Source organism: Lygodium microphyllum, chromosome 3, assembly GCF_053477565.2.
Source record: "Lygodium microphyllum isolate KBCC chromosome 3, Lygodium_microphyllum_v1.1.10, whole genome shotgun sequence".
In the NCBI taxonomy this organism is placed as follows: Eukaryota; Viridiplantae; Streptophyta; class Polypodiopsida; order Schizaeales; family Lygodiaceae; genus Lygodium; species Lygodium microphyllum.
Genome location: NC_141137.1, coordinates 106,968,741 through 107,040,829, shown reverse-complemented (window position 1 = coordinate 107,040,829; position 72,089 = coordinate 106,968,741). Strand labels below are relative to the sequence as shown.

The 72,089-nt window shown below is 38.4% G+C and overlaps 1 protein-coding gene and 1 pseudogene across 1 annotated transcript; both read left to right on the top strand.

Annotated features, from left to right (window-relative positions):
• The first annotated feature begins 17,085 nt into the window (after positions 1-17,085).
• On the top strand, positions 17,086-17,581 carry LOC148038721 (peptidyl-prolyl cis-trans isomerase-like; annotated as a pseudogene).
• Positions 17,582-38,455: 20,874 nt separating this feature from the next.
• On the top strand, positions 38,456-39,434 carry LOC148038720 (uncharacterized). The gene has a single exon (XM_087675462.1). The coding sequence runs from the start codon at positions 38,493-38,495 to the stop codon at positions 39,198-39,200; it is 708 nt and encodes a 235-aa protein (XP_087531588.1). The 5' UTR covers positions 38,456-38,492; the 3' UTR covers positions 39,201-39,434.
• Positions 39,435-72,089: the final 32,655 nt, after the last annotated feature.

Below are 72,089 nucleotides of genomic sequence, written 5' to 3'. Positions count from 1 at the left end.
AACCTGCAGGAATTTCCAGGAAAGGGGAAAGAGAAACCCCTCTTTTCAAAGTAACCACAGTTTGTTCTCAAACTAAGCCCGGTTAACCATTCTTTACCCTAGTTACCTCCATTTTTGCATAAAATTTGATGACGTCCAGCCATTTAAGCCTTTACCCGCCATATCTGACCTTGGATAACTCCAGATGTAGTCATTGCTAACTGTAGTTGTCCTGCAGCACTCCACTAGTCACTGTCTTGTACCATTTTTGTCTGAAATTGGTTTTGAAATAGGAAAATAGGAGTGAAAATGGAAGAAAATAATGGATCAAAGACTGAAGCTCTGATACCACTTGTCAGAGAGAGAACTAGGGAGAGAGAAAGAGGAGAGAGAAAGACTGCAGAGGAGAGAGAAAGACTGCAGGAAGAGAGAGAAATAGAGTGACGAGGAGAGAGAAAGACTAGAATTGGAGAGAGAAAGACAGGAAAGATGAAGAAGCCATGGAAGCTTGGAGCAAGAAGGGAGAGAAAGATTGTAATTGTATTGATATGTCAAAAAGATGTGAAAAATTACAACTTCTCTCCTTATATACCAGTGTCAGTGTGACATGGCATATTATTAACATTCTAAGTATTCCCAGCTTCTTACAGCACGTTGATTAGTAAATAAAATAAAATATAAAATACCCAAATCTTAAAATAACATGCATACATATACAAAAATATATTTCTATGTACTATAATATCTTTTGATAAACTATTAAGCAGCTTCTTAAAGTGTCTAATAAGACACATACACTCACAGACAACCATAACTATCTAAATGTAAATGTACTTAATTTGGACATTAAATGTAACAACACATTCATTAATTATCTCAAACTATTTATCTCCAAAATACATCACAATTAAAAAAATTATCTCAAAATAATATTTATCTCAAAGATCTATCAGGATCTTATTTATAATCACAACAAATATAATTTGAGATAAAAATATTTTAACATGTTATTTTAAGATGTAAATGTTTAATAACATTTTAACTACATAATCAATACACTAAAACAAAATACATCACAATTTGAGATAAATATAGTATAATTTGAGCTAAAATATTATCTAAATTTACATATTAAAAATAAATAAATCTTAAAATATAATTTCATATAAAGATATCCTAAATATGTTATTTACATATCCTAAAATATGAACACACACACACACACACACACACACACACACACACACACACACACACACACACACACACACACACACACACACACACACACACACACACACACACACACACACACACACACACACACACACACACACACACACACACACACACACACACACACACACACACACACACACACACACACACACACACACACACACACACACACGATTAAACTATTATAACATATTAGCATTTATATCTTAAAATACCATCATCACCATCAAGCCAAGATCTTATTTATATTTATACTTTTAATTTTATCTAAAATATAATTTACAACTATATCAAGATGCTATTTATATTAGCAACAAACATCATTTGAGAAAAAATATTTTAACATGTTAATTTAAGGTACAAATGTTTAAAAATATTTTAACTACAGATTCAATACACTAAAATAAAATACATCACAATTTAAAAAGTTATCTACAATTACTTATGTAAAATATAATGTTGATATCAAATGTGTAATCTCTTATACATGCATAATTATTGCATTAAAATATTATATTAAATATTTAAATTTTAAAATATAAAAAATTATGTCTCAAAATATCCAATATCTCAAAATAATATTAAAATCAAAAAAATAATTATATTAAAATATTTATATAGATAAACATTTGAATTGTTATAAACTATTAATATTTATATCTTAAATAACCATCACCAACATCATGTCAATGTATTATTTGTATTTACATTTTTAAATTGCATCAAGAATATAATTTGTAACTATATGTGTGTATATATAAATATATAGATATATATTCAATAATAGTGAATCACATGCATATATACATATTATTACACTATTATAAATATAAAATATTAATATTTACACTTTAAACTATATTTAAAATATAATTCCCAACGTTATCAAGATCTTAATTATATTTGCAACAAATATAATTTGAGATAAAAATCTCTTAACATGTTATTTTAAGATGTTAATGTTATTTTAACTACATTATCAATGCTAAATACTAAATCAAAATAGATCACAATTTAAAAATTATGTCAAATTATTTATCTAAAAAATAATGGTAAATTCAAAATTATGTTATGGGTGGGTCATGATGAGGATGACTAGTAATGACATGGCAATATTGGATCATTGTTGGTATGGATAGAATTGTCTCTCTTACTCTTGTTGTCCAAAGTTGGGTTGTTCAAAGTTGGTTTATAGTTGAGGAAAAGAAGGAAAGAAATAGTATAACAAGGGCCACAGATGTTGAGGAGTGGGTTAAATTGATCTTCAAGTTGTAATTTTGCAATAGAAAAGGATGTGCACTCCCTAAGGATATGTGCCTACCTTATTGTGCTAGGATTGTTTGTGCAAGTGAGAGTACTACTAGGAGATGGGTCAAATCCCAAGTGAGCTTGGAGTGTTGTCCCACACGTATAAGGACCTAATTGGTGCAAGGGGAGGTGTGGTGCAAAGCTAGGGATGATAGGTCTATTGATGGGCTCAGGACGTTTTGCCCTTGATATGCCTTGAGTTTGTAAAGTGGGTAAGGGCTAGGGGGTTGGGAACTTGTTGGGAATGGATGCCAATAGTTACCATGAGATGTGCCCAACTTGAGAGCCCTCAGATGATGTGATTGTGCATGTACCTAGTGGGGCTTTTGCTAGCTTTGATTTTGTTCATTATATTTCTTTTTTGTTTTCTCTTTAGGGGTGGCTAAAGCTAGTAAATGTGCTAGCATCTATACGCTCTAATAACTCACTCTAATAACTCTATGCAATAGTAGAGTGGCTCAAAGAAGTAGTCTCAACATGGCATATCTATCGATCCTTGCATTTATGCCAAAGAAAAGTGGATGCAAATCCTCTTTTTTTGTCACCTTCTTCTAATTAAGTAGCTAAAGAAGTAATAGGTAGTTGCATGTGGTAACGAAAGCAAGGTTAGAACAAGTTGAGAAGTCATCCACGAGCTATTTGAAGGAGGGAATCAAGTCCTTCTCATGAAACTTGAGGTTCTTTCCTAGATTATTAGCAATAACATTTAAGGTCAAAGGGAGATGATACCTACCATGCCTTTTGGATTCATAGTCAACCCCATACCTTTTGAGATAAGGCATGTAGTTGGGATCCCATTTTTCAAAGGATACTATACTACAAAATACTATCCATGTTTCCATCTTGTCATCCAATATAGTCCTCCTTCATCCTGGTTGGGAGTCATAGCCCCTCATAGTCCTTGGTACCTAGAACACTTTGATGTGCTAGTGGTCAATTGGTTCTCATTGCCACATTCTAGAGTTTTGAGTTTTTCACCTAAGCTATCTCTTCCCCAATCATGAGGATATTTGAATCATCTTTGGCATTATAGTGAGTGGTAGAACCTTGCTAAACCCACGTGGAAAATTGAAAGAGAAGTACATTAGGGTTTCTTTAGTCTCCCATTGCTTCCATGCATTGTTCTTCCTATCCAAACTAATTAGAATATACTCCTCCCTTTGTGGGAAGGGCATGCCTAGCACTGTCTAGGGGATGGTAGTGAGTTTTCTCATGTGTTTTTCCACCTTCTCCCTTCTTCTTTGTATCACCTCTATTATTCTTTCTAAAGAAGTTGGTTCCCCTTCATCCCTTACAATGGTTTCTAGCTCTTGTGATATAGCTCTTTGGGTTCCTCTGGCTCCTTGTCTATATCAAGTGCAGGAGGTAATGATCGAGGCTCTTTTGTGGGGTTGGAATGAATTCTTCACTAGTCATAACCCTAGTCAATCTTAGGTCTTTTGTTGAGAGTTGAGCCATTGCACTTGATCTTCCTTCATCATCCTCTATATTCAAGCTAGGATACTTCTATTTTCAAAGTATGGTTAAGTGATTTCTTGGTGAGTTGTAGCTTTCTTCTAAGGTTGTCAATAGTGTCCTCATCACATAACTTGACACTTCAAGCAATGTGTTGGTGAAGCTTTGATATTGTATATGCATCACTTCTTTTATTACATCAGCTCTTTCAATTAGTAAATTCTTCTTACAGTTGGCTTGAGCTAAGGCAAGTTGCCAAGTCATGTATGGCATTGATATTTCTTCCTCCCATTGACTTATCTTCTCCTTGCCTGCTTGAACCCCCATGTCTTGCCACTTTATATTTCTAGTGTGGTCTATTAGTCCCTCTAGGTTTGACTTATTGACCTCATTGATCTTGAAATAAAAAACTACTGCCTCTTGCTGGATTCTTCTTATGCTCTATACCTGTAGAATCTCTCCTCTAGCTTTTCTTCTATGCTGCTCTCCTTTTCATTCTTCACGAGCTTAAGCAAAATGGGGTGATTTGATACTTTTTGGGGTTGTTCCTCAAGATCTTCTACCATAGCATCATCGGTATTTTTTTGTGTGGAAATCTATTCTTCAGTGGGCCTTAGTGTGAAATCATCAAAGGGTGTAGATCATAAAGGTCTCTCAGTTTACTCTCACTCACTTGCTCTCAACTCACATATGTGTGTGTGCATGTGTGTGCCTACAAAAGCAAGAAGGTAAGAATCAAAAGTTGGCACACACAAGAATAGTCATTATCATTGTTTTTCAACCTTTTTATACATGACTTCTAAGGTTAGGGTTTCCCCTATGCCCTTGGGAATCTTGCCCCTCTTTCCAAAATGGCTAAGGTAACTTTTCTTTCTTCATCTACTTGATCTCTCTGATCTTCCAGCTCCTTCAAAAACTCTTCAAAACCTTATGCCAAGTTTATTGTGGCAAAAGACACGAAGGTTGATGATCCTTCAACCCTAGGTACTATTAGTGCCTTTTACCTAGATTCAACATCTGTAATGGCCAATCTCTTGGTATCTATGGTGGTTGTGGCCTCTTCACATCTTGCTTGAGAAAGTATAGCAAATTGTGTTACTAGTTCATAGACCTTGTTCTCCAACCTGCACCTTGTAATGTTTTTTATTGTATGCATTGAGATAGAAGGTATGCTTTCCATAATTGGTGGCAAAAGGGCTTCTCATGGTGCTTTTCCTTTGCTTGACATTGGTGGCCTTACTAAATATCCTATTGCACTAGTGCCTTCTTTCGATACACTTCTTAAGTTAAGGCCCATCAATGCCAATCCGTATGCCCTTAAGGGTTATTTGATTGATCATCTCATGGCTAGGGGTAAGTCCTCCTCTTCTTGCTTCTTGAGACACTCCTATATTCCTACTCCTTTTACCTCCATTCCTCTTCTTCCTTTCTCTATTTTTCCTTAATCTTTATAATTCCTTCTCCTCTTCAAATGCTATCTTTCCTTGTTTGGTGGGTATTTTAATGACAAGTTTTCCTCTTCCTTCCTTATCTAAGGTATCTAATTTTGGTAATTTTGATTGTGCTTCTTGTTGTCACCATTAGCTTTCCAAGCTTACCCATTGTGGGTCATGGAACCTTTTGCTTCTCAATATTAGTGGTTATCTAGTACATGAGATTGAGGAATTATTGTTGTGCACTCTCACTAAGTCACTTCCTCTTCCTTCGTTGGGATCTAACTTAATATATTTTTGCGAGGTCCTTGTCATGTTTTGAGCTTCTACTGCATTACTAAGAATCCTCTTGCACTTTTCTCTACTTCTAGTTGCAATCTCCTAACTTCCTCCTCTCCTAGGTCTTCTAAGGGGTCTAACTCTAATGACTTGTGTATGTGGAGGATACTTCTTGTATTGACACCCTTTGAGGTTTTTGGGAAACATGTTTCTCTCTTGTTTGTAGGTCCTCAATGGCTTCTTATATAATTATTGTTACTATATTATCAAATCCTATTGGTGTGGCCTTGGTTGCAGCTTTTTTCCTTTTTGCTTCTCTACTTGTTGATATGGGTCCAAATCTTTCTAAGTCTTGTGTACGACAACCAAGCATCTTAGCTACATCATCAATGACTTTTCTAACGTAACTATTGTAATTTTGATTATATCAATTTTCCCCACTACTACACTTTTTGGCATTGTCACTTGGATTCTACTCATGTTGGACTTGTAGTTGTGACCAAAAAAATAGCTTGCATATTAGTTTTTCTTGGATTCTCACCGCTGGATCTAGGATATCTAACAAAATCACACAGTCTTTGGTGAATATTTTTGCTTCTCCATGCCTAGCATTGTATAAAAATCCCTCTTTGATATCTTCTCCTTTTTGTCTAACATGCCTAAAGCTTTATGAACCACCTCTAGTATGAGCAAGATTTCCACCTTTCACTAGCCATTTTCATCATTTACTATGATTTCACCACTCTATCCATCAAGGTCATAGGTCATAGGTCATAGGTCATGAGAAACTTTGTACATTTCTCGAAATTGACCTCTCCTTCAGACTTTTCCATAAAGGTGCTTAATCCACATTGATCCACTAGTTATTTGGCCTTTAGATTCTTGGTTATCACTTCACGTGGATCTATCAGTAACATAGGTGGCAATATCCCTTGATATCCATTCTCAACTTTTAATTAATATGCTCCTCCTTTTTGTAAGTGTCATTACTGCCTTTCTTATCTTCTCTTGCGTGACTTTTTCTCCTTAGCTTGCCATGTCTAAAATTCTAACAACATAGTGTGATAAGGAGTTAGTAAAATACATTTATATATCATTATAATAACTTACCCAAAGTTTAAATTTTTTTCCATCAATCTCTATTGAATACTTTTTTTTTTGGTTTTTACAAATTGCTTGATATGGTTTTGTATTTATCTTCTAAATTTTGCCTCTTTTTTAAGTCATGAGAGTGAAAAAGTTTTGTCCCTTCCTAATTGATTGCAATACTTCCTAGGATTCCTCAGGAAGAGTTGTGGTCGAAAGTGGCATAGTGAATTTTTGGCTTTTGTTGTTGTGTTATTTGAGCACTTCTTTATATACATACTTATTATTTCAACAACCAGTCTAAAAGTGAGGGTTATATTCAAATGTAGCATAATGATCTGTATCATGTGGCCATATGTTGACACGGGTAATATAGATCAAGGTATCGATTAAGAGATCACCTAAACCTATTGTGCTAGCAATATGGAGCTCTCACCCACTAAGAATCTAGTCCATGTAGAGGTGTAGCATGATGCTATCTTCTAATGGTCTACTTTTATGGGTCAAGGTAAGGACCCAAAAAGAATTTGAGTGATATAAGTGGGAATATACTCAAGTTGCAACAATTTTCAACATTGATCATGATTTGAAAAACCTCATTCCCCCTATGCATGTAGGGTAGACGATCACTTTAAAAATAAGGACTCAGATTTTGCTAAATAGTTTAGATCGGCAAGATCCTCACGTATCTACATTTGAAGGAGGTAATCTAGCATCCTTTTGAGGCTCTCTCCTCATAATTAGTTTGTTAGTGATCAAGGACATCTTGATGAATATGAGTTTTAATTCCTCCCATGAGCAGGGTAGAGACTTCACACCCTCCATCGTGTTCTCACCCAAGAGGCCTAGGTTAAGTCATAAATGCCAACAAATAGAGTGAAGTTGTTATCCACCTACCAAATACATGTGACTATATTGTTATTGATATCAATGGCCATGCATATAGATAATCTAAGAGGGATTGTCTCTTATAGGAGAGGAGCATAGGTCTACAGGTGGATTTGGCTTTGTTGGGCTAGTTTGATTGATAGGGGTAGCTAGTTGGGTTTTGTTAATGGGTTGATTTGTTGTAAGGATGTCGTTAGAATCAGATGAGTTTTTTGTAACATCTTGTGGATTGGCTTGAGGACTTGTATGATGCACAACACTTGTAGTCATTGGCTTTACCTCATAATTAGTGATACATGGCATAATGATGAGGTAATTTGAATTCAATGGAAATGTGATCTCTGTCTCCTTGGAGTTCTCCTAATGGAGTTTAAAATGTGGGTTCTTGTGAAGTCATTTGACAAGTATACTTCCTACCTTATATAGACTCATTGAGAGGTCACACCTTGCATTAGGCATCATGGGGCTTGTCTTTGTGGCTATTGGGATGGAGTTATTCTAAGGTTAGGTAGTTGGGATTTTGTCGTTATGGTGCATGATAGCTTTGGCAGCCATATCGACGTATTGTTGGCATAGTAGCCTCGTGCCTTTAGTAGGACTTTAGGAACCCATCTAGCTTGGTTGTGGCTATAATGTTGGCTTTGCCTTCTTGATTAGTAGAGAGCAATGTTTTGTGAGTAGTTAGCACAGGATTGGACTTGTCTATTTTGGCATTGTTCCTTAGAAACCATTTTGTCCATGTTAGATTTAGTTTAGATGTCCAAGTCATTGGTATGCTTTGAGTTGCTTGTGCTTTGAGTAGCTCATTGAGTAGGATATCCATCCCCTCCTTAGGGACAGGTGTAGTAAATGAAGTTGAAGATGTCAATGGTGCTACTTTTGTTGAGAAAGCAAGTGCAACCTTGCTAAAAGTCATAATTATCATCACATTGGTAGCTCTAAGTGAATGCATTTTATTTCAAAATCGACTACACACTTGGTTTTTTTTAAAATGGCCAACAATACCTCATTTCCAAATTCTTGTGTGTTATAGAATACATAAAAGATGGTAGGTGGACTTTCAATCTCAATGATCAACATTACTTTGTACTTTACCAACGAGTGTAAGGAGTGCCTTCATGTGGATTCACATTTTGTAGTGGAGGTTACTCAACACTCATCTAATTGTTATACATCATAACATTTTAGTTAGAACCTTCATTAATCAATGCATTGATTGTATAAGATTTTGTTGCTTTTAGCTTGACCCTAAGATAAACAACAAGCATTGGTTCTTTGCCTTCGGGATCAAGCTTGGTGATTTTGATAGCAATATGGCAATTGATGGTAGTGCATGCAATTGGCTATGTTGGTGGGTAATATCTTTTGATTATGCTACCATTGAAAGAACCTATGCCTTCTTTGTCAAGTGTTTCAAGTTTTCACATTGTTGGTTTTGTTGATCAATCACACATGGAAAGGGGCTAGGCCCCAAAACTTAATTTTTTGTTTATGGACCTTAATAGAATAAAGCAGCACTAGGGTGGCTCTTTTTGAAAATAGATTTATTTAACATGCTTGTACTAGGTCTTTCATCAAGCTTTCTCAAAGATGAGAGCATGCATTGCCACTAATCTAGCCTTGAATAATCATTTTAGCTCCACCAAGTACTTGGTCCAAGCTGTTTGACATTTCCATATCTCATACAAAACCACTCTTAAGCTTGGGACAAATAGTTCAATTGATATAATGGCATCAATTTCATACATTGTTTTAAATCAAGTTTAGCCAATTGTAGTTTTGTAGGCTATATGATACGCCCACAAAACTACCATAGGTTTATTATCCCAATCACTCTTAGAAGCTCAGACTATCCTTTGCATAGCACACTGATCAAGATCTTGTTTATTACTGTGGTTTGGCTGTTTGCTTGTAGGAATATTTTTGATGGATAATCATAAAGTTAGACAATAGGTGCATGATTACCTCATTAATGAAGTGTGTACCTTGGTCACTCACAATATTGATTAGGTAACAAAACCGAGAGATTACCTGCTCCCATACGAATTTTGATGTTGTTTGCAAGTTGTTCTTTCACGTGGCTCTGGCCTCAGCCCAACAATTGGTTAGATAATCAATGGCAATAATGATATATTTAGAATGTTAATACTAAGCTCTAGGACTTATAGGCCCAACAAAGTCTACTTCCCACTTCTTAAAAGGCTATCATGCTATTACAAGCATAAATTTCATTTAGTCTTTCCTTAGTAGCACCTTCACGTGTTAGCATTCATCAAGTGTTTTACAAACTTAGTTGCATCAAGAAAGAGGGTGGCCCATCACAAGTAAGATTGCAAGATCTTCCAAGCAAGAGAGTATTTGTCAAAAATAATCTCCTATAACTCCCACATGCAATTCAACCAAAACTTCATGCATCTCATACTCACAGACACACAGTCTTAGCAAATAATCTTACCCTAACCAAAACAAGTGCTTAGTAATAAGGTGATAGGATTATACTTTGATTATGAGGTGATGAAGTCGAAGCTTTTTTATTGGGAAGTCTAGTATTCCTTTATCTAATACCTCAACAATATCATCAAACTAATATAGGGTAAGGTTTTTTTTAAAGAGATCCTTTTCTTTGAAAATTCTAAATAAATACACATATAAAAGTTTATTAGGGGGAGATTTGGACTCACTTTTGGTCCTTTTAAGCTCTTTGGGATTCTAGGGAATATTCCATAATGACAATTTAGGTGAGCCTACTACTACGTAACTTTTAATGTTTTTTTTTGGGTCCAAAGACCATAAGTTGAGCATATAGACTCCAAGTTTATTGAAGGTTAGGGTGTTATAATCCTCTCATCAAGAATTTTCCAATGATATGTTAATGATATAGTTTTGAGGTACAATGGATATAGTTATCCATGGGCTGGACCCTATTTTTAATAGAACGATGACATGGAAATTCTTACAAGGCTTAAAAGTGAGTCTAGAACTCCCCCAATGTGGCCATTCCCTATATAGGTTCTCCACAAGGTACGTGATTTGATAACTTGTGTTCAGTATCATAAACATAAAGTTATATAAATTTTGGCATCTATTGTTCATCCTCATTTGGAAGCAAAAAACTTATGCAATGATATACTGATCCATGAACTTGAACAATATAATGACTTCCATTTTTGAGGCAAAAGCTTATAACAATTTATACCCATTGAAATAAATTACAAAGTGCTATTATATGCATGTATGTTTTTTTAAAAGTTCTATACTTTGTGGATTTAAGCATCTAACAAACTACGTAGAGATTGGGGTGGTTGTTGTAATGGTGGTAGAAGTACTTTTCCACCTCTACATCAATGTTTTCCAGTCTCAAGATAGAATGTACATTTTTGTTCAAACTGCTACAACTTAGCTATGCAATATTCATAAACCTCACAAGGCATATCAATTGTATGCACATTCAGTTCTTGGAACAAAATAGTTAATGATGGATGAACTTCCAAACTAGATGGTATTTCATGGTGGAAAATTGAAAAAAATCCACCATTTTCTAGAAGAAACACGAGAGGGTTGTTTTCATAATGCTCACCTAGTATCCCAATACTTGTCTTATTTATACTCCCATTGCATTGTTGACCAATGGGAGGTGTAGTTCTAAGGCTACCAAATCACGAAGAGCAAGAAAAAATGGCATATTGCTTCTATATGTATCATCTTGTTGATAAATTTCAAGTTTTTTATAGGAGCTTACATGACACTATATCCATCTCTATCTCTTATAGGTTGTTATAAGTGTTGTAATTCTATTCTAGCTCTTATATTGTGCCTATGTTTATCTCTAGTAATATTAAGCGAGTATTAAGCATTTGTCTACATATACTTAATCCACCATTTGGATTATTTATATTTGCATTGCCTTTTTGACATGGCACACTTGGCATTTGAATACCTATATTACTTCTATCTATGCCATATTATTGGACATCAACTTCATTAGTTTTTAAATTGGAGATTGCATGGCATTCTATCCATATCTATCTCTATAAGGTGATGAAGCTATTGTAATTCTATTCTAACTCTTGAGATGTGCCTATATTTAGCTCTAGTAACATTGTGCATTTGCCTATACACACACCTTATATGGGATCTCTACTTATGGAATATACTGGGAGTAGAGTATACTAGATGCACCATTGTTGTGACAACCTAAGATAGAATAATATTAAAAAGAATATATTGATATCAAATTTTTAATAATCAATAGCCAAATATTATATTGATTCTTAACATAAATATTTTAACACATCCCAGTAAGAAATAATGCCAAATAAAAATCATATTCTAATAGAAAATAATATCAAATAATTTTCCATATAAATATTAAAATTCTCTTCTTATAAAACATAACAACAAATCATTTGAACTTTTTAAAAGCCAATAGAATGAAGTGTTTTAGAGGATATATAAAGCAAAGTATTGAAGAGATTACATATGTGAAGAAAGCTATGGATTAGAGGATAAACCTATGTGATGATTTATCTAGGTTGACATTAGGAAACCTAATCAAGACAAACATTTAAAGAGGTAGCTAGAGGAAAAAATCCTATTTAGATTTTGCAATTCCTCATTCTTATGAGGAAGCAATTCACTCATGCACTACAGTCTCTATATGGTTGCTACTCCCAGTAAGCTCTTGTAAATGATCATCCCTTTATATCTCTCTTCCAATATGTTTGTTGGAGGTAAAGGAGTATGTGCCTAGCCACCCACATTTACTTACTGTACATTGCATCTACACAAGCGAGTGCCTGTCATTGTCACTTTATTCTTTATTCTTTTAGTGACTATTGAATAAGGGAAGGCTAGTCACACATTGTAATTGTTGAAGTTCCCACACACACACACACACACACACACTCTCTCTCTCTCTCTCTTTGATTAAAAACAATGGACTTAACCACTGCCAATAAACTAGCTTGATCTGTAACAAATATGGCTATTATTTCTAAATGTTTCCTCTACCTATGCCAACTTACACAAATGCATAAGCGTGGTTACCTTAGGATCAACATTAATGCTATCTTCTTTGAGGTGTTAAGTATGACAAATGTGATTGAAGCACACTAGCATGTCAAGCTCCATGCTTGCAAGAATTAGGATTATTATATTGTGGGTTTTTAAATAAAAATCTCTAGTTTCCCTCTACAACCCTTTCATTCAAGTGCTTCCAGTGGCTTTTTTACTCATGTATTATTCTCAAGTTGTTTTAGAAAATGAGTGCTAGTTTGGGCACCCATGAAGAAAACAAAGGGCATATTCGCATGCAATGTCTATGGTGCTTGAGATAATGGGACTCTTCGTTCATGTATATGCTCTCTTGCGTGTTGTTGGATGTAATTACCTTCACTTGTGGGTTGATTTGATTTTGTATGCTTTGGACGCTAGCACTTGCCTATGTTGGCAATTTGTTAGTGATGTGTCATCCCAATCATCTTAATCTATGCCTTTGGGCTTGACACTCTTTGTTTTTAATTGCTTAATATGATGCTTCTACATGAATACTTGCCATATTTGCATTTTCCATAAGAAAAATTTGTGTTATCGATTTTATCAATATTGAAGGTAGCACTATCATCCAAAGAACTAGCAATAATGACACTATACCAATGCAAAATCCAAGAGAAAGTTAGTAGGGATATCAGTGGCATTGTGCCTAAGATCTGGAGTTGCAAGCATACCTCTTCTAGCCACTATGCCTAGGTTAGTAGAAGGTTTATGTACATCACTCTGCTTCATATCATTTGATGAAGATTCAATCATTGTAGTACTAGAAGTGGAGGTAACATTTGGTGTTGTGTCACTCAGCCTTGGAATAAACCATTCATAGAAATTAGGATTTTCCTTTAATGAAGTATGGTCATCAAGAAGTTGTGGGTCATGGTGGGTGAGACAAAAGATATATCTAATGACATCAATCATCATGTCTCATTGTCCTAATTGATTTGCAATGTGTAGCTCTTCCTCTGTTTGTTAGAGAAGGGATTAAGTTTAGCCAATTTACAAATGTTGACACCACAGACAAGTGCAAGCACTTAGAGAGATGTAGGAGCTACATATGTAGGATCATGCATTGAAGTCTAAAGTTCCTTTCTTTGCTTAGCAATAATCATTAGGTGGCTACCATGTCGTGCAGCTAACCCTTGACTAGAATACCATTTTTTTTCAAACTCACTTTGTCCTTTTGCTTTCTTGGCCAATGTTGCAACATCTTCCTATGTGCTTCCCACTATAGAACACATGAATCAAGTGATGCTTCTCCTACTCTACCTTGGTCATTTGCTTTATAACTTCTTTGACAGATGTTGGGTAAATCCAACAAATTTTTGGTTGCTCTGACCATGTCAATGGCTTTTCTAAGAGTTTCTGATGCTCAACAATCTAAATTCCAAGGTCACCATGAATATATGCACAAGCAAGTGAAGTCAAGAGTGTTTCATCTAGTTTATGAGAACTCGTAGCTTCTAATCGATCTTTGTGTTGTCCCCTTTTTTTTAATATCCCCATGAAATATTGTTTAGCTGGTATTAAGTATATTGGAGCTTTTGGTTGAGAAGAACATGACTTGTGAATCAATGGATTCCTTATGCTCTTTGCACTAGATTCTATATCCTTGTGTGAGACTGAAGTACAAGAGACTTGTTCTTCAGCTAAAGTGATAGTCTTGGTCATAGCCAAGGGCTATGATTGTATGGGTTCCATCTCAAAATTGGAAGTAGTAACTTCTAATTCAATAGAGTGGTTAATCATGATATTCAAAGATGATTGTGCACTTGGATCCTTAGAGTGGGTGGATGTATTCATGGTCTTGGTATTTCAAGATTTGTTTGTGACAACACTCATAGAGGGAGGTCATTGCTCTTTTGATGTTTTCATAGCTGTTCCTTGTGGATCCTTTTCCTTAGATTGAGTAGCTACACTAGGCTGCTGCTGCCAGATTTTTTATTTTGGTTTGGGTGACTAAGCTTCTTGGTTTCGAGGAGACTTTGGTTGTTTTGAAGAACCAACAACAACTTGGGGTTGTTGCTTATCAACACTTGAGGGCTTTATCTCATCTATCCTTGGACTTTCTGTTTCAACTTGAGCAACCTCACATGGAAGTGGCTGCTTTGGCTCTAGCTTTTCATCCTCGCTTGATGACTTTTTAGACACTACAAGTTCCTATTGTGGAGTAGTAGCAACTTCAAGTGGTTTCTCTTTTGGAATTGTGGGCTCAAGTGTCACAAGAACTAGCTTGTCAATCACTAACTAATCTAGTGTTGTCTCCTTAAGTATCTTGGTCCATGACCTAGATTTGTGTGTGGGTCTCTTTTGCTTTCTCTTGGATTTGGAGGGGACTTTGTTTATCGTCACTTTAGGTGGCTTTGTAGGTGGTTCTGGTAACCAAATCCAACAAACTCCCACATAAAACCCTTAAGCACAATGCAACACTTTGGGCACCCATTGCAGCCTTGTACTAACTCTCCACACCATTGATACTTTTGATTACTTGCCCTAGATCTCTTGCCCCTTCTAGATGCACTTCTATTTTAAATAGCTTGAGAAGCTTTGGTAGTGTTTCTAGTAAGTGTGATCTTTCTTTTAGTTCTAGGAGGGTTCCTAAACTGAGCGGTTCACTCTTGTTCTTATGTGCCTTGACTAGTTCATTAAGAGCTCTCTAGCTATCCTCTCTAGGCATTTGATCTGAATCTGAGACAAGCTTCTTGTCCTTCTCTAGAGAAGAGAAAATGTCCTCTTTGCTAAAATTAGTGACTATTTCCACATCTGGTAAGCTTAGGTGTATATGGTGTGCTTCATAGTCCATAATGCATGTGGTTACATGCTTGAAAGGTCTTCCAAGCAAGACTTCCTTTCCAATATCTTCTCAATTTGGAAGCACATGAAACACTGTGGGCATGCTTTCAGTCTCAACAATTCAGGGATTTTTGCATCATCCTATGAGGAAATAGGCTGATCCTCCATATGGCTTGATAGTTGCATTGGTCGGGATGAGTTTAGGTTGTTCGATCTTAGTCCATACCTCATAGGTTAAGATGTTGTAATTTGAAACTTTGCCTATGAGAGCATCAATGATGAGCTCTTGCTTGGCAATTAGTTTGACCCTAAGATATGTAGGAGGGAACAACTCTTCATCTCTTGGGTCAGTGTTTGTGGCTTGGAACTTTTAGATATTAGGCATGGTAGACCTAGTTAGGGTACTACATGAAACCTTGCATGTTGGATAGTATGATACATCTGAGTGATGCTACACTCAATGGATCTAAGGTAAGCCCTTGGAAATTTATCTATCACCATCCGGTCTGCTAGCTATGGCCTAGGGTCTTATGTTGCTAGCTCTGGCAATATATGAATGGATATATGGATGGGAATGTTCACTTGTTTGTATTGACTCATCAAGTTTTAGGACTTCGAGACCTAAGGTTGAATCTATTGAGAATAGTAAAAGATGCTTGATATATGTGCCCAAAAGAGGCTTGAAGATAGACATATGATGTATGGAAGAGATGAAAAAATCCCATAAGCACAATGAGAAGAGTGGAACAACCCAAAAGCTATAGAAGCATGTACTTGGCTCTTATTTCAATGAAATGGTACTATTAGTTTGAGTCATTCAAGATTGTCTTTATGAGTCCAAGCTAATCTATCTTGGAGACTAATTCACTTGAGTTACGATCCCTTGTTTTGATAATGTATTGTGTGTTTGACTTGCGTCCACCATAGCTAGCTAGCTCTAAATCTGTGTTTCTCAACATGGTATTAGAGCCATGGTTGAGCTAGATAGCTAGTGGGTATAGCTTCCTAACATTTCCTTCTTTCTTGCATATTCTAAATCAGCTCATTCTTCTCCTTATACAAGGCTACTTCCCATCTCAATATCTCAGGCTTCAAAAATTCTTAGAGGCCTTCCCTTCAACACTCTTCTTTGTCTCATTAGCATGCTCCCCCACCTCAAGAAGAAGATTGGAATCAACTGCTACTGTTCGAGGTGGTTTTTGGTTTGTTTTTCCAAAACGTTGACTCTGGTCTGAGGCCGAACTATAAGCCGTAATAGGAAGAGACAAAGAAGAAGTGATAGAGCTTGAAGCTCTAAAGCTTGGCAATGATTTCAAGCCTTGCTTCTCTGAAAGTAATTGAAGAAGCGCCTGAATGTGGTAGGAGGGAGATTGGTGAGGCAAGAGGATGAAGTGTGGCTGGATTAGTGGAAACACGTGAGCTTGTTGGGCAGAGGGGCGGCAGCCGCCAGGGGAGCTGCCGGGAGGACGCCTGCGAGCAGAGTGGGCAACTACTGTTGATGATGGTTTGAGATATCAGACGCTTTTGTTGCCTTCTGTGCCATCGTCTACATCCGCCCGCCCGCTGACCTGCGCCCAGGATGAGTAACCCAAAGGTTTTCTTTGACATCAACATTGGCAGGAAGCCTGAGGGCTTGGAGCTCTTTGCTGACACCACTCCCAAGACAACTGAGAATTTTTGTGCTCTCTTCACAAGAGAGAAGGGGGTGGGGAAGTTAGACAAGCTATTATATTTTAAGGGATCTAAGTTTCACAGGGTGATCCCCAACTTCATGTGCCAGGTTTCACCAGGAGTGATGGGACAGGTGGAGAGTCAATCTATGGGACCAAGTTTACCAATGAGAACTTCTCAAGAAAGCACACTGGGCTTGGAGTTCTGTCCATGGGGCCAATGTAGGCCCTAATACCAATGGGTCACAGTTCTTTCTGTGCATAGTGCCAACTCCATGACTTGATGGAAAGCATGTTGTCTTTGGCAAGGTGGTTCAAGGCATGGATGTTATGTAGAAGATTGAAGGTGTTGGGTTCCTGAATGGAAGGACTAGCAGGCCTGCGGTTGTTGAAGACTGTGGCTAGGTGTAACTTGTCTTTTATGTCCCTTGTTTAGCAATAAGGCCGGTGTTGGGTATTGCACTCTTCACAGAAACTTAATGATTTTTCTGCACAATGTGCAAATGTTCCATGCCCATAAAATCCTATGTATTCCAAGATCTATGTAATGGCAACCTATAGAAATATACTTATTTGTATCCATCTCAAACTCACTGAGAAAAAGAACCTCACAAAGAAGACTAGAACACAAGTCAAAGATGAAGAGCATGAAGAAAACAAGACCAAGAAGATTATGAAGAACAAGAAGATTGAAGACATCATCGAAGGGTGCCAAAAAAGCACAAAGAAGATACTTTCCACTGCTGACAACCAAAAAAAAAAGAAAAAACTCCTCTAGTGGATCTTTATTTCTCGTAGTGGATCTTGTTTCCCATAGTGGATGTAAAAACCCTTACCAAGATGTAAAGTTTCAAGCCTTAACTTGACTAGGTTGTCAAAGAGCTAGTCTCCTGGTCCATGTTCACCACATGTGGGGGGGGGGGGGGGAGGGGCAAAAGCCAACAAGGGTAGAGACTCATCATTTGAGGGGGGGTGTTGAGAATAGCAAATGATGCTTGATATATGTGCCCAAAAGAGGCTGGAAGATAGACATATGATGTACGCTCTAGGAAGAGATGACATATTATTTCAATGAAATGGTACTATTAGTTTGAGTCACTCAACACTCTTTATGAGTCCAAGCTAATCTATCTTAGAACCTAATTCACTTGAGTTACAATCCCTCATTTTGATAATGTATTGTGTGTTTGACTTGTGTCCACCATAGCTAGCTAGCTCTAGATCCGTGTTTCTCAACAAAATCCACTATGAGGAGCATCAACAAAGTGTAAGGCTCTTAATAGCCAGATGACAAAGTCTACAACTCTTCTCGCAATGGTATTGTGTGGTTCTCTTTTTCAACTCTCTAGGCTTATTAGTTCTTCTTAGATTTTGCAACTTTGTTTCTTGGAGTTCCTATCCTCCAAATTTGTCTCTTGTTGGCCAATTGGTCTTGTGATCTTGCACTAAGTGCAAGTGCTAAAATTATGGGCTCAGTGGTTGGCTTTTCCTCTCAATTTTTGCGGTCTTGGCACTTTCTTTGAATGGGGTTCAAAATTATTCAAAGGGGACTTAGAACTTGTGGCAACTTGGTTGACAATATTTTACTCATTGGGACCTTGTAATGATTGGAATGGAGCACATGACGATGGTAGCTTGGTTGGATGATTTCCCCCCTAATGACTTGTAGTGTTTCCTATATGTAGATGTGAAAGTTAGTGTTGTGGTTGTACATTATGATTGTAAATAACCTAAGGTAATGTCACAGCACGTGTTGTTGAGGTTGCCTAGGTGCTATGTGCAATGTGTACTAGGTCCTTGCAATATGACGAGGCGGTTACTTAGTTTAACAAGCTCGTTGAGTTCTTAATTCATTAATATATTTACTTCAAAGTCTTGACTTCAAAACCTACACATCAAGGCACTTTGCAACACTTTTATTCAAAAACTCACGAGTGAGGTGTGCAAAATTAGGCTTTCTTCCTTTCCAATGTAGTGTGCATGGGTGCAAGCAATTCATCAAAGTATCACAAGCATGTCATGCTAACAATATGGCAAGTAAGGATGACACTTTGATGCAAATATGTAAAGGAAGAGGTTCAAATTTAGAATGTGAGTAAGACAAGTATGAGTGAGCCTTGAGGCATAGTGTGTGTGCAAGTGGGAGTGTGAATGAGTGTGTGAGTGATTGGTTAGTGTGAATGGGTGAGTATGAGTGAGGGATAAGTAAGGTGTGAGTTTGAGTGAAGGATAAGTGAGATGTGAGTGTTATGGGTATGATTGAGTGTGGATATGAGCGAGTATAGGTATAAGTGTGAGTGAGTGAGTGTGAATGAGGATGAGTGAGTGGATATGAGTGAAGGTGGTGGTGGAATGCACGAGAATGACCTTATAGGAATGAGCCAACGAGAGTGAACTCCACAAGAGTGAACTCACAAGCGAGAATGAACTCCCAAGAGTGAACTCAATGTGTAAGAGGGAACTCATGAGAGTGAACTCCACAAGAGTGAACTTTGCGAGAGTGAACTCAACGAGAGAGAACTTGCACGAGAGTGAACTCCACTAGAGTGAACTCTATGAAAGTGAACTCACATCATGAGAGTGAACTCAATGAGAGCAAACTCGTAGGAGAGTGAACTCACCTCGTAAGAGTAAACTCAATGAGAGCAAACTCGCAGGAGAGTGAACTCTAGAGAGAATGAACTGTATTGCCTAGTGCAAGTGTATTGTAGTGCCACTAGTGCAATAGTGAATCCTAATGCCTAATGCAAGAGTGAACATCTACTTAACTTACTGCAATGCAATGTGTTAAGTGCCTACCTATAAGAATGTGTGTGAATGGTGTGAGTGCTAGAGTACAAAAAGTGTGTGCATGAGTGCTACCTAGGGAGTGTGTAAGGGTGAGTGAAGGGCCATGAGGGTAAGGTGCATGTGAGGGTATGAGGAGGGTATATTTTTAAACATGGACGTGCATGGGTAATAAGTGTGTAGGAGAAAGGGTATGGGAGTGCATGGCATATGGTGAGGTAAAATGGGTAAGTGTGTGTGGATGGGGGTGTGAAAATTAGGGTTTTATATGTGGGATGTGTATGGAAGATAGAGTTTTAGGGAGGGTTTGATGTGTGGGAGAGGTATAGTGTTAATGTGAATGTGTATGTGTGTGTATGGGAGATAGAGTTTTAGGGAGGGTTTGATGTGTGGGAGAGGTATAGTGTTAATCTGAATGTGTATGTGTGTATATGGGTGTGTTCATAGGTGAGGTGTACAATGAAGTGTGTGTAGAGGTTTCTATGTGTGTTGAATTGTATACGTATGCATGTTGTGTATGTGTTAATGTGGGGTAAAAATGTGCGAATGGGTGTAAGTGCAAAGTGTGTGCGTGCGGGCGGTGTGTATGTATGTGTATCATGTGTGAAAGTGATCTTATGTGTGTGTGAACAATGTGTTTTACTAAGTCTCTATTTATTCTTTAATAAATAGAGAGAGAGAAAACAAACATGCTGCCCTGCCTACGTCACGCCGCCGCCAGCCTGCTGTCGAACGCCACCACCAGACCTACTGTCCGCAACCACACTGGCCAAGTTCTCCACTTGTGTGCATCACGTTGCCACTAGCATGCCGTCATCACGCCACCATTAGCCTGTGCACCAACTTGCCATCATCACATCCCACTAGTCCTATCCGCCACAATGGCCACTAGTCTTGCCTGCTAGCCACTATGTCGTCAATCTGCTAGACAATTGCCACCAGCCTATGTCCAATGCAAAGAGAGAGAGAGAGAGAGAGAGAGCCAACACATAGAGAGAGAGAAAGAAAGATGTGTGTCTGTATGCGTGTGTGTAAAACTACTCTTCTTCTCCTCCTCTTCTTACTCCACTCCTTACCTTCACCTTCTACTTCTCTTCTCTCATCTTCCTTCTACCTCGTTGTCTTTCTCTTCTTCTCCTTTTTCTTCTTGTCCTCTTCTTACCCTTCTATCCTCTTCTTCTATCTTCTTCTTTGTACTACTCTTCTTGTTACTCTCTTCACCTACTCCCTCTATACCTTCTTCTACACTTCTTTCTCTACCTCAATAAGAAAAGAGCTTCATGAGACATGTGTGAGGGTAAGCAATAGATTTGATTTACATTTAATCATGAACATGTAATATGGAACCATCGATGAGGGCAAGCAATTGAGAAACCTTGCTACATAACATGCCCAATAATAAGAAGAGTACCTTGAGTTTGCATTTTGTGTTTGGTATTTGAGTTTTGAGTTTTTTGTATGTGTTTTAAAAAAAAAAAGTTTGTGTTTTCTATTTTTTCCTACCCTAACAATACCTATCTTCACAATCTCAATCCAACAAATCGGTTCATTCCAATTTCGCCTTTCTAACCTAGCTGCATGGGTTTTCGAATGCTAGCTACAAACACAGATGATCAGAAATCCATCGATCCCATCCATACCTATGCACAAGCCTCCTATTCCTCCACACGGTAGGAGTGTGAGAACCTTGGCGGTTGCACCATCCTAGGTCTTGGCAATGAAACCAAAATGTTGGGCCAAATGCACCAACAATTGGGACTTTGGATGGACTTCTATTGTTTCAAAAGTTGCAACTCACTTCAACGACAATCTCTCACCTTGTCTCTCAACACTCCAGTCTAACTAACCAAGCATTCTCCTCTCCAACCCAAGAAAACAAGAACACAAGAGTAGCTCGAGTTGTAGTGAACTCACCTAACTTATCTTCTTACATTTGATGACTCGAAGGCTCGAAGATGGTTCCACGATCACGATCAACACAATCCAATGCCATCACTCCTTTGCATACAACTGAGACATCCCACCCTTATATAGACCAAGAATTAGGGTTAGGGTTTGCATCCCTTTTGTGTTTAGGGTTTGCGTCCCTTTTGCGTTTTGTGTTTAGGGTTTGTGCCCCTTTTTGGGCATCCCACCCACTTTGTGGGCTCGAGAGGTCAATCAATAATCATTGTATGCTTCAACCTTAGCCTAATTAGACCAAGCCTAAGATATTCTAATCACAAATACTTGTGTGCAACCCATGTAACAGTTGTGAGTGTGGCAAATACAACTATGGGTGGTGAATACAATGTGCATGGGAGTGAGCCCGGTTCTCACAAAATAATACATCTATGATTATATGATGATGTCCATGAGTACAAAATCATACAAAAGTGCCCAAAATAATACACTAAAGCTCCACAAAATAATAATCCACCAAAAAATAGTGTTTGGCACTTGTGCTTTTGTTGCCATCTCAAAATATTGTTAACATTTGAGCATAAGATATTCTAATCACAAATACTTGTGTGCAACCCATGTAACAGTTGTGAGTGTGGCAAATACAACTATGGGTGGTGAATACAATGTGCATGGGAGTGAGCCCGGTTCTCACAAAATAATACATCTATGATTATATGATGATGTCCATGAGTACAAAATCATACAAAAGTGCCCAAAATAATACACTAAAGCTCCACAAAATAATAATCCACCAAAAAATAGTGTTTGGCACTTGTGCTTTTGTTGCCATCTCAAAATATTGTTAACATTTGAGCATAAGATATTCTAATCACAAATACTTGTGTGCAACCCATGTAACAGTTGTGAGTGTGGCAAATACAACTATGGGTGGTGAATACAATGTGCATGGGAGTGAGCCCGATTCTCACAAAACAATACATCTATGATAATATGATGATATCCATGAGTACAAAATCATACAAAAGTGCCCAAAATAATACACTAAAGCTCCGCAAAATAATAATCCACCAAAAAATAGTGTTTAGCACTTGTGCTTTTGTTGCCATCTCAAAATATTGTTAACATTTGAGCATAAGAAACTTGCCATGTAAGCATTAATAGAGCACTAACTAAGCAAATACTTGCTTTCCAAAAAATGAACAACATGTATGTCTTGAACACAATGAACAATAGGTGTGTCATGAATAGAGTGAATAATAGGTGTAGAGGGCATATATGTCAAATCATACATAGAAGTCTAGAGTGTCTTTCTTTGCTCAATAATAATCATTAGGTAATTGCCATATATTATATCTAGGTCCCAATTAGAATGCCATTTCCATTCAAATACACTTCATCCTTATGATTTTTGGGCCAATGTCACAACTTCCTCCTTGCTTGTCACACAATTACTAGTGTGGAACATGGGAATCAAGCAATGCTTCTCTTTCCTAGCCTTGCTCATTTGCTTCACAACTTCTCCCATGACTATTAGGTAACTCCAATATATTTGTGCTTGATGTACCCATGTAAAGAGCCTTTTTATGACCTTCTTAGACTCTTCTATCTGAATTCCAATGTCAACATGAGCATATGCATGAGTGACTGATAACATTGTGTCCTCCAATTCCTTCTAGCACTTAGCCTCCAATTGATATTCTTTCTATGTTGGCTTACCCACATTCTCCATGAGAGATCTCTTAGGCTTCAAATGTACTAGAGTATGAAACATTGGATTCATGATGCTCGTTATGCCAAAGCTTGTATATGGTTGTGATGCAAAGCACTGGAGGTTTGCTCCTCAACAAAAGTGATAGGATTGGTCCCAACCAAAGGTTGTGGCTACATGGTTCCACATTGAATTTAAAAGAAATAACTATGAATTCATTGATTTGGGTCAATCTAGTCAATGATATCATTCTAAACTTAAATCCTCAAATTGATTGGAAGTAGTCTCAATTTTCAAATTTCTAGTTCCGTTTTTAATAACACTCTCAGAGGGAGGTTATCAATCTTTTGTTTTTTTCTTGGCTGTCCCTTCTAGATCCTTTCTCTTGGATTGAGCACCTACACGAAAGTTTTGTTATAGGATTTTCTATTTGATCTTGGGTGAGAAAGGTTCTTCGACATGAGACTCTGCATGTTTGGAAGGATTAGCAGTATTGCATTGGGGTATTGCTTCTCAATACTTGAGAGATCTATTGTGTCTATCTCTATCAATTTTAGTAGCATCACAAGGATATGCCTACTTTGTTTCTTACTCTTGGGTTCTCAGACAATACATATTCCTCTTGTGGATTAGCAACTACCTCAAACTGTTGCACTTCTATGATTGTAGGCTTAAGTGGTTTTTCTTGATGATCAAGAATGGGTTTTTTTCAATATCAAGTAGAAGATTCTCAATTTATAATTGGTCTTGGTTTTTCTCATCATTGGACTTGCTCCTTAACCTAGATAGACATTTGCTCACTTTCTCTTGCTCTGATATTTTGATTGGACTTGGGCTATGGTCAATGGAGGTGGCTATGCAGTGGTTCTAGCAACAATATCCAATGAGCTCTCATGAAAAACCTTTGAGCATGCAACAATGCTTTGGGAATCCATTGTGGCTTTCTGCAAATTCTCTATTAATTCTTTTGATTGTATTCCCCAAGTCTTCTCTTCATTCTAAATGCAATTTTTTTTCCAATAGTTTTATAAGTAGTTGTTAACTTCTAACAACTTTGGTTTTCCCTTTGGTTCTATGAGGATCTCTACTATGTGATTTCTGAATCTCTACTTAGACATTAAGTAGTTCTTTTAGAACTCTCTCCTAGTCCTCACTAGGGTTCTTGATTGTCATTGAGGCAAGCAAGAGGCCCTTCCATAAAGAAGAGACAAGGTTGCCTTTACTAAAAATAGTGATTATCTCAACTTCTGGTAAGCTCAATTATATCTAATGTGCTACATAGTCCACTTTGCATTTGGTTGCATGCTTAAAAGGTCATCCAAATAGGATTTCCTTCCTCAAACCTTCTTGATTTAGAAGCAAATAGAACATTATGAGTATTCTTTCAATCTAGGAGAGAATAGGGTGATCCTCCATATGGTTTGATGGTTGCATTTTTCAAGATGAGTTCAAAGAGTCCATGCATCATAGATCAAGATATTGTATTCTAGAGCATTGTTTATGAGAGCATCAATGATTACTTGCTAGTTAGTTTGACCCTAAGACATACTGGAGGTATCAACTCTTCATCTTCTAGGTCAATGCTTGTGGATTTGACTCATGAATGTTAGGCTAGCTAGACTTAGTTAGGATACTACTAAATGGATTTCATTTAGAATACTCATGATACATGTGATTGATGCCACACTCAATGCATCTTAGGTTAGTCTTTGTAAACATGTTGGTATTTATCCAATCTGCCAGCCATAGCCTAGGCTTTTGTTTTGCTAGCTCTAAGTCATCTTTTCATGGATGGGGAACATTCTTTCGTAGTTGACTCATTAGGTTTTAGCTTATAGAATTCTCGGTCTAATGTGCTATTAAGCATGTTAATAGAGTGTCAAGCTCTCAATAGCCAAATGAGACTCCTCTTGACTCTTCTTGTGAGGTCAACTTCTCGTGTGTCCTTCTCTTGTGTATACTTCTCTTTCAAAACTCAAGGCTTGTCAATTCTTCCTTGGTCTCTCAATCTTGGTCTTTCAAGGCTTGTAAATTCTTCCTTGGTCCCTCAATCTTGTCTATTCAAGTTCTTGTAATTTAGCTTTGTCTCCTCAACTTCTTGATTTAGTGTCCTTTTCTTTACTCATGCACTAGGCGCAATTGTCCTTGGATTCCTTTTATATGCCATAAGATTGGCTTGGGATCTGATTTTTCTAGATTGAGTAAGTCAATCACTTGTCAATGAGAACCTTGAGTGGCATGGTCTCAAGGATTGATCTCACAACACTAGAGCAGACTTAGAGGGTCGATGTTGTAGTAATTGGTTTTTGGCTTGGGCTCTACTCCTTTGGTGGGATTGAGGATCATCTTGCCATTTTGCAAGCACATACAACAAGATCAACCCTAAGCTTCAACTTGGTCCTTGAAGATTTAGGATTTGTTTAGGGTTGAACTCTTTATTATGTGATGGAATGTTTTTAGGTCTCTTGATCTTGTTTTATGCAATCTCCTTATTGAGTTCTCAAGCACTTGGTTTTTTCAATCAATTTTGAATTCAAGTTAAGAAAGAGTGTGATGTGCAAAAGTAGGCTTTCTTCATTTCCTGTATGATGCAAGCAATTCACAAAGCACCATGGTCTCCAAGATCTCAAGTGTCAAGCCTCATCCAATGCAAGGACTAGACTCCTACATGTAATTATAATACAAATATGACGATTTCCTAGATGGGTTCTAAAGGACCAAATGGAAAATGCACAATGAGTACAAGATTCAAGAAAGCAATGGTGAATTCCTAACTATGTGCAAGGGAAACAAGGGTATAACCCATGTTTTGTGTGTCTATATGTGCAAAATGAGGACAATCCTTTTGAGCCTAGAACTATGTGTGTATTGGAAAAGGTTAATTATGTGTGGTAGTAGGGATGTATAGGACTAAGGGTGTGCAGGAGTAGAGGCATGTGAGAATAGCCTATATATGTGGAAGTAGAAGTAGGAGCATGTGGGAGTAGAGGTGTTTGAGGGAGTAGGGGGTGTGTGTGGAAGTAGCAACATGTGTGTGAGGAGGCTAAGTATGTGTAGGCATAGGAGCATGTGCAAGTGGTTGCATATGTGCAACTGTTTGTGTATGAAAATGGAGCACGTGCAAGTGGTTGCATGTGTGCAAGTGGATGCATGTGAAAATGAATGTGTGTAAATGGATATAAGTGTGAAAGTGGATGTGTTTACAAGCAATTGATGTGAAAGTGGTTGCATGTGTTTAAGTGGATGTGTGTAAATTGGTTGCATGTGTGCATGTGAAAATGAATGTGGTTGTGTGTGTGTAAGTATAGCACATGCAAGAGTGCAAAGACATGTGCAAGAGTAATACATGCAAGACTAGTATGTGCAAGAATGTTAAGGCATGTGCAAGAAGGCAATAAGAGGGGTGTCAATAGAGATCAAAGCAAATAATGAGGGCCAAATGCAATCAATCAACTCAACATAATGCAACAAGAAACAACCAATTGAATAGTGAAAACAATGGATGTGCATTTGATTCTTGTGTTTTGAGTTTAGCATTTTTAAAATTTTTGCACAATTTCCTTCATTCAATACTAACACAACCAAACAATTATGACAAGCATGATTGATGTATTTTCAATCCACAATAGTGTCACAAGAATTGTTAAAGTAGTAAGACAAGTTTGAGTTTCGAGTTTTGCATTTTTGCTTTTTTAGTTTTGTGTTTGTTGAGTTTTGCTCACTTTTGTTTCTTCAATGCACATACAAATACTCATCCATTACAAGCAAGGTGCATCTTCAATAGTCATATATAAATTGTTTGTTGAGTTTTGCTCACTTTTGTTTCTTCAATGCATATACAAATACTCATCCATTACAAGCAAGGTGCATCTTCAATAGTCATATATAAATTGTTCAATCAAGAATAGTTAAGTTTTGTGTTTCGTGTTTTAACCTTTTGAGTTTTGAGTTGTGCATTTTGTCTTTTTTTGCTTCAATTCACATACAATCAAACAAGCTTGACAAGCATGACTCATCTTTAATCCATAATAATGTCACATGCTTTGTTTAAGCATGAAGAGTTTGAGCTTTGAGCTTTACCTTTTTATGTTTTTCATTTTTACATTTTTGTGTTGTTTTTGGAGTTATATTGTATTTTTCAAGTCGAGTTTTGAGTTTTCCTCTTCCCCAATCTCTTCAATCTCAGTCCAATGAATTGGTTCCTCTCAATTCAACCTTCCTAAACTAGGGCATGGGTTTTGAGACATGCAAGTTGTGAGCACAGATGATCGATATCCCACCAATCCAATCCACACTCAAGTGGAGAAGACTCCTAATCTTCAACACAAAAAAATTGTGAGAACTTTGTGGTAGCTACATTGTCTTCGATCCTCGTAATAGAACCAAAATATTGAGCTAAATGTAAAACAATTAGGACATTGGATAAACTTTTATTCTTTCAAAAGATGCAACTTTCTTTGGTGACAATCTTCGACCTTGTCTTCTCGACATTCCACTCTAACTAACCATGCATCTTCCTCTCTGTCCCAAGAAAATAAGAATATAAGTCTAGCATCACGGTGTAGTGAACTTCGTCAACTTACCTTTCCATATTATAGTCCAAAATCTTGAATGCTCAAAAATGGTTCCACAACCCAAGCAACATAATGTGATATTATTACTCCTTTGCATCCATCGTCAAGTACACTAATGATAATAGAAGAAAAGGAGAGAAAGAAGATGGAGAAGCACATCTAACCAAGTCCCTCTCTCACAACCTCACACAAAACTCTAAGCTCAATCCTCTTACCATGAATGGAAAGAAAAGAAGAAAAGAAAGAAGAATATGCAGAGCTTCTCTATCTCAAGTTTCTCACTCCAAAAAACTCTCACTCATGTTGGGGGTAAAGGCGTGGTAAAGGCGCCTTTGCTAGCCGCCCATGTATTACTACACTGACAGTACCCACCATTGCACACTATAGGTGGCAAGCGCCCGTCACCATCACTTTATTCTTTATTATTTTAGTGACAGTTTGAATAAAGGAAGGCCCAGTCACACATTGTGACAGTTGGAGTTCCCATTTGTGTCGCTCTCTCTTCTTGCTCTTGCTCTCTGCCATAGCTCACTTCCAAGCAAGCTTCGATCCTTCTCACCTTTCAACTGGTATTAGAGCAAGGCTTCCCGACTTCCCAAGCTTGGTTCATGGCATTCTTAGCTTCCATTCAAACACCTACAACATTGGGTCTCCTTCCTGACAACCATAGTCGACCTTCGCGAGCTCCCGTCACTCCCTGGCTTCCTGAGCACCTTCCCAACCTATTGAGGCACCCTCAGGGCATTGCTACAGAGGTATTGAAGTGTTCTTTCCATGCTTTTATTTAGTTCTCATGTTACAGTCAATTAGGGCAGCCATAGCTCAACCTTTGGAGCTTGTATCTTGCTCCCTCTTGCATTTGGGCACTTGAGGTTTGTTGTGTGCCTCCCTGGGCACCCCCTGGAGCCGCTAACCATTATCATCGAGGCCGCGTGGATGCATAGTAGTAGAAGCATACATCAAAAATTTTGTGCCCCTCAAGCTCAAATCATGTCATAAACTCCAAGTAGCTGTTTGAAGTATATGAACTTTTCTTTACAAGAGACTTGGTAAATATATATGCTACCTGGTCTTCAGTCTTCACATGAATCAAGTCAATCTACCCTGTAAGAACCATTTCTCTAATGAAATGGTAGTGAAGCTCAATATGTTTGGACCTAGCATGGTAGAAAGCATTGCTAGCCAGCACAACATTGCTGAGGTTATCACAATGCAATCTCACTTTGCTTTCCAATTGTATTCCCAAGTCTTTCAGTAGTTTCATTAACCAAACTGCTTCACAAGCCGCTAAGGCAGCTTCTCTGTACTCAACTTTTTTACTACACAATGCAACAGTAGACTATTTCTTACTCTGCCAAAACTTTTGGATGATCTGCACAACATATCACAGTTGCACACCTACTCCTCAGTGATGGCTATGTCATGCTTCTTCGAGCTTGGCAATGAACTTGGCAATGGTCTCTAACATGTGTTGAAGCCTCCTTGATCATTGGCATCAAATTTGGGTCTGATCTGTACATTCCTAGGAATGTTTACAGCAGTCCCATAGTCATGTTATGTAGAAGTAACATCGTTATCTAATGCTATGCTTGTTTGGGCACTTCTACTTAATCGGTTTGGTACCTATCAATGCTCGATTGTTTGGGAGATGTAAGCCCCATGATATGCCATCATTTTGGGCTGATTTTCTTGCTGAAAATACTCATTTTGGAATAGTAAATCACTACTATACAACAGTGGGTTGAAGCCTATTACTTCATGTTTGGTTATGCCTATTGGTTTTGGGCTATGTCTTTGGGATATGCAATGAAGTATTGATCTTCAGGGTACGACATCGAGCTTATTTTTGGTTCTGGATCTTCATTTGAACTTGAGCTTGGCTTTGGAATGCATTTGATGCTCCGTCTTGGATGTACATGTGGCATGTATCTTACCTATGTCTGATCGGTCTTGACATCCTTGGCCTATGTCAGTACTACATGCTGGTTACATTGTTTGGAGCCAATTGCTACTAGTGGCTTGACTTGGCTTGCATATGGCTTCATGGAACTTACTTGGGATATTTCTTGGCTTCCCAGAGTTGTATTTGGCATGCAGTTGATGTCTATGGATGCTCTAATTGGAGGCTACAGAGCCTATATGCTCATGATGTCTTATTGATGTCTCGTCTTGGATCTTTCATCACCGGTGCTATCATATGCCTTTCTTGAGCTTCTTGGCTTGATCCATACTACTTTTGTACTACTGGGAGCATCGTTGGATGCTTGGCAAACATTGAGCAAGTGGTTTATGATATTGAGCTTTGAGTCTTCTGAGACTGGGATCTTCTTCACTTGGATGTTGCATGGTTGATATGTCGTGGTCCGCATACATGAACTTGGGATAATTTGGGATTTGCACTCCCTGAGCATACACCTCTTTGTGTCAAGTCTTGCCAGTGTTGTGTACACTTTGCCATGTTACATAGGGGGTGTGTTGGCTTACTGACAGATTTGTTTGACATGCTTGAGCGTTTGCTCGATGTCTATATGACTGTCATATGCTGATTTATGCCCGCTTGATGCTGGTTATGTTTTGACAGTCAGTGGTTGACTTGGTGCATTGATTTTGCCTACAGTTTGCTCTCATTGTACCTAGATGTAATTTATTACAACAAGGAGTTATGCATGGACTGATGTGGAATTTTCATGCTGAATCATCCTGATTATATGTATTTTTGATGGTACTTGGTGGGCAACATCATTAGCTATCAGCATGGTCATTTTGCCTTGGTTTTGGTGGTATTTTGGCTGTTTACAATAGAAAATAACAAACAGTTTTGAACTGTCTACACTGTTTTTGGACTGCATTATGGGTTCTTCTTCCACTGACAGTGCTATCTTCAACATCACTAAGCTTGATGGTATGAATTATGCCTATTGGAAGAGCCAAGTTTGGTAGGTATTGGTGCAGAAATCACAAATAAAGCCACTAAGGATGCATGGCAAGCAGCCTAAAACTATGACTGATGATGAATGGGATAAGCTTGATGAGTTATGCAAGTCCACCCTCATATTGTCTCTCACTAAACAGGTGCATTACGATGTGGTTGAGGAAGCACAGAGTGTTTGGCAGCTTTGGGATAAAATTAAGAACCTCTATGATACGAAAAGTCTAGCAAGTCAAATGTATTGACTGAAGCAGCTTATGGACATGTGCATGAAGGAGAATATGACAATGTCTGCTCATTTGAGCCAATTCCATGCTATTCTCAAGAACTTGACTTCGTAGGGTATTACCTTTAATGATGAGGTTACTCCATTTTTTTTGCTCGGGACTCTAAGTGAGTCATGGATGTATTCCACACTACCTTATGTGCTCATGCTACTATTTTGAACTTGCCTAATGTAGAGAGTGATCTTCTACAGGAATTGATCAACCGTAAGAACTTGGGGATGGCTCTCGTGTGTCGTATGCTTTGACTATTAGAGACAGAGATGGTAATGGCAAGAATGACCATGGGAATGGCCATGGTAGAGACTCGCAGAAGTCTAGGTCTAAGTTGCGTGGTAAGTCATGCAACAAGTCTCATGGGAGAAATGCTAATGTGACATGTCATCATTGTGGCAAGAAGGGTCATATATGCCCACAGTGTCATGATTTGCACAATGAGAAGCGCAAAGAGAAGGGGAAAGACAAAGTACAGGAACAGTCCTCTGATTGCAGCATTATGCCTGTGAAATCCAGTGTGAAAATTGAGGAGAGAAATGTTATGCAGAGTGATGGCTCCGATGGGGAGTACATACTTGCAGCTAGTTCTTGTGATACTATGTTGTTGACTGATGTTCACTCTATGTATGCGCAGTGCTGGCTTTTGGATTCTGGTGCTTCATTTCATGTTACACCATGCCGTGAGTAGTTCCACTCCTACCACACTGTCTCTGGTTCAATTCGCTTGGGTGATGACAGGTCACTTGCTATTGTTGGCATTGGGGATGTACACGGCTGCAGTTCTCTATTGGTAGTACTTTTCTGTTACAAGATGTACATCATGTACCTACGCTTACATGCAATCTTATGTCTGCATGGCAACTTGATGATGTTGGGTTTCATGTTTCATTTGGGGATTTTGCCTGGAAGATCACATGTGGCAAACTTGTGCTTGCTAGAGGTGCCAAAGCTGGCAGCCTCTATCCTCTTGTAGTTGATGGGTCCTCTGTTGACCATGTTTTGTCAATGGGTTCCATCCCACATGTATCTCTTTGTCATTCTCGTTTGGGCCATATGTCCTTGAAGGGAATGAAAATGCTTTCTAGTTTTTGCAGTTCTTACCACCCCTTGACTACGCATGTTTTGATTCATGTGAACATTGTCTTTATGGCAGACAGACTAGGAATACACATAAGAAGTTTGGTAGGACACACATGAGTGAGCCCTTGGCATTGATACATTCGGATGTCTATGGGTCCATGCCCTATCAGTCTATGGATGGTGCAAAGTATTTTGTGACATTCATTGACGATTTTTCGTGTAAAATCTGGGCTTACGCCATTAATCTTAAGTCAGATGTCTTGGCTATATTTCAGAGATTGCTTGCATTTGTTGAGAACTAGACTGGGCATAGAAGTTGAAATGCCTTAGGACTGACAATGGGGGAGAAAATGTTTCATGTGCTTTTGAGAAACTATATGACGAGAGGCGTATTAAGTGTCAGTTGACCGCCCCCCTATACCTCACCCTAGAATGGTTTGGCTGAGCAGATGAATACAATCATCTAGGAGCGTATACACAGTATGCTTAGCCATGCAGCTTATCACAAAGCTTTTGGGCTGAGGCGGTCAGTACAGCTGTGCATGTCATAAATAGATCACCTTCTAGTGGTTTGGATTTCCAAGTTGCAGAGGAGGTATGGACTTGGAAACCTCTGTCTTATGCGCATCTATGTGTCTTTGGATGTGAGGCATTCTACCATGTGTCCAAAGATAAGCGTACTAAGTTGGATCCTAAGAGTGTCAAATGCATTTTCCTTGGCTATGGGGATGCAGGAGAGATGGGTTACCGCCTTTGGGATCCGTAAGTGCAAAAAGTCATTCGCAGTCATGATGTAGTCTTCCATGAAGACAAGATGCATAGGCAACTTGAGAAGGGGGTAGAGATATGCAAGGTTATATTCCAGGAGGAGCCACATGCTCCTGCACAGCTAGTTGGATATCCTGCCTTAGTAGTTGGTACACATGTCCGGGGTGTTGGACCGGCTGCAGAGCCTGCTGTGAGACGGTCTACTAGAGATAGATGTCCACCTAATAGATTTGAGCCCTCGATGCATTATGTCTTGGTTACAGATGCAGGAGAGCCTCTCACCTATGATGAGGCTATGCGCAGGGGTGATAGTCACTCCTGGGAGAGGGCTATACAGTCTAAGATAGACTCCTTGCATAAGAATATGACTTGGGATTTGGTTGCATTGCCTTAGGGCAAGAAGCCTTTGCCATGCAAATGGGTGTACAAGCTGAAAAGTACCCCTGGAAACCCCAAGCCGGCTTATAAGGTAAGACTTGTCGCTAAGGGTTTTAAACAGGAGCATGGAGTTGACTTTGATGAAGCTTTTTCTTCTATGGTCAAGATGACCACCCTACGCTTGGTTTTGGTCTTAGTCGTGCAGCTTGACTTGGACATGTATCAAATGGATGTCAAGACTGCATTCTTGCATGGGGATTTGCATGATGAGATATACATGGAGCAGTCTAAGGGCTTTGCAGAACCTGGCAAGGAGCACCTAATGTGCAAATTGAAGAAAAGTATTTATGGCTTGAAGCAGGCACCTAGGGAGTGGTATCATAAGTTTGATGCCTTTATGCAAGTCACATGGCTACAGTAGGAGTGCTATGGATTTGTGTCTTTACACAAACAAAGCCCGTGATGGCTCCTTGCTTATTTTGGTACTTTATGTGGATGATATGCTAATAGCAGGGAAAGCGCATGATGAGCTAGATGCTCTTAAATCTCAACTGAAGAAGAGCTTTGAGATGAAGGATTTGGGACATGCCTCTCACATTCTTAGTATATGCATTAAGCGCGATAGGCATCAGGGACTACTCTACCTCTCCCAGAGGGAGTACATTCATAAAGTCCTTGAGCATTTCCACATGCAAGATGTAAAGTCTATTGGCTATCCATTACCTTCTTATGTGAAGGTTTCACATGCTGATTGTCTGCAAACGGATGAGCAGCGGGCCGAGATGGCCAAGATCCCTTATGCATTAGCCATGGGCAGTTTGATGTATGCCATGATAGCCACTTGTCTAGATATTGCCTTTCCAATTGGTGTTGTGGCATGCTATATGACTACACCTAGCAAGAAGCATTGGGATGCCGTGAAGGGTATCATGAGATACCTGAAGGGGACAACAAATATGTGTATGTGCTATGGCAGCCAAGATATAGGAGTTGTGGGCTATACAGACTCCGATTATGCAGGACATGCAGATAGTAGGAAGTCCACTTTTAGCTATGTCTTCACTTATGCTGGAGGTGCTATTTCCTGGATGTCCAAGGTTCAAAAGTGTACAGTTCTCTCTACCATTGAGGTCAAGTATGTTGCGGCCACTAAAGCTTGCAAGGAGGCCATATGGTTGGGCCGTTTGGTTCATGACCTTGGGATTGATGCTACACCTACACTGCATTCAGATTCTATGAGTGCTATTCAACTAGCCAAGAATCCGGTCTTCCATGCAAAGACAAAACACATTGAGGTGAGGTATCACTTCATACGTGGGGTCGTGGAGGACAAGTCAGTTGACCTTGTCAAGATCTCCATTGAAAATCCTGCAGATTTGCTCACAAAAAGCCTCACTACTGAGCGCTTTGCCTTCCTCAGGAGATTGATGGGCATTGGATGAGATGATGTTTTTCCTCATCCTGTTGTATATGTGTACATTGTACTGTCTTTTCTTTTTCTTTTGATCACTCCTCACTGGGGCAGATTCGCCTTTAAGTGGGAGGTTGTTGGGGGTAAAGGCGTAGTAAAGGTGCATCTGCCTAGCCATCTGTGTATTACTACACTGACCATACCCGCCACTACACACTACAGATGGCGGGCATCCATCACCATCACCTTATTATTTATTCTTTTAGTGACAATTTGAATAAAGGAAGGCCCAGTCACACATTGTGATGGTTGGAATTCCCATTTGTGTCTCTCTCTCTTCTTGCTCTTGCTCTCCGCCATAGCTCACTTCCAAGCAAGCTTCAATCCTTCTCACCTTTCAACTTACTCTTTCATCTTACTCTCAACAATGGAGACAAGATGATAAAATAGAAGAATTGGATGAATGCTCAAGTGGTTACACTAATAGATCTTCTATACTACGGGTGCACCAAAAGGGTGAATACAACTAAGACCTCCCTCCCTTATATAGACCAAAATTAGAGTTAGACTTAGACCTCTTCTCTAGAGTGGCATCTTATTTGCATTTTAAGAATTTGCACCCTCTTTGCATTTTAGAGTTTGCAACCTCCAAGTCTATATGATTGATAAGATAATATTGTTTATTTGGTAAAGTCAATGCTCTAGACTTACTTATGCAGCATTAGAGATTAAGATGCATTAGAGATTAAGTTATGTTGTGAAGTTTTCTCTTCTTCCTAAGAAGTTATTTAAGCAAAATAAACATTCATTGGTCTTCCTTGTTGTAGTAGATGTGGATGCAAGTTCATCCACACAATAGAACATCTCATTTTGGAGTCTCATCTTACAAACGATGTGAGGTTCCAATATGTTTGACTTGTGAAATAGCCCAATGACAATTCATGCAACTTGAGGACATGCATAAATGGAAGACTTCTTTTAAAGCTATCATGTAGAATTCACTCATTGGATGATCTTTTTATATGCTTGCAACATTTAAGATATTCTTCTGGTCTTGAATGCTAATGTTTGTTTCAAAACAAATACTTTTCATTGATGTTTACACATCAATTGAGCCTTGGATCTAGAGTATATAATGATCATGGTGCATTTTTTAATATTAAAGAGTTAGGTAATGTAACAAAATAAAAGAGCCAACAAATGTAAAAAATCAAAAGCTCTAAAGACAAGGCAGATTGCAAAAAAGTAGAAAATGTGGGCAAGGTGGAGAGTCTGGAGCTTTGAAGTGTACACATTGGAGTAGAAAGTCTATCTACATATGCTCTCAACCACCATGCATCCAAGGTGCCAATGTGAAAGTTCTAAAAGTGAACAAATCTCATTTCATGTCAACCACTTCCTTGTCTCCATCCCTTACCTTGACTTTTTGTTATATTAGCATACTCCAATCAAAGTACTGGATAGTAGCCATGACAAGGACATCAAAGTAGGGGCTAATCTCTCTCTCTCTCTCTCTCTCTCTCTCTCTCTCTCTCTCTCTCTCTCTCTCTCTCTCTCTCTCTCTCTCTCTCTCTCTCTCTCTCTCTCTCTCTCTCTCTCTCTCTCTCTCTCTCTCTCTCTCTCTCTCTCTATGGGTTCTCATGAATTTTTGTAAGGAGATCAAGATTCTATAGAGGGAATTAGTGGTGTAGAGAAATTAGGGGTCAAGGATGGCCTTGGAAGTAGTAGGGAGTGATTTAGGGAGTCAAAATTTCAAGGAGGGGCTTGGCATTGTTGCTTGCATTTTGTTGGGGAAATATGGGGAGGGGGGAATCGAGGGGGTGGGAGGTATCTTGGGATTTTTAAGAAGGCAAAGTTTAGGTTTACAAGGAGGGTTACCATTTTGGTAGAGTGGTCTAGGGTTTCAATAGGGTAGAGAGTAGTTGTGGGAGAGTAGCCAATGGGTTCAGTGTAAGAAGGCTTTGGTGAGGGGATAGATTTCCTAAGAAGGTAGAGGTTAGGGTTAGAGCTTGGTGGGTTCACAATTTAGAATTTCAGAGAAGGTTAGAGTTTAGGATTTTTTTGGGCAAGAGGGTGGGGTTTACATTTGGAAGCATTGGCTACAACTTTTTTGCTATTGATGTAGCAATGTGGAAGAAGTTGACTTTTGTCATATGTGCAACTATTTTGCTACCATCTCACCATGTGATAGATAATCTAGTCGCTTGGAAACCAAAGCTTTGGTTCCTGTAGAACGACTACTAGTTAGTTAGCCTTTCTCAATATTTATGTTGTCAAGGCAACAAATCTTTATGTTGCTAAACAACTATATTAGTGAGGAGATACCTCCATCATATGTGTGATGTAGAGTCATCGATTGAAATGTAGTCACTCTATCCAAATAGTGGCTATTGTTGATGTTGATAAAAGCTCATTTTTGCTTTAAAAAGTGGTCACATTTGGACCTCGCATGACTTTGATTGAGAAGTAAGTGATTTGTAGTTGGTTTGCAATCATATGAGTTGGTGTGATTTGAGCCCTAGTGATTTGCAAGTGATTAAGTAGTCCTTTATTGAAAGCTTGACAAATATTAACTACCTATGCTCATATTAGTTTCTTTTGTTGGTTTGGGCACTCTACTTGGTAAATAACATAGAGTGAAATGTGCTCTAATGTGCTAATAAATTGGTGATATTTTATATATTAAAATATGTTTTTTATAATTAAAGGATTCAAAATAGTATGCTAATTACCATTACACATATGGTAACTAGTAGGAAATAGGTTCTAACTAGCATGAGATTGCAATCATAAATGACTTGTTAATACCTTGAGACTAGTAAGGAATAGATTCTAACTAGCATGAGATTGCAATCATAAATGACTTGTTAATAGCGTGAGACTATTCTGATATGAAGGGAGTGAATATGGAGTTTTAATTACCAAACCTAACTAAAGAGCAATTGTACTTTGATAATGAGTTAGATTTGTGATACATACACACCAAGTTCCTACATAATTGCCTTGAAGATTGTACTATGAGCAATTGTGTCTTGAATGATTAGTATATTTGGGTGGGGGACACATACTTACACACAGTGTGTGTACGAGCACACATGCATGTGTGTACGAACACGCATACTTACACACACAATGTGTGTACGAGCACGCATGCATGTGTGTACATGCACATATGTTTGGGCAAGTGCACGTGTGCATGTGAGCTTCAATATCAATTCTTTTATACTCAATAACATTGATGAGGGTTCTCTATTGGGTTTTATATCATAGTGGAGCACCATATTGATGACTTCATGGCATGTTGATGAGATATGGTGTAGGTGATTTGGAGACATTTGTGATGATTCATCGACTTCAACATTCCCATGATCTTCATGAGGTAGCGATACACCCATTTAGCCAAAACAAAGAAGTGTCTTATGTGGCGCTGAGATCTACGCATTTACCCCAAAAACATGGAGGAGTTTGAGAGGTTCCAAAGGGTGTGCTCGAGTGATGAGCATGAGCACGTGTGTAGTATGCACGTATGTGTCGAGCACAAAACAATGTGCGAAAGGGTGGCGACGCTTTGAGAGCAGCAGCCACAGAGAGAGAGCGAGAGACAGCCCCATAGACAGAGAGAGAGAGAGAGAGAGAGAGAGAGAGAGAGAGAGAGAGAGAGAGATGGCTGTGATGCAAGAAGGAACGGGCCAGCAGCATCAGCAAGGGGGGTCCACAAGGGCGGCCAAAGGCGGCGGAGAGGAGGACGACGTGGACGCCATGCTGGACAGCATGTCCTTGGCGGCGGCCAAGTCGACGGTGGCGGCAGAGGCGGCGGCGGCTGCGGAGACCCTGGCGGCGGCCGCGGCCGAGGAGGCAGCCTCAGCCTACCTGGCGGCAGCGGCGGCGGTGGGGACCCCGGCCTTCGAGAGGCTTCGGGAGATGGCGGAGGCGGCCGAGAGGATGCTGGAATCGCTGACGCTGGCATCCGCCCACGCCTCTCAGGAGTACGTCCACGCGTCGGCCCTCTCCATGCACGCCGCCGAGTCCCTCTTCTATCTGGAGGACGAGGACGACGGCGACGACCCACATCATGCGGACGACGCCGGTGCCGACGCCGTCGACGACTGCGACGACCTCCTCTACGACGCCCCCGACTGCCTCCCTGACGACCCCGACGCCGCCGACGACAACGCCACGTCATCCCCTCCCCCACAACCCTAAAACACCTTGTGCTAGCATCTCTTTGCGTCTCTCCTTTGCTTCCAAATATCCTAGCCTCATTGTACTATCCCTTCTTGAATATACATTTTCTTCCTTAGAACTTGCGTGTTTTTAAAATTTGGCCACTTATATTGAGATAATGTGAGGTAAATGATATGTAAAACATTCCTAAGGATACATCCATAGTTGCTCAAAAGTTAGGCATGCCAATGGTAGGGATTGCATATTACTTCTTTAACAAGTATGACCTAACTCATACTATGTCATGCAATACTTTAGTAACTTATAGAGTTAAAATGCGAACCCTAATTCTTGATCCTATTTAAAAAGCATTGAGTGAGGTATGTCTTCTAAGCAACAACAATGTAGAATCACTTGAATCCCTTTTTTGTTTTGTTCTTGTCTCTAATTGAGATAATTATTTTTGAACTAGCTATAATGCAAACATTGTCCTTAACCACCTAAATCATGGGTAAATCATTGATGTCTTAGCTTTCAAGTCTTACAAATTTTCTCACTAAATCTTTCTAACTTATCATGAAGCAAGTAGTTTTGTGAATTCATGATCCAAGTTTCAGATTTATATTAACAAAGATTCCCATGAACACTCGTGAAATTATCATATGTAAATAAATCATTCATTGATATAGTAATAGTATAAGTATTGCCTCATATTTCCTTGCATTAAAAGCTTTCTAAGTCTTGTATAAATGCATTGTGTCTTACCAACAAAACAATTAGCTTTATTGCTAGTTTTCCAATTGGACATAAAACTGCTTATCAAGTTCTCATGTTCATTCTACTCATTTAAAAATTGATGTATTGCTAGCATATGCTACTAGTGTGCTACAATTTTAGTCTCTAAAAGAATATCATTTAAACTTTAATTTTTACCATAGACGAAATTCAATTAAACAAATGCCAATTGATGCATAATAAGTAGATGAATTTCACTTGAGGCATAAATGACTAGATCTCTAATTCTCAACCCATTTTTTCATATGTTGAAGGGCTTACATATTTTAATCTACATAAAATATTCTTTTGATTACTTTGAGATGAATACTCAATGAGATGGTAGAAATTACAACCACCCCTTTTTTTGAAAATTGACTTGCAAGCTAAATTTTTGGTCTCTTTCTTAGAACTCAAGATTCTTAAAGAAGATGCACAAGTTAGTTGACAAGCCTAGGTGTCTTGATCTCATGTCAAGAGTTGTTGACTACCTTGGTCAATAGGAGTGTTACCAACCCCCAAGGTATGCCATGAGTTTTGGCATAAGAGGTATTGTATAATGCTTTTTGCTCAAAATGCAAATTGTGTGCCAAGCTAGATCACATGTGGAGTCACTACAAGGTTCCTTAGCAAGGCTAGAGACAAATCGTCAACTTTGCTCTATTCAATCCTCCTCTTGGCTTGGCTAGCATGCCCTCCATGTATTCTCCCAAATTTTACTTGAGGGGTAAGGTATTATGTTAGAAAATCAAGCCTTTTATCGATTAGATGATAACTCCAACACAAAATCTCAGCCACTTTCTCATGCAATTGATGGATGCTAGAGTCAAGTTCTAGTTGCTAGAGCTTCTTCTAGTCGTATTCTTCTTGCCCTTGAGGTTTTTGGTGGCCTTACCTTGAAGGGTAAGATCCCAAGAAATGTATAAGGGTTAGGGTAGATACTTGGTGCTCGTGACCTAACTATTCTCCCAAACATGGTGAGGAGTACAAATGTGAGAAAATAGGCTCAACTAATCATGAAGTTTGGAAGTGTAGGGGTCAATTTCTATTAAATAGGTATTCTTGTCCTTAGCACTCTACCTTAAGGATCCTAGGAACACAAGGTTTTGAGTCAAGGATTTGCCAAACTACTAGCTACCATCTAGAGAAATGACGTACCAAGTTTGCTCAAGTATCCTAGCTCTAAAGAGTTGATTTTGACATGTTTTAGGTGCTTTAGCATGCCCTCAAGGTATTCCCTAGTTTTTACCTTAAGGGGCAAGCTATCACTTCCTATAGAACTTGATAGTTTTTCAAGCCATGGACTACACCATTACTCTAGATAGTGTTCAAGCTTCTTAGAGCCAAGAATGTCAAAGGGATTATAACTTTTGACTATACACTCAAATGTGGTCTTCTAGGGTAAAGTTTTATCCCTCAAGTGTTCCTAGAGTTTTACCTCGAGGGGTAGAGTATCAATTGAATGAGGATTTTTTAAATGCTTGGTAGACCTAATGCCTATATCAATACTTCAATATAGTTCTAGATGATCAATTTACCTATATCCTTTAGCTTTCCAGGCAGATCAATACTCAAGAATGCCTAAATCAACCCTTGAGGTATTGATAACTTGAGGGGTAAGATACTTTTCTTTCTCTCTTAGAATTGGAAGTTTAGGCTTTATGCAACCTCATTGTACTCCAACCAATGTCATGTGTAAAGTGATTCAAGCCAAAGCAAGGCAATCAATGATGCAAGTTGCAAAGCAATCTAGGGTTCAAAAGACCTTTTGCTAAATGGATTCCCTAATAGTACCATAACAGATTGGTACTATTTCTTTTCAAAAATTTTATTATCAGAGCCTTACTCTTAGGCCATTCAACCCTTGAGTAATGGGGTAGGGAATCAACAAGCTCTTAGACATATTCCTCAAGGAATGAATGCCCTTAGGGCCCCTAACCTAGGAAAATTCTAGTGTGTCCAATCAATGCACATAAGCTAGATGCAATGCACTTGAACTAACCAATTTAGGAGTAATCAGTGCATCTAACCAAGCTTCATAGTAGTTTCAATTAGTGCTCAAGGTATTATTATCTAATCCATAATCAAGCAAAGCAATATATGACCTTTCCATCTCACCAATCTTAACCACTACATCCATGGTCACTCATGCCCAATGACTCCTAGAGAAATGACTGCATGGAATCATCACAAGTGCATCATACACTACATAGTGTACTAGCTATATATCCTTCACAATCTTCAACAAGAACATTATCATCACTCTCCTCTGCTAGCTCCTCAATTGTAATTCCCTGCATGTTTGGTTCCTTTGAAGTCTAAATCAATTATTTCTTTCTCTTGACAATGTCTATAATCTTCTCTAAAACCCTCTTTTTTGCAATCTCCAAAACCTTACCTAGATTAAAACCAATCTTGCTATTCAAGATCCTTTCTTCTAGCACCTTCTTAAGATCAATGGTTGATTCAATGTCTAAAGAAAGCTTATGCCTTGGTTGTTTCTTTGGCTTCGCGGTCTTCTTCTTTGATACATCCTCTATACTATGAACATACCCTAGTCTAGAAGGTGTTGATGCAGACACCATCTCTAGTATTTTTGGAACTACTAGGATCTCCCTCCTCCCTCTTTCTCTTATCCTCAACAAGCACCTCTACACCCTAACTTTTTGCTAAATATGCATAGATTGAGTATGTATCAATAGGATAATCCCATCCAGTCTTTGATCTAATGTTCTTACCTTCACAAGACAAGTTAGCTCATTACACCCTACCCTTATTTACCTGTCTACAAGGTAAAAGACTATAGCTCTAATTTACTTTCAAGTTTCCTTTCAATATGCATCCCATAAGCAAAAGCATCACCTAAGGCTACATATGTCGTTCACATGGACATGTCTTCAAAAAGCTTTTTCTTTCCACCTTTATGAAAGTTTAGTACAAAAGACTGCATGTCTCTGTAAAACAATTTTTTCTATCTTTCTAACATACTAAATTATGTCTTTGCACCTCTTTGAGAGCCTTGCAGCCCCTGCAATCATGGTTGGTGCTATCATACCATATACACCTACGTGCATAGTCTCTTATCTAGGCAATGCTTGAGAAGAACTAGCTCACTCAAAATCATCTTTCAAAGACACCCTCATCTTCAAATCTTTCATGTCTTTTACAAGCTCATCAATAGTATCATCCTTACTTGAAAGATGAGCGGGTACATGAGGCTAAAGTCTAGGCAAAACTCGACATGAAACCATGTCATTCTTTAGCAAGATGGGAGATAGGGATCTTGAAGCAGAACCTTTCAGGAACTTCAATGTTGTAGATATGCATATGACACATGGGATCCTCCTATACCCGTTCCTGTTGTTGTAGATCATCTTAAGCCACAAATCCACAAAGGATAAGGTACAAAGCAAGACAGAAGAAGGACGAGGTTCAAAGAGGAGATGATTTAGGCCTTTAGACCAAGGGTATTACTTCAAATGGAGCACCATTCAATCAAAGTCTATACTTCCTCTTTATAACCTTATAGCCATATTTTAGCATCACAATGCATTTGAGTACATTTGAGCAGAATCACCATAAGGTTTAATCATGTCACCAAGGAACTCACTCTCTTTATAGACTCACATCATGGATAAGTTACATAAATTAGCATACCATCGAATTCAGGTTACTAAGGGCTACATATATTCCTTAGGTAAACAAGGCGAATAGAAATTCAAGAGTCATAATACGTGACTTCAAGCTTCTCTCTTTTAAGCAGCAGGGTGCTCCTCTTAATTACAATGTGGAATGAAGAGAATCTCAACAATCTACCAAGGTTGAAATACAAGATTGAATATATAGCACTTAGTGTGCAGGTTGACGCTTCTTCATGATCATGTTTTCATCAAATTGATAGCTACACTTGGCTTGATTGATGACAACCTCTCTCTAGTTTTTTCCATGCTTGCTACCTATCCAATTTGTGCTACTCCAATGCCTATGGTTTTGCTCCTTAGATGCTTTGGTTCCTCATGAATAAGCCACATCCTTGTAGATTGTAGTGTAGTAGATGATATACTTTGCTCTCAAAAAAACAAAGCCAACCTAGTAATAACAAAGGTTTTTACTCAGCACTGATCCCTCCTGCATCCACGCTGGCTCCTCCTTGTAAGCACATAGACAGACAACTCCTCGATATATAGGCCAATTCCTCACAAGAACCATAGCCAACATACTTCATGGCCTCCAATCTCGAAGTCTCTATTGCAATCTCCCCCAAATTTGATAGCTTCTCTTAGTAAAATACTGCCAACTCCTCCTACTCAAATGGCCAATTTTAGATCAGATCTTAACGTTGATGGCACTACGTTCCACATCAGTGCTGCCATTGAGTGTGGTTAGCCCCCCTTGATATCGATGTTTGTGAAACAACTCTGGTCTTGTGATAGTGATATAGATCAAACTCCTTACTATCTTCTTGAACATAGTAGGATCTTCTATCCCATCCCCAACATTAGCACTCAACTTTACATCTTTCTCTAGTGGCATTAGAAGAGGCTTACATGCCATCATATTATACTTGGATAACATATCCAAGCCATACTACCTTTGGGATATCCATATACCCTTTAGTAGATCTAATCACCTCAATACCAAGAAAGTATCACATTAAGAGAGATTATTTTATGCATGACGGTAGTGTATACTTGCATTGTCATAGTTAATACTTTTCATTTTCATTGTTATTCTCAAGTCAAGAGGGCATACTTAGATGTACTAATTTCTTTGTCTCATAGGCCATTTTGGCTTTTTGGAGACATAAATACATTCTCTCTCTCTCTCTCTCTCTCTATATATATATATATATATATATATATATATATATATATATATATATATATATATATATATATATATATATATATGAGGAGGTTAGTCTAAATATATGTATGTATCATGTGGGTTCAACATTATGGATTTTTAAAATACAATTTTTACATATATTTTACATACAAAAGGGGTCTCATATAAATGCGTTACTTATAGGTTGAATAGAAAAGGGTTATGTTTTATCAAGGGAAAATTCAGAGATAAGTATATCTATATAAATAGGCCTTGAATGCACATGATATAGAGGGTATACATATAGTGAATTCCTCAGGTCTCTCTCTCTCTTTGTGCACACATATACATACAAAATATATTAGAAATTTTATTATGCATATAATTCCCTATTCTTTTCTAAATAACAAGGAATAAATTTCCATAGTTTAGATAGATATTAATTAGTCCCATGTACAACAAAAGAACTTTGAAACACGGGCTTTTTATAGTAGCATACAATTTCTCACTATTTTCAAGAAGTGTGCTTACTTTGCATTTGAGAAGTAAGTCTCAACATGACCACTAAGTGGTGATAGAGTCATGCAAGTGTATCCATCTTATGTACTTCTTTTTTCTTTTGATTATAAGTTATAGAAAACTATATCACTTTTAACTTTATGATTTAATGAATATTACTTGGGCATAGTATTCAATCTCACATATAAGCTTTATAATGATAGCAAAAAGGGATTGAATATGTATGTAATTACTCAAAATTTTATGTAAAAAAGGTGTATGATTACCTTGTTAACATGTTTACTTGATTATTGTTTGCTCTTGAGCAAGTTGAAGGTGACTTAGTAACTTGTAAAAAGCCCATAAGGATTTTTAAATTTACTATTGGCCATTGAGCTTGATTAAAATTCTAGGTGAGCTTTCCAGAAACATGATATAAAGGCCACATGGGGTCTTGAGATCTCATTCTTTCTCTTTTGGGTAAACTCTCTCTCTCTCTCTCTCTCTCTCTCTCTCTCTCTCTCTCACACACACACACACACACACACACACACACACACACACACACACACACACACACACACACACACACACACACACACACACACACACACACACACACACACACACACACACACACACACACACACACACACACACACACACACACACACACACACACACACACACACACACACACACACACACACACACACACACACACACACACACACACACACACACACACACATTGTGTGGCATGTGTGGTAGGGGAGGTATGTCAATTGCGGCATGCATTGTGAATTTGGCATATACATGTTGTCATGCTCTATAAGCTTGATGTTAGGGGCATTGGACAAGCTCTTATTAGTTCAAGGGGCTCAATTTATATGAAACCTATGACTAACTCTCACCTAGCCTACTCACATGACATATCCATACGATATGGGAGAACAAGCTTACCTCTACTTGCCTTTGTTGTAGTCCACATATTGGCTTGTCCTATTCCCAATCCAAATGCATGATCCTTGGCCTTTGATCTCACTTCCTTATCATGTGATGGAGAGGTGATGAAGGGAAGAAGATGGGCTTCTCATTTTACGTCCCTTGCCCTCTTGTACTCTTGACTCACATGCTCTTGCTCACAAAGGCACTCTCTTGGATGGGATGGAGAAGAGAAGATAGCATGTAAAGATCTTCACACTCCATGTCCCTTACTCTCTCATAGGGTAACTCCCTCTCTTTCACTCTCACTGTCAATGAAACAAGTTGCAAGAAATTAAGAAAGCAAAGTTTGCACATGCATGAATAGCTTCTTCCATTGGTTCTCATCCTATTATACATAAAATTTAGGGTAAGGGTTTTCCCTGCATCCTACCCCTTTTTATGGCCTTTTGACTAGTCATGGATCATATTTTATACTCCAAGCCTTAGTCTTGATAAAATATTCGACTACGACAAGCTTTAACTCCAAATGCTCAACCAATAATTACAATTTGCATGGATATGAGTTTCGCTCTGTCAAAATAGAATAAATTTTACAAATTTGTTTATTTTTTCTAAAAATTTATAGGTCAATTCCTCTTTGTAATTAACATTATACCCTCTCCTAGATGAGTGCCAATCCCGTGGTGCTTATGCCAAAGCTATGATGCATTTGTTAGCAAGAGGTGTTTGGATGTCATGAGGGATCTTGGTAGGAAAGGATGGTGTATGATGTTGTTTTAAAGAAGAAAGGAGTGGTGTTTAGTCTTGATGCTTGAGGGATCATGATGGTTATGGACTGCTGATGTTGATGGGTGTTGAGGCTCCATTATACCTGTTAAGTCACTCGTGCTCTCCCTACACGATGTGTCCACCTTACTTGTGTAGTGGTTTATGCATGTGCATGTGTAATTGGGAGTTGGATTAAATCCCAAGTAAACTTGGAATACTTTCCCATACTTGAGGATCCAATTGGTGAGAAGTTATGGTGATAGATCATTCGAGCATGTCTAGGATAACTTGCACTTGATGTGCCTCGAGGTTGTGACATGGGGACTGAGCTAGGATGTTGCCCTAGCTATAGTGAGGGTGTGCAATTTACTTTTCTATTTTTACTTATTTTTCTTTTTCTTTTTCTTTTTCTCTTTTTTGTGTGATATAATAAGTAAACTAAATATAAGTGACTAAATGAGAAGAGATACATCATTCAGGCAATGTCTTGAGTGTACGTTGAAGGTATCACTTTGTTGAGAATATGTTCTTTAATTAATTCCCATAGCTGCAGTGATAACTCCGGGTAGAAGGGATGTATCCATATGGAAAACCTACTATCCACCATGTTCTCTAGTGAACTAAGTATGGAATGTTGGGATAGTAAGGCTCAAAGGTAAAGGGAAAACCTTGCCACTTGATTTATTTCTACATTTATATCGGAAAATAGTGGCAGCAATGCATCTTCATAAGGTGTCACTAGTGTCTACAGAAGCCAAATGAGGACTTTGAGCTAATAACATGTGGTGATGAAGAAGGGATCAAGCTAGTTGTGGTAAATTCTTTTTATAGCCAAAACAAGAGACTAGTTCATTGGGTTGGAGTGGGTAGTTTTTTATTGGTGCATCACTCTGATGTTGGGAATCTTTAAGAAGTTATACATATAATATTCATTCTCTTGATACTCTTAGCCATGCCTCCATGGGTAGGAGTAGTAAAGTTAATCTACTTGTTGTTCTTTTTACGAGTAAATAAAGGCTTTCCAAGCCCTCTTATTATTTTCCAAAATAGGATATCTCCATTCTAATATACTTGGTCATGCTTCTCTAGGATTCATTTTTATATATCTCCCCTTGATTCCTTTAGCTCTATAGGATTTTGGGTAGGTTGTGATATCTATGGGATCTAATCACTTCATTGCAATGTTTTCAGCTATTCATATGAGCAGATGTATTGTGCACAAGGAAAGTGGCCTTTTGAACCTCCTCCCTTCAATAACCTTGAAATCAAACACTACAAAAGTGCTAGTTTCTTACTTTTCCTAGCATCTCTATATAGTTTTTTTTGGGGTTCCATTCCTCTCCTTGTGGTAGAAGCTTGGGGGGATGGGATGTTCTATTACCTTCTCCAACCAAGCTCTTAACATCTGCACCATAGTTTTATAGGCCTCCTTTAGCTCTAGGTCTTCCTCTTCATTTTTAGAGTACTTTGGCATGCCCAAACAGGGTATCATGATAGTGGGTGGCTCTAGAGTGATGGAAGATTTGATTAGGGTGTGGTGGATTGTATGAGATATGGGGCTTTTAGTTCATATCCTCATATCCCTTCTTCCTTAGGTGGAAAATTAGGTCTTCTCCTCAGGTGGAAAAGTGGTCTTCCTTGTTTTCTCCTCATTCACTAGAGTAATCTCCTTATGAAGGGAGAAGCCCGAGTGAGTGCATGAGCAAGCATAAGCAATGAAGATGTGAGCTATAGAAGATGGAGCAAGAGAGAGAGAGAGAGAGAGAGAGAGAGAGAGAGAGAGAGAGAGAGAGAGAGAGAGAGAGAGAGAGAGAGAGAGAGAGAGAGAGAGATGTGAGAGCTCCAATAGTCATAATGTGACTGGCCTCACTTATTCTATTAGTCACTGAAAAAACAAAGAATGAATTGAGAGTGATGGGTGCTTGCCACTTGCAATGTATAGGTGTGCGGGTGTCAATGTAGTGAATACACTGGCGGTGTATGCACATGTGCCTTTATCCCCAACAACATCCCACTTAAAGGCAAATGTGCTTCTAACGAGAGGACATAACAAGAAAAAAGTGACAAAGTAAAAATGTATATAAAGTACAACAAGATAAGGAAAGAGGTCATCTCATCCAATGCCCATCAGCTTCCTAAGGAAGACAAAACATTCCACTAAGAGACTTTTAGTGAGAATATCTATAGGATTTTGGTCACTTGAGATCTTGACAAGCTTGATGGACTTATCCTCAATGACCTCTCTGATAAAGTGGTAATGCATCTCAATGTACTTTGTCTTTGCATGGAAAATTAGATTCTTGGTCAACTAAATAGCACTCATAGAATCCAAATATAGTTTGGAGACCACATTAGTAATACCAAGGTTTGCTATGTGATGACCTAACGAGAGAGTCTCCTTACAAGCTTCAGTGGTGGCTGCAACATACTTTTCCTCTATAGTAGATAGGGCCATGCACATCCAAGAAACAACACCTCCAACAAAAATGAATACATAGCTAGTGATAGACTTCCTATTATATCTATATGTCCTGCATAATCAGAGTTAATGTAACCCACACCTCATGTATCTTGGCCACCATAACATATGCACATATTTTATGTGCCTTTAAGATACCTCGTGATACCCTTCACGATATCCCAATGTCACTTGCTAGGTGTAGCCATATAGCATGCTATCCTCATGCTATCATAGCAAATGCACAAGGGATCTTAGCCATCTTGGCCTTTTTCTCATCAGACTACATACAATCAATCTGACTAACCTTCACATGAGAAGGTAAAGGACAACTAACATGCTTAACATCCTACATATGAAACTGCTCAAGGACCTTCTAGATGTACTACTTCTCTGACCAAACTAAAGGGGTCTCTTAGAGCAATCTCACATTATGTGCATCCCAAGGTTATGTGAGGCATGTCCCATGTCTTTCATCTCAAAGCCCAATTCATCATGAGCACTTCTAGCAATCAACATATCATCCATATGTAGGGTACTAAAATTATAAGGTTGCCATCAAGAGCCTTCTTTGTGTATGAACACAGATCCATATCACTAGGCGTATATTCATACACATACACGAAAGTATCAAACTTGTGGTACCATTCCCTAGGTGTTTGCTTAAGGCTATGAAGGCTCTTTCTTAACTTGCATACTAGATGTTCCTTTCCTTTTTCCTTAAAGCCCTTAGGTTGCTACATATAAACCTTATCATGCAAGTCCCCAAGTAAGAAAGTAGTCTTGATATCCATATTTGATAGAGGTCAAGATCTAGCTATGCAACCAAAGCCAAAACCAAGAATACGGTGGTCATCTTGACTACAAGAGAGAAGAATTTATCGAAGTCTCAATAGCATCATCTTGCTTAAAACCCTTAGCAACCAATTTGGCCTTATAGGTTGGTTGGGGTGTCTAGGGATACTCTTCAACTTATACACCCACTTGCATGGCAAAGCATGCTTTTCACAAGGGAAAGGAACCAAATCCCACATGCTTTTTTTGAAGTGAGTTTTAGTTTGATTGGAAGGCTCTCTCCCAAGAGTGACTATCACCTCTATGCATGGCCTCATCATAGGTAAGAGACTCACCAACATCTGTCACCATAACATAATCCACGTAGGGTGCAAACCTCTTAGGCTAATATCTATCTCTAGTAAACGACCTCAAAATAGGGTGTTGGGAATTTACATCTTGTCTAACGTCTTGGTCCTTAGCCACTAGAGTATCAATTATTGTAGGATATCTAGGTAGCTATACAATAATAGAAGACTCCTCCTAAAATATCACCCTATGTACCTCAGTGACTTGCTCATGCTACTTATGCATTTTCTTCTCATGGAAAACAACATCATGGCTATGGATTACCTTTCAAGCCTACAAATCCCATAGGTGATAGGCCATCTCACCTATGTCCCTATAACCAAGAAAGATGTATTTCACAAACTTAGGATCCAACTTATTACACTTGCCCTTGGGAATGTGGCAAAAAGCCTCACAACTAAAGATATACAAATGAGCATATGATGGAAGTTTTTTAAGTCATACCTTCTCAGCAACTTGATAGTCAAGAGCAGTGTGTGAGGATTGATTAATCAAATGTACTGCAATAGTAATTGACTCAATCCAAAAGTGTTGCCGTAAACTTGCTTAGCTAAGCATACTATGGACTCTCTCTTGAATTTTGCTATTCATGCACTTAGTCATATCATTCTAGGGTGGGTGTACGGGGCAGTCAATTGACACTTAATACCCCTCTTATCACAAAAATGCTCAAAGGCTTTAGATACATACTCACCCCCATTGTCAAGTTGTAGGCATTTCAACATATACCCATAATCGTTCTCAGTGAAGGTAAGCCAATGCTAAAATGTAGCCCAGACTTCTGAACTTTGCTTTATGGGTATGCCTAGACCTTATGTGAGTAATCATCAATGAAAGTAATGAAATACTTCACGCCACCTAGTAACTTGTAGGGCATATATCCACAAACATCAGTCTATGCATAAGAACCAGAGACTTACCCATGTGCATAATGCCACACTTCTTATGCAAGCTACAAATCTTCCTACCATAAAGACAATGATAATAAGAATCAAAAAATTTGTAGTCAAGGGGTGAAAGATATTGCGAATGGGTAAGTATTTTTATTCCCTTAAATGACATGTACCCAAGGCAACGATGCCATAATGACACATGTGGTACTGCAACCACTACAAAAACATGGTTGATATACCCAAATACAAGTAAGAGATAAAGAGTGCTAGACTTAGCATCTCACGCCAGAACAAGATTCCCATAGGTAAGCTTCCATGAGGAATCCGCAAAGGATATAATGTAACCTACATCATCCAATTGTCCCCGCAGAGAGTAGGCTTTTAGTAAAAGCCAAAACATGGTGTATATCATGCAAAGTAAAGATACTGGGTGAAGTAATATATATCTCTAATACCAAAAATATATAATGCCAAGTCATTACCCAATTAGACAGATCATGTCATGCTGTGATAGAGCGGAACCACTCTCGATGAGGGATCACATGAAATGATCCCTGAATCAATCAGCCAACATTGAGCACAGAGATGGATGAGGCATCGATCAATTGTGAAATATCAAGAGAAAAAGTTGTAAGTATGTATCATCATCAGAATCAATGTGCACAACATTAATCTCTTCAATCTTGACATTGGACTTGCTAGGGACAATGTTGTGATCAGCATTATTTTCTTGCACTTTGCCCTTTCCCTTTTCCTTGTGCTTGTTATCATGCATTTTATGACCCAAAGGTTGAATATGACACTAATTTCCACAATAATGACAATTCAATGTGGACTTATGGCCACGAGACTTCCTATAACTGGCCATGTGACTAAGACTGTGACTTTTGAGAGTCTCTCCCATGGTGGTCATTACTTCTCTTAGCATTATTGCCTCTGATTATCAAAGCATGAGAGTATGGGAAGCATTAACATTCTTTCCATTAACCTCTTCATTCAATAATGTACCCTCTACATCCTACAATTTTAGCCCATCATTAGGCATATTTGCACACATAGCAATACTGTAGAAGGTGTCTCATGACTTAGGAAATGTAACCAGCAAAAATGGTAGAAGATTATCCTGAAATTCAATCCCCATGCGAAGACAAGTGGCTAAAAATAGAATGAAACTCATTGAAGTGGGAAAACATGGCAGTCCCCTCCTTCATACGAAGGTTTATGAGTTGTTTTAGCCAATACATTTGAGAGGTAGGGCTCTGCTTGTCATAGATATTACGGATCTTATCCCATAAGTGCTAGGAGGTCTACCTTTTAGAGACAACATTATAATAGACCTACTTAGAGAGTGGCAAAATGATTGGAGATTTACATAACTTATCCAATTTAGGCCAATCCTCTGCATCAAAGCATTTGGACTTAACACTCTCATGTCTCAATGCCTTAATCTACAATTTCTGTACCAAAACTTGCCATATCTATGCCTTCCAATAGCTATAATTAGTGTCGTTCCATTTATCAATGTTCAAGATAGTATCTCATTTGATCCACCAACCATCATACCAAGAAAGGAAATCATAGTACAATCAAGTGGGCTACTATAAATTACTACAAATCATCCCCAAAATTACAACCAACATAAGGGCTAAGCAAGAGAAACTACCAAAATAGTGAGCTATCCACTAACTGCAACCAATGAACTATCAAGGCCAAGTGTCTGCTCTCATAAACAATGCTAAAAATTGTAATTACAACATGCTGAAATAAATGAAATAGTAAATCTAAAACCAAGTGTGGGCAAATCAACAAAAAGACCAAGCTTTCAATGGTAAGAATATCCAAGGAAACGACCTAGATATGTAGAAAGCAACTAGCAATAAAGATGCATACAACCGGTACCAAGATCTATCACACCTCAATGTGTCAATAATGGAGTAATAAAAGAGAACTACCAAATGCATGATGGACTAAGCAAGAGTAACAAAGATCAATACATAGCCAAGTAGTGTGTATGCATCATTGCCATCACATTGACAGAGATAGGTGCCAAGTGCAAAGCATAAATCAAATTAGCCCACTAAAGAGTAACTACATCAAATAAGCATGAAGAGAGTGTGTATGTAGCTCAATGAATCCCACTATCTCAATGAAAGAAACTCACTTGCATAAACCCAAATCTTTGCTCAAATGCAAAATATCCAAGTAGCTCAAGTGACTCCCATTGGAACAAAATCAAATGCCAACTGAGCAAGACAAGCTCAATAGATCATAGGCATGACATCCAAGCATCTAAGATACATGAAGTATAGGCTAGGAGCATAAAACCCAATAGAATGTTCAAATTAGTAACTATGTAAGACACTGAATCAACCAAGGCATGTAACCATAGCCAAGATGAATGTAACAAAGCTCAAAATCAAGGCTCAAAAGCATCCCATAGCATATTCAAGTGCATAGACCAATGCTAAGGATCAATACATTCATATGAAGTACCCAAATGACATCCAAGAGCAATAGGCATATATTTTCCTTGATAAAAAGCTTGTTTCCTTGTTATAAGTAGTGAAAAAACATTTGAAAGTTGATCCGAATGAGGGCTCAAATCAGCCAGAAAACATACCAAGACAATGTCATAATATCCATGAAGCATTGGAGTACCAAACGAGGGCAGTAGTAGGCATATATGGGAGTTCCAAGCATTGAAGTAAATCCTCTTAAATTTTTATTACAGTAGGTCTACTATATATTACATCAAATAATAAAGGTTTGGGGGCTCAAATCAATGCTCAAAGCATCTCAAGACATGCCATAACATTCACCAATGATCCTAGCATCATATGAGTATCAATAGGCATGGGTAGAAGCTCAAACAATGAGTGAAATGGTTGTCTCTATTTTATGATAGCATCCTACCCTAAATATATAGCCACAAATAGAGTTTAGAAGCTCAAGATTAGTTCTTCCCAATGATGAATGCCAATTCTGGGAGGGTAGGGAAGCAACGCCTAAGTGCCAAAGCAAGAAGTAGTCCTGCTATCAATGCCAAGAAGAAGAGGCTTGAAAATAGGCACAATTTGAGTTGTCCATGATGACCTATTTGCTACTATTACTGGCCACATTGAAGCACTTGTTAATGCTCAATTAGTCATTTGGAAGGCCCTAGGCAAGCATCCTTGGAGAAAGCTAAGATCAAATGGTTACCTCAAATGGAAGAAGCCATGGTAGCCATTAAACCTTGAGATGTAGGCATTCACAGGCTGAAGCAAACTAAAGAAGAAGCACCTCAAACCAATGCTCTGATACCAGTTGAAGGGAGAAGCCTAACTGAGAGCACAAGCAGGCAAAAGCAATGAAGATGTGAGCTATAGGGGATGGAGCAAGAGAGTAAGAGAGAAACTCAAGATGTGGAAACTGCAACAGTCACAATGTGTGACCAATCTCCCTTATTCTATTAGTCATTAAAAGAATAACTAATAAACTGATCATGATGGGCACTCACCACTTGTAGTATATAAGCATGCAGGTATTGTCAGTGTAGTGGATACATGGGCAGCATATCCATAGGTGGCTTTACCCCCAACATGTTAATATTTCCAAGGTATTTAAGATCAATCCTAACTTATCTTTGAGTTCATTTGGATCACTTGTATGTGGTGGGGGGCCATTAATTTTGCTTCTTTAAAAACTTCATGCTACTTGGCCATGACAAAACTTATAAGTCTCTAACTACACTTTGTATTGGCTTTCACTAAATAGTGCTATACCTCATTGGATAGATTCATTAGGACTATTTTATATGACCATTGTATTTCATTATCTATGTGGCCAACAACTCCTATTGGGCTAGCAAAGTTTGCTTCATGTAATCCCACGTATGCAGCCTTACATTGGCCCTATGCTTATTGATGCTCCATTGTCTAATTTTCATCTACTTTTGTTTTAGATCTTTTTTGGGTTAACTCAAGGAAAGTATCTCTCCATTTTTTATTTATGTCAAGTATCTTCTTGCAAAGTTTTTTTGTGTCTTTCTCCTTGACTTTGAGTGCTTCATCTTTCTATCATAGCCCAAAGTCTTTCTCCTACAACTTTGAGTCAGTTTCCTTAGTTAGAGTTTGGAAGTTTGTCACTTGTTTTTTTAATGCAACCAAAAACTTCTTGTAAGCTTCTTCCAATATTTTTTGCAGATCCTTTCTTGCTACTATAGCTTCAACTTTAACTCTTTTAAGCTCCTCACATCACTCCAAATCTTGCACCCTACTTGTTGCACTCCATCCTCCTATAGGTGGTTTTCATGGGTACTTTTGGAGGATTCTTCTAGGTGTGGTGTGTTATCTTGATTTATTGTAAAGGTTGCCTTCGCCTTTGTGGGCTCCTCAATTTGTGCCCTTATGCTCCCCAATTAAGTCATCTGTGCTACTTGCCAAGAGGTTGATTGATCCTTCTCACATAAGACCTCCTTAAGGGAAGCCTTAATTACCCTCTCATTTTCTTCTTGGCTCTACTTCATTCTAGCCTCTAGTTTTTTCCACTCTTTTCTTGATCTCTTCTTTATAGCTCTTATATAAGATCATTCTTTGCTCTTCTATTTCTCTTTCATGTGACTCTCTTGATGATGTTAATGAGCTAAGCTCAATCTCTCCCCCCTTTTTTTTTGGCTCATCAGATAAGGTTTAGGTTTTCAGCTTCCTCCCTTTGCCTCTTCTCTTTTTCTTGGATACTATGTTCTCCTACATTCTCCTTTGATGATTGTTGTTGTTGGCCTACAAACATTGATGGCATAACATCTTGCAAGGGCATACCTATAATGATTGTGATGACTCACATTAGTGCACTGCTATAGTTGATAATGCTATTACATATCTCTATGCGATTTGCCATAAGTATATGAATATTCATAGTTTTTATACCTTAAGAACATGCATAGATACAATCAAATATGCAATAATACTCTGAATATTGATAGCTCGCATACCACATGAACATGCAAACATATGCATATATATTGTACATGCCTACTTATATTGTAATTTACATAAGTAATTAATAGCAATTTGTGTATACAACTTACAAGCAATAAGCATAGCATTAAAGCACATGTTTAAACCAATGATAAACAAACATTAATGAACTAATTTTGGCCAATTAGGGACAAGATACTCCAAATAGCATCACACAACAACCATAACATGAATTAACAATACCCAAGTTAGGGTGTTAACCCATTTAAAAAGGTTTGGATATATTTTATTGCTATTTTCTAACAAATTTGTTTATATCAACAATACTAAAGTCCATGAGAAGACCAAATACCCAAGATATAAATCACTTTTTGATTGCCCCAGTGTATGTTTAAAATCAAGAACCAAGGCTAGTAAATAATCAAGGATTATCTCTTTCTCTTTACTGAAGCAAGTGGCCCAATCTTGTTTGCACATGCTTTGGTTCCTTGTTTTTAAGTATCCCTATGTAAAGAACATAACTTGGCTCATTGAAATATTCTTAGAACTATCTACTGAGAAATGTGGCTAGGATCCTCAATGTATAGTGGTTTTTCTAAGGTTAGATAGCCCAATGGTTTTTGTCTTTATCTGAGCAGACATGTTTGGATACATAGAAATTGTTGCGGGTTGACTACATAACAACTTTCACTTGGTTAATGTTATTTTAAAAGTCATTAATATAAAATATCATAGCTAATGATATGTTATTATTAAGAGATGAAAAAAATATCCTTGATAATAAGATTTGGTTTTTGACTATCCTTAAGGCTAAGTGTGACACCCTTGTTCAAGAATTTTTTCTAAGATATATGTAATGAAATACATGGCCATTGCAGAGCTTGAAGTAGAAGCATAAGAAAAAGATGCAATAGAGAGCTTGTTCTTCTCATATAGAGCCCCTTCAAATGAAGAGACATAGGCAAAAGGGGAATGTGGCACAAGTAAAGATTGAGATTCAAACAAGGAAGAGGAAGAGTCTGCCCAATTAGAAGTAGGTATAAATGATGATGAAGTCCCAGAGACCTCAAAATCTAAAGAGCCCCTCCTGTTGGATAGCATGATGATGGTTCCTTTTGGTTTGTTCAATGGTCCTTAGAGTGTGTAGAAGATGTACAAGAAGTGGATTAAGCAAAACAAGCTTTCCTTTCATAGTGGTTCTTGTCACCCTGAGTTGCATTTCTTAAGGAAAGATGATGATGATGCACTATGCAAGCAATCACCAGTCCTAAGAAAGGGAAGGAATTTAGAAAGGCCCTATTATGTGACATTCCTAGACACATCCTCAAAGGATGAATTGTCAAATCAAGAAGTAAGTATCTCTCAAACCAGATTAGAAACAACCCTCATTCCTTTTTAGCATAAAAAAGGATCAGAAAAGTTGCAGCCAAGGAAAGAAGATGCTCAGAAGATGCTAGTCCCAATAGATCGTGTGAAGAGGAGGCTACTCCCTTGAAGGAGGATGACCTTTATCTAGAAAGAGTACGATGCACACTCATTAGAGAAGTGGAAGGTGAAAAACAATTGACCTTTGTGGATACAAGTGGCACTAAAAATCATCTAAAGGTGCCATAGCGGTCTTTTGTGACCTATTAAGAAGAACTTGGATGTGTTTTCTTGGTCATATAAAGACCTAAAGGGGATTGATCCCACTATGTGTCAACATCATGTCGACTTGGAACTTGATGTTAAGCTAGTATGGCAATGTCAAAGGCACATCAATCCTAACAATTCAGCCCTAGTCAAGATAGATCTATTGAAGCTCTTGAAAGTTGAGTTCATCTACCTAATAGTCAACAATGAATGGGTTTCACCCATCATGGTTGTACCTAAGAAGAAGGGAAATTTATGGATTTGTGTGGACTTCTGAAAGCTCAATTCCAGGACAAAGAAAGATCACTTCTCTATCCCTTTCACAAACCAACTCTTAGCCACAATGGCAAGACACGAGGTGCACTCTCTATTGGATAGATTTAGTGGATATAATCAAGTACAGATCATGAAAGAGGACCAACCCAAAACAACCTTCATAACAGAATGGGGAATCTATGCCTACAAAGTAATGCCATTTGGGGTTTGTGATGCCCCAATTACCTTTCAATGAGTGATGATGGTTGTATTCTAGAACCACTTGTATGATTTCATTGAGGTATATTTAGATGATTTTTGTGTCTTCAGTTTGCTCTACAAGCATGGGGGACACTTGGAGCAGTGCTTTGAGCGATGCTGCAAGAATGGGATCTCCCTCAACCCCAACAAATGCATCTTTGGAGTCACTTTAGGAGTTTTGTTGGACCACATTGTTTTTACACAAGGGATAGCTACAAACCTTGCCAAGATTGAGAAGATTTCCACCTTGATTTCATCAACTAACCTCAAATAGTTAAGGGGATTTCTTGGCCATGTGGGCTACTACAGGAGGTTCATTGTGCATTTCACAACTAAGGTAGCTCCCATTCACAGACTCCCGAGGAAAGAAGCAGAGTTCACTTGGACAAATGATTGCAAAGAAGCCTTTAACACTTTGAAGTAGTGCCTGATTGAAGCTCCATTATTACTAACAAAGTAATGGAGCTTGAGTGCCTAGTAATGGTGTTTGCCTTGAAAAATTTTCGACACTACTTGTTGGCAAACCACTTCAAATTCTATGCAAACCATGAGACTTTGTCATCCTTCCTGATGAATAAGATAGATGTCAAAGGACGACTAATGAGATGGCTCCTCTTATTCTAGGAGTTTGACTTTGAAGTGGTTACCAAGCTCGGTCGCTCCCATTTCCTAGCCGATCATCTTTCATAGATTCCTCTGACTGAAGAAGAGGATCAAGATGATATGTACCTTCCTTATGCTTCCCTATTTTTGGTTGAAGTTGTAATCCCTTGGTATGTAGACATTTCCAACCTCCTTGTGACTCAACAATACCCTCTGGGTCTTTCTAGCAAAGAGAAGAAGAAGCTTATGTTACAATCACCGCCTACACCCTACAAGGTGATGCATTGTATAAGTAAGGGTTCACATAGGACTCCTCATCATAAGGCTCCTCCACATAGTGGACTGGAGCATCACTCAATGGATGGGTTATGTAGGGTCTAAGCAGCCTAGGTATGCTTGTGGGATTGATCTCTATCCTAGGGATGGTTGGATGTGCATCATTAGGTGCTGGGAGGGCCAATGGGGCTCCTCTCCTGGAGAAATTCGGAGATCTATTCCCTAAGTAAGGCTAGTTGTAAGGCTACGAATATGGGAGTCTCTGCGACAGTCTGCAGTGCATGGCATCGTGGCCAAATCTACAACAGTTTTAGCACAAGGTCAGGATCTTGGGTCCTAACACTCAGTTGGAAGGTGGTTTCCACTGCAATACACACATTGGACATGTGACTGTGTAGGCCTTCTTATCATCTCTTGTAGCTTTGCCTTGTTGCCTTTTCTGCCCTTTGCTCAAATAGACAATGGCAAAAGATTGAGAACATCATGAGAAAGTTCTTATGGAGATCTAGGATTGTAGTTTAGGGGGTGTGAAATATTGAATTACATTGCTTAGCTTTTGGAGAGAAATCATCAAAGGCTCATATTGGAGGGCAAAGAAATCACATAAGGGCAAGGTGGCTTTACTATAGTGTATTTGGACATATAAACCTATGAATGAATCGCACCCTTCACTTGCAATCCTAAATACTCCAATAGAATGGTGGCAAAAGGCATGCTTAGATGGTGTGATGTATGGGATGCGGAAGCACAAGAAGTTATGAAGCTTGAAGAGATTGCAACCAAATTCAACTCGCATGGCAGTGATAGCACATGGGTAACTGAGATCCTATAAAAGAAGAAAGAGGATTGATTTTCATCATCAAAGATAGGTCCCATGAGTGTGGGGTGCTACATAGGTGATCATAAGGGTAAGTTAACAGTGAAGATGAAGAAGAGAGGAAACTTTCAAAAGACGACTAAAGTAGGTGTAGCTAGGATTGATGTTGCATGAAAGAGTCAAGGATGCCAGTTGCAACATGAACGAGGAGAATTGTCAAAGTATGGCATGCCACCCCTAGTAGGTAGCTTAACATTCTTGTTTGGAAAATTATTTGCCAAAAGTTGCCTACTAAGGACATAGTCAAAAAATTGAAAAGGGTCAACTATGTTCAATCCATAAGGAGACTATGGTGAATGTTTTTAAGAATTGCAACCTAAATTTGTGGGACATAGTGCTCACAATTACCATGAAGCATTCTTGGGCCAATAGAAACAATGTGTAAATGAGGAAAGAACATTCACATATTAGAGGTTGAGTCTTGTAATGAAGAATGCCTAGCTTGTTTTAGGGTTTTGGAAAACAAAAGCTAAAGTTTTTAAAATTTCTTACAAGCATATTTCAAGATTCTACTAAGCCTTGGGCATTGGCTTATTCATCTTTGATGTAAATAGCTATTACTTAATACAATTATCATGCATTATTTTAAGAAAAAGAAAGGTTTTAGTGAACACCTTTTAAGCACATTGGATTGCATGCCTACACACATGGAAGCTTTAAACCTCACCATGGTGCACAATGACCAGCTAGTTGTTCACATGTCTATGAAATATTTCCAACAATTCGTCCCAACCATAGTAAGTGTTGAGCAACAAAGGTTTCCATGGAACCAAAAGGAGTTCCCTCGGTTGTTTATGGCTACGTACATGTGTGCAAACCATCTAGGTTCCATACTAGAGTCTACCACAGGTGCTTTTTGGAAGCACCAAAGTGAGATCTTCAAAAGCTTATGTGCACTGGCTATTAGTAAGGCTATTGGATAACGATCATACATGATGATAATAATGATACATAGGACTCACCTTGTTTTGAAAGGTATCCCTTGCTTTTTTTTGTGAAGGGCTATAATTAAGTTTACTTTTGTTAATTGATGGGTAAAAAATTGTATAAATTTTTTTTGATAATTAAAAGGAGATGATACCTTTTTTAAAAAGTGAAAATATATTTAGAGATAATTCTCTAACATAACTTTCATGATAAAAAGGATATTGAATTATGGATTAAGATTACAACGAATAATTAGCAACTCAAGTTTTGAGGGCTTCTATCTTTCATGGACTTCCGGAAATACGTCAAATATTTCATCCCAATTTACATCATGAAGGCCTTCATGAGCAAAGAGAGTTAAAAGATTAGTCAATCCAAGGTTTCTAGGCAAAGAGACATTCTATGTTGTCTCTTTAGTAAATTTTACTTTGAAAAACCCCTTTCGCATGTGAGAGAACTTGCTAATAATACAAGAACAATTTGCCACAATTTGAACACTTCTAGAAACATTTGTAACTCCACCTCCTTTCCACATTGTGCAAATGCATCGAATAAACCTTTGGTTGGATAAGTTTATGTTGAGAAACACAGATCTAGAGCTAGTTAGCTTATGGTGGACCCAAATCAAACATATGATCATTATTATAATGAGAGATTGTAACTCAAGTGAATTAGGTTCCAAGATAGATTAGCTTGGACTCATAAAGACAATCATGATTAACTCAAACTGATAGTTCCATTGCATTGAAATGAGTGTCAAGTGCATGCCTTTATAGCTTTTTGGGTAGTACCACTTTTCCTCTCTATGCTTATGGGATTATAGACATCTCTTCCTAGAGAATACATCATTGTCTATCTTCTAGTACAAAGCAACTTATGGGCAAGCATCATTTGCTATTCTCAACACCCCCCTCAAATGATGAGTTCCTACCCTTGCTGGCTTTTGCCCCCCCCTACATGTAAACATGGACAAGGAGACTAGCTCTTTGGCAGCCTAGTCAAGTTAAGGCTTGAAACTTTACATCTTGGTAGGGTTTGCTGCATCCACTATGGGAAGCAGATCCACTTAGGGAATTCGAGATCCTCTATGGGAATTTTTTTGCAAAACATTTTGTTGGTTTGTAGCAGCGGAAAATATTTTCTTCATCCTTTTTATTTTGTCGCTTCTTTGGCAATTTTTGATATTTCTTCTTGGTCTTTTTTATCTTCACGCTCCTTGGCTTTTGTTGTGCTCCTTATCCCTTTTGTCGATGTGTGGTACTTCACTTTTTGCTTCAATCTTATTGACATGGTTGTTTTGCTTCATGCTTTTACAAGTGAACACACTGATGGGTACATGGACTTGGTTTGACAAACTCTCATACATGAAGTTCGGGATACATGAATTTTTTTTGTGGATTTTAATGGATAGACAATTACTGAAAGGGCTTGACACGGCAATGGATTTTGGAGAAGTGCATGTGTGAATAAGTGTAGGAGAGAAAGGATGAGCTGGTGTAAATTGACTTTAAGGGCTAGGGTTTTTAACCTTAGCATTAGCCTTTAAAAAGAAAACGAAATGAATAATAACGTAATGTAGAGTTGTAGGCGGCAAGCGCAAATCACAGACACATTCTGAGCTTCTGGGCATTATTGACACCCCTCTCCTTCTATTGATTCCCATCTTTCTCAAATCGATAGAGCTTTGCTTTCAGGTTGATCAAGGCATCTTCATTCTCCTCCCCGAGTGCTTACATCAACGACATCGAGCTTGACAATGAGAGCAACCTCAGCACCTGTGTCTTCTTCCACCCAAGGCAATATCGCAATTGCTATTGCTTGTCCCTCCTCATTCAAAAAGTTGAAGGTTGAAGCACCACTCCGAGAATAAATGACCTCTAATTTGATGCCATTCGAGCGTAGAAAGTCTCGGATTGATTGGTCAACATGTACAATTCTCCTCCCACATCCAAGTAGCAATAGACTTGGAGTAGGCCTCAAAAGTTGAAAGATCGATAAACTGTATGGAGTTACCTCCGATAACTTCAATGGTTTCCATGTCAATACCAAGGTGCCAAAGCATACGACAGAGCCTTCATGCGAGACGCCATTGATGGTAAAATCGATGTCATTGTAACCCATGAAATGCACCAACCTGCTCTCTTCACCCACTTTCTCTATGAGGTTGATCTACTCATACTACAAACCCATGTCTCTCCTGGAAGAAACCATGCTTGCAGGAGCTAGCAGTTGCAGATGTTGTTGATGTCGCCATGCCTGAAAAGAGGAACCCAATAGACCTCTAACCCTGCTCATTTTTAGGTGATCTTCCTTGCATGCATGGAGGAGGCTAGAAGACTTCAGACAATGAATTAGGTGTACCTTCTAATCTTGAAATGAAGAACAAACGTTGGATGACTTTGAGAGATGGAGAGAATGAGAAAATGGAAGAGAGAAAGATTGAGAACGTGCACACAGACTAGCCAACTAGCTCAGCCAAGGCTCTAATACCATGTTGAGAAACACGGATCTAGAGCTAGTTAGCTTATGGTGGATGCTAATCAAACACACGATACATTATCAGCATGAGAGATTGTAACTCAAGTGAATTAGGTTCCAAGATAGATTAGCTTGGACTCATAAAGATAGTCTTGAGGAACTCAAAGTGATAGTTCCATTGCATTGAAATGAGTGTCAAGTACATGCTTTTATAGCTTTTTAGATAGTACCACTTTTCCTCTCTATGCTTATGGGATTTTAGACATCTCTTCCTAGACCATACATCATTGTCTATCTTCTAGTACAAAGCCACTTATGGGCAAGCATCATTTGCTATTCTCAACAGTTTCCACCAAAGTGGTCATGAACCGCCTTAGCCCTATTTCACATGATTCACGATTGACATGTGGTGCAGCCCCCCCTACAAATATATCGCATAACCATCCCATGAACTGTCTTGCAAATAGACCTCTATCACATCTTTCAGATGGATAGTGCTTCGGTGAAAAAACTTTACTTGAGTTAGACAAGTGACAATCAACAAAACGTTCATTAAATCTTTCAAATATTTTTTTAGTGAAGTCCTTAGCTAAAATTGTATACTACTAATATCATTGGAAATCACACTATACGGCAAACTTTCATACCTCAAGATATGCTCTATTACCTCACTATCCTTGTTCTCAATCTTGTAAACTACTAATATCATTGGAAATCACACTATACGGCAAACTTTCATACCTCAAGATATGCTCTATTACCTCACTATCATTGTTCTCAATCTTGTAAATTCCACCTCTATATTTTCTAAGAAATTGTTGGAGAAATTTAGAGTCTCTACCAAAACAATCTCCTAAATATCTATATCATGCTAAAATATTTAATAAGACATTTACATCTCTGCTTATGGTGGTGATGTCTATATATTTTGCTTGAAACTTAACATTCAACAAGTCTACTTCTACTAGATCATCAACTAAGAAATGAAGAAGAAATTGGAGATGATAATTGGTTGCTAAGGTATACAATGCTTCATTTTTATATTTCCATTGTGAAAGTAAAGCAGGCATTATTACTACTAATCTATTAAGCACATCTCCTCTAGACAACCACCTAACACCATGAATATGAAGTGCTTCGTAATATCTTATTTTAAAGACATCTAAGATATTGATTAACTCCTCATGAAGTAACGTAGAATCTCCTAACTAATCTCTTACTTTGTTGGCAAACTTATCTAAAGTTACAAACTCTATAAAATGTTGGCAAGCATCCTTAACAATTAAATTTTCTCAATGAGCGATGCAATGAATACCTACAAGATGAGGAATGGTTTTTCTTAATTTAGCAACAACTCCTTTATTTACCCCTACCATGGCCCTAGCTCCATCCAATGCGAACCTTATCATTTTGTGTCCATCTAATTGCATTTCATCTAGTAGCTTTTTAAAGCCTACGAGCATAGAGCCCCCTGCTTCGATTCTTTAAAGAACCACATATCAAGTGATAACTGGTTATTTTACAAGACAAATGTGGAGTCCTCATGGCATAGATTTGTTTCTTGCCCTTTAGCCAAGAAAAACTAGACCCTCTTGTTGGATATTTGGAGATTTTTGGCTTGTCCATTGATGCACCTCTCTAGTTGGGTTTTTGCCAATTGCCACCTACATGAGGAAACAAATAGGTGGCTAGCGTGTGGCACCATGGATGTTGGCCAACTATTGACACCATAGAGAGAGAGAGAGAGAGAGAGAGAGAGAGAGAGAGAGAGAGAGAGAGAGAGAGAGAGAGAGAGAGAGAGAGAGAGAGAGAGAGAGAGAGAGAGAGAGAGAGAGTGTGTGTGTGTGTGTGTGTGAATAACTTGGAGGAGAAGGCAGAGGCTAGCAGCCTAGTGGATAGTGAGCTGCCACCTATAGGATAGAGTGTGGCAACATGGTCATCTGCACTCGGCTTGTTGACATAGAGAGAGAGAGAGAATAATTATTAATATGTTAATATGTTATTATATTATTATGTAATATGATCAATTAGCCTGACTTTAGTCACAATAATTTGAGTCAAGTCTTCGATTACTAATTATTGGCCATTTGGTATGCATGTTATTTCAACTTTAAAGTTCAATTTTGGTATTTGGATATCGCCCTTGTCGCTTCCACATTGAGATTATTAAAGGTAATAGTTTTATTGCATCATTATTTCTATATCATTGATATCATGTTTTATTTTGTGTGTTGTTTTAATGGTCTAAAGTAATTATGTTACAAAAAATTTATAGGTCACATGGGTAAACACGAAGCTGTTCAACATTAACTATCTTTACATGCAGCATTTGGCCAAGCTTTTGGATTAAGATCATCACCAACATGTGACAAGGAAGTTTTGTTAGATCTAAATAAAGAAATTGTTATTGAAGAAGGTATTATTATAATGAGTGAGCCTATTGAGATATGTAAAAAGAAAAAACATGGATATATTTGCAATTTTCTTCCACAATGGAAAATTCTATATCCATTGGCATATTCAATTATTGATGAGGAAGGGAATGAATGTGTTAATGTAAAACTTGCACCAAACTTAAGTTAAATACACCATTTGCTGGGATGGGAGTGAAAACTATTAAAAAACAAGCTCTTGAAGTTCGTCAAAAATTTGAGGCTCACAAACAAACCAAAAAGAAACTAAGTAGAAGGAAAAAAACACAATTAAAATTTATTGAAAAACATGTTGATTTAATGGTTGATGTTGAAAAAATTGGAATTGTGAGTGTTATTCAAATAATATGGAATATTGTGCAACTTAATATGCCTTTGGATTCGTTTGAAAGTGAATGCAAATTTCACATCTTCATGTGCACCCAAACATGCCTACATCTATAGAGTACTCTGTGTACATGAATTCCACTATTGGGAGACAATTTATTAATGCAATGTATCTTGTGTATTGGGAGAATCTTAAGAGTGAAATTTGTACAAGTCTATTTTATTCTTTAACGATTGATGAAAGTACTAATAGATTACATGCAAAGCATCTCATTTTTTACATAATATATTTGTCAATTCAAGGGTTGGGGGAGCCTAAAACTTTCTATCTTACCCACTCAAATTGATGCACGCATACACACTCGTACACACACATGCACACACATGCTCTCTCATTATGGGCAGCCAACCCCAAGGTCTAGGCTTCTAGGCACCTGCATTCTTGGTGTTTCTAGTGGCTCTCCATTACGTACAGGATCTCCCTCTTCAACCTCTGTCTGTGGCAACGCAATGCCAATAGTGGCAACTCTCTACTATAGAGCACCCACATTGGCAGCTCCAACCACATCTCTGTCAACATAGTCCCATGATGAGAGAGAGAGAGAGAGAGAGAGAGAGAGAGAGAGAGAGAGAGAGAGAGAGAGAGAGAGAGAGAGAGAGAGAGAGAGAGAGAGAGAGAGAGAGAGAGAGAGAGAGAGAGAGAGAGAGAGAGAGAGAGAGAGATGTCATATGAACTATGGAGATTGCCATTGTAATTCATTTAAGAGTCTTGCCAAAGCTTCCGAATTGTAATGACTATCGTACTTATCTAAATCTAATGCTTCTCTCCTGGTATATGAAGAGGTATTTTCACCTTTCCCTCATGGTACTTATAGTACACTATCGATCATTGAGGAATACTTAGGCCACATGGGTGGTGTTGAGATATCGAGCTCCACTCGTAATATGCCAGGGTGACCATTGTGCATTTATGTCACCGACTTGTTAGTTGCAGATATGGTTGGTACACCACCCATGAATAATAGCTAGATGATAGCTATCCTTATCTACTCTAGTTTGTGGTTCAGTTAGTATGCCACCTTAGTTAGTTGAGTTTGGTTTGAGACCCATATATAGGGTTCTTCTATTTCTTTGTATGAGAGTTCTTTTGGCTTACACAACTAAGAAGAGAAAAACTGTTTTCAGCCTCCACCTTTGTGTGTATTCTCCCATTGTGTAAGTGAGAAAGCTACAAGTGATACTCCTTCCTTCTCTCCCACAATCTTGACATGGTATCAGAGCCTTGTTCATGGTAAGGAGCTCAAGAAAGCAAACCAAGTTCGCGGTGTTCTGGTAAGAGGACCAGTGTTGCTTTGATTTTTCTGTTTTGGGAGCAAGTCTCTAGGTAGAACAGCCGAAAAGTGCAAGAGTGCATTGTCTCAGATTGAGATGCCCTTCGCGGTGCAGCAAGTGGGCAGTATATGCTGCGGGTACGGACTACAACTCTCGGTTGCTCTGTTTTTTTTATTTGAGGCCATTTCGGGGCCTGTTTTGGAGGCGGAAGTTTTCTGCATGCACTTAGGAAAAGGCCCTGTTTTATGCTGTGCGACCACTGTTCTACAAGTCGGTGAAAAGATACCGTAGAAATTGCATCGTATGCCTCTGCGTAGAGACATTGGGAGTTACAGAATCATCCTTGTTGCCTGTTGATGCAAAATCGTCACTAGGAAGTGATTGTGTGGTCAAATACCACTTTTGTCAGTTTTGCAGATTTACCCTTGTGAGGTTGAAGCTGTGTTTTTTACAGTGACAAAATTTTTTGCAGTGTTCTGTAATGGCGTCTGATTCTCTTTCACAGATTGTCATTGAAAAGCTTGACAAGAACAACTTCCAAGCATGGAAGTTTAGAATGGCGAATTTCCTTATGGAAAAATGATATTAGGAATTTGTTGCAGAAAATGAAGAAGAACCAGTTCTACCTGATGTTCCCAATCAACAACAAATGTAGGCATTTAAAGGATGGCATGAGAGAGCCAGAAAAGTTATGTACTGGCTGTCTATCAGTATTTCAGACTCTATGATTGTGCATATTCAGGATGCAAGTACGCCAAAGGAGGCATGGGATACTTTGTCAAAAATGTATAGCACAAATACGCAAGCTAGGAAAATGCAGGTCAAGCAAGAGTTGCACAATGTGCAAAGAGAAAGTATGAGCACCAATGACTACCATATGAAGGTGAAGAAGATTGCAAATGCACTTGCTTCCATTGGGTCGCCAGTGGAAGATGATGATTTAGTTTCCGTGACCTTGAATGGTCTAGGAAAGCATTATGCACAATTTCGAACATCCATTTCCGTCCATGAAATATTTCCTGATTTTGAGGAGTTGATTGCTCTTCTAATTTCTGAGGAGCAGAGAAATGGTGGTGCATCTTCTTTAGGAGGAACTTAAAAAAAAAACTGTCTTCTACTCAAATGCTGGAAGAGGTAGAGGCAGAGGTAGAGGAGGCCGATCTGGAGGCCATAGTAGAAATCAGAATATGCAGCAAACTCAAGAAAACCAGTCCTATTGAGGAGGACATGGTAACTCTAGAGGCAGGGGGAGCCAAAGAGGTCGTGGGGTGGATGGCAAAGAGGCCAAAATGCAAACAGCAATGTTGAATGCTACTACTGTGGTAAAATGGGTCATATGACTAAAGACTGCTATAAAAAGCAGAATGACATCATGAATGGAAAATTGCAACAAGGGAATTATGCATCTTCTAGTAGATAGGGTGATGACAGAAATGAGCATTTGTTTATGGTGCAGCATATGAATAATTATGTGACAAGTGCAGAAGAAAGCAATGACTTGTGGTATGTTGACTCAGGTGCGTCAAACCACATGACAGATTATGCAGAATGGATACAGGATGCAAGGAAAATGGAAAAACTAGGATTTGTGGAGACTGGTGATGATACTACACATCCTATTGTGCAGATTGGAAAAATTCATTTGTCTATGCAGGATGGGAAAAAGAAATACATGTCAGATGTATTTCATGTCCCGAATATCACCAAGAATCTAGTTTCTGTTGGTCAAATGGTTGAGCAGGGCTTGTAGGTCAGATTTAATTCTCATGGATGCTTTGTTGAGGATATGAAAAATAAAGGTCGCTTGATAGCAAAAGGAAAGAAGAAGGGCAGAATGTTTACGTTGGATGTAGACATACCTGAATTGAGTGCAGCAATTTTTGCACATGGGACCGGTGTAGTTACAGATATTGATATCTTGCATAAACGCATTGGTCATGTTAATGTACAACGACTTAAATCAATGTAGGCCCAAAATATTGTTATAGGATTGCCTAAATTCAAGGTTGTAGAAATGCATAAGGTATGTGAAGCTTGTCAATTTGGAAAACAGGCAAGGAAACCATTTCCTAGACATGTTTAAGAGAGTAAGAAGCCATTGGAATTAATCCATTCTGATGTGTGGACTACTAAAGTTGCATCTATTGGAGGTTGTCATTATTTTGTCACTTTTATTGATGACTATAGCAGAAAAATTTGGGTGTATTTTATGAAAAAAAAAGTGACATTTTTGGGCATTTCGAAACTCTTAAAGCTATGGTTGAAAAAGAAACAAGCCTGCAAATAAAATGTCTAAGGTCAGATGGAGGGGGAGAGTATCTCTCAAATGAGTTTGCAAGGTTCTTGCAGGAGCATAGCACAAAGCAACAATATTCATGTAGTCATATCCCACAGCAAAATGGAATTGCAGAAAGAAAAAATAGGCATATTGGAGAGGTATCTCGTGCCATGCTCAATGAAAAAGACCTGCTAGATTTTTACTGGGCTGAGGCAGTTGCTACAGCAGTCTACATAATGAACAGGACTCCCAGTGCAGCAATACATGTCATGACTCCAGAGGAGAGGTATACTGGTAGGAAACCAGATATTTCTCATTTGAAAATTTTTTGTTGCATTGCCTATGTTCATGTGCCAGATGAGTTGAGATCCAAGTTGGATCCAAAAGCTGAGAAGTGCATCTTTATTGGTTACTCTCTGCAGCAGCAGAAAGGGTATAGATGCTATAACCCTTCTACTCATAAGTTTACAATGAGCAGATATGTTGTTTTTGATGAGATGAAATGTAATTGATAATGTAGATGCACAAAATGGTAATGTTGCACAGAATTCACAGTAGCAGTCACAAGATATTAGTGGACTTGGAGTGTCCTCTAGCAGTGGTTCACATTCTTCACCATGGACATGCAGATTGAGATCAGGAGAATCTTCTCAAAGTAATGCAGATAGTGGTATGCAGGTATCACGAAAAGGAAAAGAGAATGTAGATCAGCCCATGTTTGATGTGAATGCAGGTCACTCTTATGTGGATGGTGAATCCAATGGCTCAGAACAGAGCATTGATGATGAGTTGGGTATTCCTTCTATTGTTACACCTGGAGTAAGGAAGACCAGGGATGTTTTGAGAGCACCTGGAAGTGAGTCTACTTTGCGTAGGTCTACCAGAGCTAGGTATCCTGTGGATAGGCTGAAATATGATGGATTTACAGCCATTCACTATGCCTATATAGTCAAAGTGATACAGGAACCAAAACCCACTTCTTTTGAGCAAGCCATGGGAAAAGAAAAATGGGAGAAAGCCATGGATGAAGAAATGGATTCTTTGGAAGCAAATGTTACATGGGAATTGGTACCTTTGCCTAAAGATAAGAATGCAATTGGTTGTAAGTGGGTTTATGAGGTGAAGCACAATGCAAATGGTTCTGTGAACAGATACAAGGCAAGATTAGTAGTCAAGGGATATGCACAAACATATGGCATTGATTATAAAGAAACATTCAGTCTGGTTGCAAGGATGGCAACCGTAAGAGCAGTCATTACTATGGCTGCATCAAAGGGATGGTCTTTACATCAGATGGATGTAAAGAATGCCTTCTTGCATGGTGATTTGCAAGAAGAGGTCTATATGGACTAGCCACCAGGTTATGTGCATGTATCAAATCGAGGCAAACTCTAAATACTAGATATGATTCCTCGAAGGATGAGGAGGTAAGGGTCAACCAGTGAGACGATGGGAGATAAGCTTCATCGTCGAGAGGGGAACAACCCAGATCACCAGATAAGGCCCCTAAATGACCGCTCAGTGGTAAAGGAGGTAAGAGTGCAGAGATAGCCAGGAGGTTTGCCTAGAAGCAGCCACCCTTAAAAGAGTGCGTAATAGCTCACTGATCAAGCGCGTGAACTCCCGCTCCCATCATCCCTTCCAAATCAATATTCCAATTTTTTCGTTGCGTCTCTTCCTCGGGTATGAAGAACTTCGGATTGGTTTCATTCTAACGAGAGTTCTAAAACAGTTGCAATCTATCAATCAATATTGTTAATGAAAATAATTAACAAATCTATTCTCGATTTAGTTGACAATGAGAATAGATGAAATTAGTGCATACCGATCTCAAAATGGGAAAGAGAATGCTTTAATTCTACTGTTCATCCTGAGTTTGTTTACAGGTTGAAGAAAGCCTTGTATGGCTTGAAACAAGCACCTAGAGTATGGTCTGATAAGATAGGACAGTATCTTGTTACTATTGGCTTTTAGATTTCCAAG

What these genes read in the sequence shown, in the direction of transcription:
- LOC148038720 (XM_087675462.1), top strand. Translation starts at nt 38,493, where the DNA reads ATGAGCATGAGCACGTGTGTAGTATGCACGTATGTGTCGAGCACAAAA.